The 72089-nt window shown below is 40.8% G+C and overlaps 1 protein-coding gene across 1 annotated transcript; it reads left to right on the top strand.

Moving 5' to 3' along the window:
* Nucleotides 1–27077: 27077 nt before the first annotated feature.
* On the top strand, nucleotides 27078–59486 carry LOC136857056 (SERTA domain-containing protein 2). The gene is made up of 2 exons (XM_067135419.2): nucleotides 27078–27203; nucleotides 52102–59486. Exons 1-2 carry the CDS (start codon nucleotides 27186–27188, stop codon nucleotides 53314–53316), a joined length of 1233 nt encoding a protein of 410 aa, XP_066991520.2. The 5' UTR covers nucleotides 27078–27185; the 3' UTR covers nucleotides 53317–59486.
* Nucleotides 59487–72089: the final 12603 nt, after the last annotated feature.

Here is a 72089-nt window from a genome sequence, read left to right as displayed (position 1 = left end):
GGATTTTCTTTCTTGCTTTTCGATATTTATTCGAGATCTGCCACCAATTATAATAGTTTATATTATTATTAATATTACTGTTTTATTGGCGCAGAGATGTTTAAGGCATTTGCGACGGAGATATGCGTTGTGATAGGGAAAAATCAACTGAATAATCATCCCCTAATGACACTAATAATAGGAGAAAGTACAAGAGATCTGAATCCTTAAATAATATGTTAGCACGAGGAACAGAAGGGACCTGAAAAGCATACCTATAATGAAAGACTCCAGTGGTGATAGGGGCCTATTCTTCTTTTGATGTTGTCCCCTCTTAGAGAGCGAGTGTTATGGAGTAATTTTTCCTACTTTGTTTACAGCGTCAGAGGAAGGAGGTTTCGCGCCGGGGATAATCATATACATCCATGTTTCCATTCTATCTTGCCTTCTATGATCAGTTGTACCAGTATTTGTCATTTCGGAAGATGTGACCGAAATAGGCTGCTTTTCTTCGTTTTGCAAAGTTAACACTTGGTGATGGTGATTACATTATTTTAAGGGGAAGTACAACTAGGAAACCACTCCCTTTTCACACTTACCAGAAATAAAAAGGAAGGGAACGGTCAATAAGGGCGTAAAAATTAAGGTCACTCAAGACCTCGCAATTATATCACCGTGGTTGGAAGAAGACAGAGTTAACCAAGGGAGGTCGGATAGGAAGGATGAATATGAGGATCCTGACAAAATAAGTAGAAGCAATCCTAAACTCAGGTAGAAGCCCCGTGTTCCCCAACCCACGCTGCCATTTTGAGAGTCCTTGAGGTACCCTTTTAGTCCCCTTTTACGAGAGGAAAGAGATTACGTGGAAATACTATCATCCACACTCACAGAGGTATATAAAAGGCTCCCCTAGGCCCCGCTAATCTAATACCATCAGTATCGGAAGAGGACTGTAGGTGACCTCGGAGGTCGTACAGGAAAAATAAATGTGAGGAGTTTGACACAAAATGAAACAATTTCGGACTCTGTGGGCCACATTTACGCTCCCAAGTTGACAGCACCTAAGGAGACGATAGGGGAAGAAATCTTTTACAATTTGTTTTACGTCTCACCGACACAGATATGTCTTACGGCGACGATGGGACAGGAAAGGGCTTACAGCAGGAAGAAAGCAACGGTAGCCTTAATTAAGGTACAGACCCAGCATTTGCCTAGTGCGAAAATGGAAAAATACGGAGAACCATCTTCAGGCTCCCGACAGTGGTATTCAAACCCACTATCTCTCGAATGCAAGCTGATAGTTACGTGAAACAAACCAGAAGAAAGAAAGAAAGAAAGAAAGAAAGAAAGAAAGAAAAGGCCGAAGGAAAGAAGGAAGGAAGTATTTGTCAAACGGGACAAGCAGATAGCTTGAGGATATGAAAGCACACTAGTGGAGTAAAGAGGTGGCGCAACCGTAGAGAAAATATGGATAACCACAAAACGGTGGTAAAGAACGCCAAAATCCTTAGAAAATCGTAGCATCAACGGGTGATTAAAAGTAGAGAGGAAATAACTGAAATTCTAAAATAACACCTGTTTCAAAAATTCTGTAGGCCTACTCAATCCAGGAAAATATTATGGCGTCAAGAAATGATGCCTTCTCTAAAGTCCTCCAGATTTAGATGTTGGCTGTATCTTTAAAATATTCTCCGCAGTGAAGGCAGCTTCTAAAACAATGAAACCAAATTATAAAATTTTCTTTTCTGTTAGGCCTACATATACGGCGGGTAGAGTGGTTCATAGGGTAGAATGCTGATATTGCTTTGTTAAGCCCAATTTGGCAGGCTCTATCCCGATTCAGTACAATGATGTTCGAAGGTACTCAAGTGCATCAGCATCGTGAAGTTAGATTTACGTTTTTCTAGCTACTCTTATGTTATACAATTTTATTTTTCCAATAACTTAAGGTTATTTTGGGTCCAGAAAGCCAAAAATAACGACCGAGAGGATTCATCGTGCTGACCACACTACACGACACCTCATAATCAGGAAGCTTTGGGCTGAGCAGTAGGGCTGTTGCGCCATGGGGTTTATAAGGTTATTTATTCCGTTTTCAAACATATGACAATGTCTTCTTCCAAAGTTTTGCTTTAAAAATATACAACCGCGCCGTTTATGAATGGTTAAGTTTACTGTGCGTACAGTTTCTCGATTTTCTTAATACAGTATATTGGCAAGCAATTGGTAAAAATCTCTCTTCTTATGTTGATTACAAGCATTACGAAAAATGCGGAACATGCCTCTATTCTTCGCTTACTATTAGCAGGATCTTGGTATGTTACGTATCTTCTTCCACATTCTTTAATTCGTGTTTTCAGCACAATATTTTGCGATATCTTTGCTATATTGGCGAGGAGATTGCAGTTACTCTTTGCAAAAGAGGCTTCTGGTGAAGATACATCCTCTGAAGAGAAAAGAGATTGTAATCGTTCTAAAAGGTAAAATGAGTGGAAAGAGAAAGTTATTAAACATATTGCAAGCATACCCTGTAAGGAGAACCCTTATCGCAGGGAGGATAACCATAACAGGCATTACTTGTCACCAGATTTGAACATTCGCTAACTTCATCGTGCTTTCATTAAAAAATATGAGACTGAAGAGAATATTACGCCTGAAGTTTCTAGGCAGTGGTTTAATTACATTTTCAAGACTGAAATTTACCCTATCATTCGGGCTTCTTCGTGTTGATTGTGATCGGTACAAAATTGACATTGAAGCTTCCACCAATTCTCATGAAAAGAAGTTGAACATCATCAAACATGACGTACGCCATACCAAAGCCGAGGGGGGGGGGGGCACAGAAAATGATGGTTGCAGACAGGAAAGCAGCAAAACTGTCATCATCCGAAGTGTGTGTCATTTCATATGATTTACAGAAAAAGATGTATCTGCCTGTTTTGACCCACACCCAGATGTATTAAGAGCTAACAATCCGCGCATTCGCCTCTCATAGCCCTAATTGTATGTTACACACATCAACGCTAAGAAAGCATATTATTTTTAGACCCCACATACAGGCCTAGATATCGATTGTGACGCCGCACGGAACTTTCCCAGAAAAATCGATGCGCTCGCGCGACGAGCACAAGACGCCTGCCCATCTTGCGAGATGGTTTGCGCTACTTCTTGCACGGTACTATCTGGTTTATGCCCGTCGTAGGAGTCGGAGGATTCATTGCACTTCCCTTCTTTATTTCATGTCATTAACTAATCAATCAGTAACACCGATTTTGATTGAACTTCTGTAGACCTCGTGCGCGACATCATGTTCGTTGTTATTGCTTGTACAGTCGAGAATTGAAATGCCCATCTCCTTAGCTGAATGGTCAGCGTAGAGGCCTTCGGTGCATAAGCTTCAGGTTCGATTCACGACTAGACCAGGAATTTTAGCCGTATTTGGTTAATTCTTCTAGCTCGCGGGCTGGGTGTATGTGATCGTCGTAATACACATCTTCGTTAACAAGCAACATATCACACCACTAACCATCACAGCAACGTACAATAATAAAGATATTCCTCCACATAGGGCTGACGTCAGGAAGGGCATCGGCCGTACAAGTGCCGACCCCAGATAAAGGAGAGAAAGGAAGAAAAGAAAGAGAGAAGAATTCGGAGTTGAAATCCGTACAAACTATTAGGAAATAGCCTCTTTCAGATCCATTCTACTGGCGTTCAAGAAAAACAGAGCATTGTCTAATGAAATACAATAATTCTTGGCTAAGAGTATTGCTGCGGCACAGTGTCGCGCGTTTTACAGTACCGTACATGGTTCTCACCATAAAATCTGTATGACAAAAATGTACCATTCTTCAGGTCCTGAACGCCTTTGTGAGCTGTGTCAATGACAAGTGACATATACCACGCTCTACTATGCACCAAGATAACGATATCCTTGACAGAATATTGTATAATGAATGACGTGTTTTCAAGCACATTGTGAGCTTTTCTTCTGCTATTTATTAAGTTAGTTCAATGGAATAAAATTGTTGCCTCTGGACAAGCAGCGATGTTGTTGTGGATCAAGAAGGCGGTGAACTATTGTTTTAAGCTTGAAAAGAATACGAATGTTACTATTGTGCTTAGTAATTCATCTAAAAGTGAATTGCATCTTTAACCCAGCGTTAGGGTCCTCACACACCAAGGCGAACACGAACGCGAACACGAACATTTAGCACACACCAAAATGATAGTCTGCGCGGTCTCGCCATAGTGAACGTGTCTCCGTCAGTTTTTATGCTGAGTCTCGTCAAGTTTCTCAGTTTGAAGAAGAATGTCTTCTTTTCGTAGTAGCATTAGATGATGAGGAGGAGGTAAAATGGTAAGTCGAGAGGAGGTCCTATTTACTAATGTGTGGTGAAAACTCGAAAAAATATTTAGTTGATAATTCTTGATTCCTCACGTATATATTACGTAAAATGATAGTGTAGAAGTTAAAGATAATTATATCTTTCTGAACATATCTTTCCTTAATATCAAGGAAAATGCAGAACGCTATGGGCATACGACTTAATGTTTCGAGAGATATTAAACGAGAATTCAGCAACACTTATCATTTTTTGAATAATGTAATGCTCGACTGTGTCCTTCTTTTCTAAACAACACTACCTTCCCACCACTTGAGTAAATGGAGAAACTATTAAAATAACATTTTATATTCTAAGGAATGATTTTATTAGACCATATTACACATTTATCTGTTTAATAACTGTATCAGTAAGGTGCACGTACACAAAAAATATAAATCAAGTGCACCATGTTTTACTCTCTCAGTGTGTTCGCGGTTCTGTACGTCACATAACTATTGCTGCTAGCCGTTTCATAGAGTAAGCAAGGAGGAAACACTATAGCTGCCCGAATCCAGTGTAATATTGTGGGAATTGTACAAGTTGGGCTATGGCAAGAGATGAATTTTGGCCGAACTGTACATCATCAGACACACCAGGATGGGGAGTTTGACTGGATAAACGTGACTTTCCATCACGAAATGAAGGATTCACCCTATCTGAGGTGCAGCTGAATGATCTAGAGTAACTAGATGGGGAATGTGCAGGAGAAGGAGTTTCCCTTCTAGAGAAAGTAACTTCCTGTAAATAAGCCAATTTTTGCTCTGTTATGTACTGAGCTAGTTTAGCCTTAACTAAAGTTTTCTGTGAGGTGAAAACTGCTTCACGGTCTTGGCGAAGCTAAAAAACATCAAATCAATTTCGTCCTATTTTTGTGGAGTTTGACTTGGTAGGAAAAAACTTTTATGTGCATTGGAAGGTCTGGTTGCAGTTATGGAATCTTTCCTTCTCGTATGTTGGTTTCCACTTGAAGTGAGCAGATCATGAGGTTCAATTTCTGGTGAGCTTTTGGTAGTGTCATTATGAACCTCCACTGTCACTGGCAGGGCCCTTCCTTAACGCATTTGCTTCATCTTCCCTGTTTTCGGGATCAACAGAAGCAACAATCGAGTCTGTCGATACATATTCAAGATAGGGTCTCAGAAAGGACATCTGACTAGTCCATGGCCAGGATCTGAACCGATTTAGCTGCTTTGACGCCTGTTTCCAGTGATCGAAGGTGTTTACTATAATTGTCTCGTAGATATTCCGTTTCTTCTTTGTTCCTTCACCTGAAACATAATGAAATAAACTAACACTTGCACGTTTTTAACTTATTTTTTAAACTTTATATTCTAGGTTCGTAGCAACCGATGATAATTTCAAGACTATTGGAAACAAGCTTACCGGACAAAAAATTAGTCACCCCTAGTGCGCCCGCACAGATGGATTGTTAAGCCTGTAAAGATGACGCAGAAAACCGCACGCACACTGCCTCTACGTGAGCATAAGGCAGTAGCGATCAGTGGGACAGTGATGTTTCAAACGGACAGTGTAAATGAACATGGGTAGATGTAAGGATGGAACAGAGTGGCAGAAAGAGGCAATCGGGTTTGGCCATGCCAATGGCCATGTGGTGCGCGAGTTGCTGGATTTGTTGGTGTTTCGCAGCGGACTGTTCACGTTTCTACAAACAGTGGCCAAAAAACACGACGTCAGAATTGTGGTCGGAAAAAGATCTTGACTGCAAGAGACCGGAGATGCGCTTCACTGCTTGTGAATCAAAACCCCACAGGAGTTGCTGCAGTCAGTGAATGAAGTTCCATCTCAATCTGTTAGCGAGAGAACATTGCGACGGAAACTGCATGCAATGATCATTTGGAGTCGGTCACCTCGCAAGAGGCAATTGCTTGGTGTCGGTCTTGATCTAACTCACGCATAATCGATGCGACCGTGACTACAGAGTCGATACAATATGTTCACAAATGATGAACGGGGAGCGGTCAAATTATAAACATGAAGGGAATTTTAGAAAATCAATATTCGAGAGGAATAAGAGGAGTGAATCGGAGTTCAATAAATCAGAGAAGCTTTTTAAATACAAGTGTGCGTAAATAGCTACAGAAGCGTAAAGTGTCATTTTCCGTACACTTTTGGGTGTGGAAAGAAGTCGAATTCGTCATAGTATGACGTCATAGTAATTCTTTCCGAAAATGATACCTTACTGTAATTACTTTCCGCATTCTTTATTACAAATCGCATTGTGATTGGTTGAACTCCACTTTAGAGTAACGTAAACACGAATTATGAATCAGCTAGTTCTACCCCTTCGTATAAGGATCCTACAAGCATTTATTTGGACTTTTGTATTGTACGCCTCAGAAACATGGACAATAAACAAAACTTGTGTCAAGTACCTTTAGGCCTTCGAAATGTGGTATTTCCGTAGGATCATTACAGTTTCGTGCATAGAAAAGGTGACAAATACCGAGGTACTGCACAGAGTAAATCAGAAGAGATCTCTGATAGAACTGATTAACAAAAGACGCATTTCTTGGTGGGGCCACACCTTACGCCATTCTCAGCTGATCATTGTTGTGGAAGGATTCATTAACGGAAAGCGACCTCAAGGAAGACTGAGATATACATCAAGCAAATCCAAGAAGATAACGGAGTGGGAAACTACGTAGTAATAAAAAGGGCTCCAAACAACCGTACCGCTTGGCATCATTTTGTGACAACAGATCAGCCTGTGGACTGAACACTCAATGATGATGGTGAGAAATTCACTTGAAACAAGAATGCTTTTAAAAATATTAAATTTATCCTGAAAGCATTTCGCGCAGGTTCATTAAATTATCCATTACCGTATGTTCTTCACAGTGAGCGGGTACACACCAGTAATTTGAACACTGAATACGTTGTATTTTTCCTGCAGTTATTAGATACAGGCCTAGTTACTTAACCTAAATTCCGTTATGTTTTGGCATTCGTTGTTGATTAGCTTTTACGATTGAAGTATCGGAAACATAGTTTCAGATAAAACGTTAAAAGTTCCCTTATCTGAATTTTCAATGATTTATATGCAGAACAAAATCAAATTAATGGCATAAAAGTCCTATTTCAAAAGAGCATATATAGACGAGATATTTACCGAGTGAGTTGGCTGCATGGTACGGGTCGTGTAGCTGTACGCTTGCATTCGGTAGATGGTAGGTTTGAACCCCACCATCGGCAGTCCTGAAGATGATTGTCCTTAATTAAGGCCGTGGCCGTTTCCTTCCCAGTTCTACTGTAGTCCTTTTCCATCCTACTGCTACCGAAAAACTATTTTAGCGCGATGTTAAACATGTAGGGGAAAAACACTATCAAGAAAAGATATGATAAAGACATAAAGAGGTAAAGTTGCTCGCCTCCGCAGCTAAGCGTGCCTCCTAGATGGTGTTAAACGACGACAAGCAGCGACCAGTCTATTCGTAAGTTCTCCTGACAATCGCCTTCAATAACATCTCTAAGGATGTAATAATAATAATACAGTAATAATAATAATAATAATAATAACATTCCTTAAATCTGCACAATAATAGCAACGAAACACCTGACCGTTACCGCGAAGTCAGTTTTATGTTGTATTATTAACTCACATCAGCAGGTTTCATTTCAAAGTATTTAATAAACACATCAAGAAACGAGATTCAACGAATTCTCAAATGCATTCAAATAAATTCAGTGTTTACTTGGCGACACCCGTCATTTTACTGAATTTAAAAAAATGCAAACACCAAATATTCTCGATAGAAGTTCCCTGATAACTTTATATCCTCCCACCTTGAGTTGTGGGTCAACTCAACACAGATCACGGATTTAATCTCTCAGGCACTTTGATTAAGCGTCCATCTCTTGTTCTATAACCAGACACTTTCTGTTCAATTATCTTAGATTCATTAACAACACAATTATATTCTTCCTCTTGATTGGGAGGTCCAGAATGAAATCTCTTACCGAAGCTCCTTCTCGAGTCATCAGATGTGGATACATCCGAGGGGTAAAGTCTTTGTACACGTAGGGACAGTTCTGCACTAACAGTCTGCAGCTTCACCACTCTCACAACACCATCTCAACCAGGGATGATCATGGTGAGTCTGCCAGACGCTTAAGGGAATCACTGCCAATTAGGACGAAGTCTCCCATTCCGACTGTGGGCTGACTCCACTTCTTCGACTGAACTCACTATATCAGTTGCCCCAGATACTCGGTTTGGAATCTGCTTCGTAGGTCTCTCCAGAGCAAATATCTATATTTTACTCTTTGGTTCAAACTACGATGATCAACATAATAATGAGAAAGACACATTTCTTACATATCTTGAAGAAATAACGCAGGACTTAGAGGAAACCATTGTGAATCATTCTCAGCAATATAGGTTAAAGATCGTGAATTAATTTTTGATTCGCAGTCAGAAAGGATAGTAACCATCTCTTCATAATTTAGACATGTTTTACCTAATACTCTTTTAAGCAAGTATTGCATGATTCTTATGAGACTCTCCCACCAACCACCTCATCAGGCAGCGGTTGGGAGATTGAATCTCCATTCAATATAGTGAGAAGTACTGGGCTTCACAATCAGACCCAAATCTAGGGATTTCAGTTGATTTCCAGCTCCAACAAAGTTTGTACCGTTATATGAGTAGATAATGGAGCATCTTCCTCTTCGAAATAAAAACCTTCGTAAAGCTAACAAAGACATTCTGTTGAGAGTGACGTTACTAAATCTAGGTGCACCGCGCGATAGACCGTCCAAAAAAATTGCCTTATGTTCGACGCCACCCACTACGCTGCCGATACACATCTCCTGACCCAGCCCTTAACCAATTCAGCCACGAAGTCAACATACACCATACTTGCTAGAGGTTTAAAGTCCTCAATGAAGGTTTACAGTGTGCATTTAACTTACTTACGTTGCAGAGCACATGGCATAACGTATTAATTTGATCGTATTACGGGTACCTGTGTTATTTCAAGGCGCACTAAATCACATGTTTGCAGAATGGTCGCGGAATTGTGCATAGTAGTTTTTCCTTTGCAAGGTCCATGGATCAATTTGCAGTGATGACACACAGGTAGAGGAGAACCTTATTGACCATAAGGAGAAATTTCAAGTTATTTGGTGTTCGTAAAACTAAATTGTAAGGATATTTAGGTTATCCGCTTTATTTGGGTTGCCTGTCTCCGAAAAAATAAGGGGTTGGTGAACCACCCGGTAGGCCCTATATAAATTATATGAGTAAAGGAGTGGAATCAGACATAAGGCATTTTGCGGATGATGTTATTCTGTGTAGAGTAATAAATAAGTTACAAGATTGTGAGCAACTGTAAAATGGCCTCGATAATGTTGTGAGATGCACAGTAGGCAATGGTATGATGATAAACGGGGTTAAAAGTCAGGTTGTGAGTTTCACAAATAGGAAATGTCTTCTATGTTTTAACTATTGCGTTGATGGGATGAAAGTTCCCTTTGGGGATCATTGTAAGTACCTAGGTGTTAATATAAGGAATGATCTTCACTGGGGTAATCATATAAATGGTACAGATCTCTGCACAAAGTTATGAGGATATTTATGGGTTGTAGTAAGGATGTAGTCCGCCTCTGTGGTGTAGTGGTTAGTGTGATTAGCTGCCACCCCCGGAGGCCCGGGTTCGATTCCCGGCTCTTCCACGAAATTTGAAAAGTACCTAGGTGTTAATATAAGGAATGATCTTCACTGGGGTAATCATATAAATGGTACAGATGGTACTCAGCCTCGGGAGGTCAACTGAGTAGAGGTGGGTTCGATTCCCACCTCAGCCATCCTGCAAGTGGTTTTCCGTGGTTTCCCACTTCTCCTCCAGGCAAATGCCGGGATGGTACCTAACTTAAGGCCACGGCCGCTTCCTTCCCTCTTCCTTGCCTATTCCTTCTAATCTCCCCATACCTCCGCAAGGCCCCTGTTCAGCATAGCAGGTGAGGCCGTCTGGGTGAGGTACTGGTCGTCCTCCCCAGTTGTATCCCCCGACCCGATGTCTGAAGCTCCAGGACACTGCCCTTGAGGCGGTAGAGGAGGGATCCCTCGCTGAGTCCGAGGGAAAAACCGACCCTGGAGGGTAAACAGATAAAGAAAGAAAGAAAGAAAGAAAGAAAGAAAGAAAGAAAGAAAGAAAGAAAGAAAGAAAGGATGTAAAGGAGAGGGTATATAAATCTCTGGTGAGACCCCAACTAGAATATGGTTCCAGTGTATGGGACCCTCACCAGGATTACTTGATTCAAGAACTGCTCGACTAAGTGGTATGTGATGGAGAGATGCGTGGAATGACATTAGTAGACGAATAAGTTTGAGTAGTGTCTTAAGGAAAGATCACAATATGAAGATAAAGTTGGAATTCAGAACGATAAATTGGGGCAAATATTCGTTTATAGGAAGGGGAGTTAGGGATTGGAATAATTTACCGAGGGAGATGTTCAACAACTATCTAATTTATTTGCAATCATCTAAGAAAAGGGTAGGAAAACAACAGATACAGAATCTGCCACCTGGGGGACTGCCCTAAATGCAGACCGGTAGTGATTGATTGAATGTATGTGTCTGCAGTTCCACGTTTGTTTGAGTTTCGTATATGCATAAACAAGGCACAGGGACAATCGGTTAAAGTTGTAGGGTTCAATCTTGGGAAACGGTGCTTCTCCAATTGTCAACAGTACGTAGTTTGTTCAAGAGATGGAACGGCAAACACTCTATACATATTAGCTCCAAATGGAAGAACACTCAATATAGTTTATCCGAAAGCTCTATAAGGAAAAATTAGTTTTTAAATATAAAATGGTCTTTATATTGTTTTTTTTTTTAATATTTGTGCCATCCGTCAACCCCGTATCTTAAGCAATGAAAGTAACAGTTATTATTGATTTAAGCCCACTAAGGAGCGCTCATGACTAGTTCTTCCTCGATGCTCTTCTTCGTTCCCAATATCTCTTGAGCCCTGCTGATAATTTCTCCTTTCTCTCCTGTGAAAGGGGCTTCCGACTTCTAAGGACTCTAGGTGGTGGGGTCCAAGACTGTACCATAGCACAAAATTTGGAACGATCTTCTATATCAATGTCTGAACTCCCAGCCGAATCCAAGTCCTTCTGTACTTCATTAAGTCACAAGCTTCCAGTCTTGTAGCTTTATAACCAAAGAGAAGATCTTCTTGGTAAGCCTGTTGCTGTCCATTTGTTGTAGGTGTCCTACGTCACATGCTGGTATTGGCCGATCCTAACTGTCGATATAGCTCAGAGTTAGATTTAAGTCTGTAGGTTCCATCTGGGAGCAATCTCGGTCCATTAATTTTCCTGAGGATACGTCTTTCGGCTTTCTCTAGATCATGTATGGTGCCTTTTTTGTTCATCAGGAGGGTCTCTGAGGCGTACAAAAACTGTGGTCTGACAACAGTTTTGTAATGACAGATCTTAGCATTTTTCGAAATGCACTTCTTATTTTAATGGTTGTGGGGTAGTTGGTACGCTGCATTGAATTTGTTATATCTCTCTAAGATGGATGTACCGTCTCTACCATTGGGGTGGACCAATTCACCAAGATAGCGGAAACGATTAACTCCCCCAATCGTTCCATGTATGGTCGTCAAAGGGGGGTTTCCGGGATGCCGAGTCTCAAAGTACTTGGTTTTGTCGTACGACATCTGTAATCCTGCCTTCACTGCTATCTCGTGCAGGGCTTCGATAGCAATGCCAGCATCCTTAGAGTTGTTGGTTAGGATTGCAATGTCATCTGCGAATGTTAGGCACCTGATCTCAATCTTTCGGGTCCCGGCTCCAATGGCAACTGGTTTGATTTCTAGACTCCTCAGTGTACATTCCCAGTTCTTGATGACTTTATCAAGCACTAGATTAAACAGAATGGGTGAGAGGCCATCGCCCTGTCGTACTCCAGTTTTTATCTAGTAACTCCGAGATAGTTCTCCCCTGAACTTCACCTTAGACGTTGTATCCGTAAGAGTCTTTTGGATGAGGGTGCGAGTGTGGTAATCGACACCTCCTTCTTGAACTACGGAGAAGAATGTCTGGAGGTCGATGGAATTATAAGCTTTTTTAAAGTCGACGAAAACCACAGCGATGTTCAAACTCCTTACTTGTTTTAGTTGGAGAATGGTTTTTAGGTTGAAGATCTGCTCGGTACAGGACCGTCCACGCCGAAATCCTCCTTGATATTAACCAATCGTTCGATCACATTGGCTTTCCACATTGTCCAGTAAAATCCTTCATAGCACTTTGTATGCTACTGACAGCAGAGATATCCCTCGGTAGTTGTTGAGATCACTGCGGTCACCTTTTTTATGTAAAGGATGTATGATAGCTGATTTCCAGTCATCAGGGATCCTGCCAGTCTCCCAGCAGTCGACCAAAATCCGGCGTATGGCCTCTGTGATCTTATTTCCACCTGCTTTTATACCTTCCGCAATGATGCCATCCTCCCTGGATGCCTTGCAGTTCTTAAGATGTCCGATGGCATTAGCAACTTGCTGCATTGTTGGTGGGTTAGATGGGAGGTGTATCTCTGGAAGATCTTCAACAGATAATCTTTCTGCGGGCTATTCGCAATTGAGCAACTGCTTAAAGTAGTTTGCCAAAAGTTCCATGTTTCGGCGGTTACAGGTGACCAACTCCCCGTCTGTATTCTTAAAGTGAAGGCATTGTGGTTTATATCCAGAGAGTTCCTGTTTGAAGGCCCGATAAAAGTTTCTGGTGTTGTACATTTTGAATTCTTCATCTTACCTCTCCAGTCTTGACCGATCGTAAGATCTTCTCACACGTCTGATGGTCTTACTCGACAGTTTCCGCATCATTCTGAAATTCTCCCAGTCTTCCTTTCGTTTAGTCTAGTACGACTTCGTCCAGGCTGCGGAGCGCTTATCAACTGTAAGATCGCATTCAGTAGTCCACCACCTATGTCGTCTCTTCCTTCGAGGTTGTCCGAGTTTATTGGTCGTTTCGCATATGGTGGACTTAAGTTGGTTCCAGTCTTTCATATATTTTTGCAAGATGTCAGTTGCATAACATTCTTTATTCTCCGACAGGAATTGAGGATCAATCCTTGGTGGAATTGTGATAGAAGGTATCTTTCGTTTGGGCAGTAATCTGGTCTTTATTTGTGTGAAGAAATGGTCAGAATCAACATTCCAACCTTTACGAACTCTGACATTCATGATCTGTTTTCTGCATTTTACACTGATTGCAACATGATCGATTTGAAACGATCCTATAGCTGCGTTCGGTGACTGCCAGGTGGTCTGGTATTTTGCCTTTCTGGGGAAAACTATGGACATGATCTTCAACTGATATGACCTACACAGTTCAATTAAGCGCTTGTCGTTGGTGTTTGTTCGTCTGTGTGCTGTGTAAGGCCCCTGTATATCTTGGTACCGATAATCTTTCTGCGGGCTCTTCGCAATTGAGCAACTGCGTAAAGTAGTTTGCCAAAAGTTCCACGTTCCGGCGGTTACAGGTGACCAACTCCCCGTCTGTTGAGCGCTGAAGTTACCTACGAGGATTTTGACATGGTGACAATATTATAAGGGTAAAATAATGTATTTCATACAATGTATGTAAAAACGATGTATGTTAATAAATATATTTATTTTATTTTGCTTTTAAAAATTGTTTTTAAACATCTAGTGGTTGAATTAATGAACGCGGGCGAAGCGCAAAGATCCCATGATACCTCAGTGATGTTGATATCCTGTAAAGAGTATCCTCGCGCACGATGTGTTCACCCGAGACTTCACCTTAGCACATTCTTCATTCTTCGCATTCGCACTCATTATCTTTCTTTTGGAAACTGGCACTACGGGGGCGGTGGTGGTGGTGTTTATTATTATAAGAGGAAGTACAAGTAAGTAACCATCCTCTCTTAACACTAATTTAGAGGGAAAATGGAAGATTTCCGACCCTTTGAAGCATAAGGGTATTGGCTAAAGAAAGAAAAGGGCCACGAAGGGCATGAAATGTAAGACATCCCAGGCCTAGCAAATCAAATACGGGGCCGGACGAGAACTAGAGTTGATCAAGTGAGGTTACATAGGAAAGATGAAAGTGAAGAGCCTGGCACAAGTAAGTAGAAGCAATGTTGGGCTTAACTAGAGATCCTCTTTTAGTTATCTTTTATGGCAGGTAGTAGATACTGAGGATGTTTTCTACCGCTACGACGCACAGGTGAGTCCGAGACATCAATGAAAAATCAATATCCCTCTTTCTTTACAGATACTACTACATCCCTCAAGTGACGACAAAATCATGCACTAAGTCCTATATGGACAGACTACGAGACCATGTTACCAACGAGGAAGAAATTCGTCATACCGAGCAATCTTGGCAACCCCAACCTTTGCAAAACTCAGGCAAGCAGCCCATTTCTGTCACATCTCCCGAAATGACTGATAGACAGTATGGCAGGGAAACATGATGCGGACGCAGAAGATTATCCTGGACGCGGATCCTACTTTTTGTTATTTGTTCTATGCCGCTCCGACACCAACAAGCACAGAATAGTACAGAGTCGACAACACGCTTAAGTTGAAGCCAGAGGACATGTGCAGCCGCCATATTGGTTGTACCAAAATACTGGGAACTAGTTGCTATAAACAAATAGAATTTCTACATTATACTGTATTTACTGTAAATGTGCTTTGTGTCGTACGGTTGAGGGAATGGGCTGTGTCATATATCTTTACTATTTTCCCCGTACGCCTCCGTAGCGTAGCGGTTAGCATTGTTAGCTGCCGTCCTCGGGGCCTGGGTTCGATTCCCGGCACTGCCAGCAAAAGCAAAAGATAATTTCTCTTCATTTTAGCCGGTTGATATGAGAAACACGTCGAAGTACATCGTTAGAGAGTACTATCTTTAAAATGTAGACCTATTTTGCAGGAAAACTGTAGTAAAAGTTGTTTCATAGACTCCTCTATGGCAATATGGGAAATAGATCATGTGAAACGTTCTGTCCTCAAGAAAAGTGGAGAAACTCGTGTTAATGTCCAAATAGACGAACTGAAGACTAAGGGAATTGTTTACAGTAATAAAATAAAATAATTGCGTCAGAAAAAGAGGCGAATGCAGAAAACACTGGCTGAATTATGCCCTGTTATAGACAATCTTAAGGCTCTGGTAGATAATAAGTACTGTATGATGTAAAGTGCTTTGTCAGATAGGCCTACATCATCGTGTCCATATCAAAGACAGCAAGATAAGACTTCGGCTAACAAACTGCAAAAGCTGTGTGACAAGTTAAAAGCATTTGCCACTACCCTTCATTTTCTTTCTCCAAAAGAATACCGGTCGTCATTTGTGAAAAACACTTTCCACAATTCAACGAGCTGGACAGGAAAGAAACCAACCTGGAAGTCTTAAGAGAAGTTAAAGAAGCGAGATTATTAAAGGAAATGGAAAACAGAAAATCAACATTTATTGAACATGTCATCAGACAGAACACTTGTATCACTAACATTCATGAAGGGAAAGTGCTGGGAAAGAAAGGAAGAGGAAGACATAGGATGAAGTATTTGGACGACCTCAAGAAGAGGGTAGGTTGTGACAATTACATGGAACTGAAACTAACAGCCAATGAAAGAAGAGAGTGGTTGCATCGACAAGGCATTAGCCTTTAGAACAACGACTGATTAAAAATTAACCTTCAAGATTAATTCATGTATTTAATAATTATTTCGTGTAGGGTAAGGATGGGTAAGGGTGGGTGGCGTTCGCCGTTTTGCGTATTAGTGTGGTGGAGGATAGTGTTGTGTGTGGTACCGGTATACGCAGGGATGTTGGGTAAAACATCCAGTCTCGAACCAAGGAAATTAACCTTCCCCCGACCCGGCTGGGAATCGAACACGAAGGATCTTTGTAAAAATGTTCTATTAGTTTTAGCTATAGGCTAAGTGTCTTGTAAATCTGCAGTACGTTTGAGCTAAATACAATTTGATATAATACTACACTATTTGGACGCATAATTCCGAATCAAATCGGTTAAAACATCAACAGTGAAATGCTTTGAAATGACTGATTCTCATACGATTTAAGAGACACTGGTGATCATGCCAACCGATATGGAGACGCGCTCAGAACTCGGCTTCAACGAGAGGGCGCAGAATACGCGTGACCATCTCTGTATTATTCCATGCATGTTAGCCGACACCGACTAATTGCATGGTGACAATGGTACAGGACAGGACTAGGATGGTAAAGGAAGCACCCGTAGGCTTAATTAAGGTTCAGGCCCAGCATTTCCCAGTCGTGTAAATGGAAAACCACAGAGAACTCTCTTCAGGTCTGCCAACAGTGGGATTCGAAGAATGCAATATCTACGGAATGCAAGCTCATAGTTACGTGAATCAAACCGTGTAGCCAAACTGCTCGCGGACGCGGAATCTTGGTGGGTTTTTTATAAGTTGCTTTACGTCACACCGACACAGATACGTCTCATGGCGACGATGGGACAGACAAGGGCTAGAAGTGGGAAGGAAACCTCGTGGCCTTAATTAAGATAGCCCCAGCATTTGCCTGATTTAAAAATAGGAAACCGCAGAAAACCATTTTAGGGCTGCCAACAATGGGGTTCGAACCCACTATATCCCGAATACTGGATACTGGCTGCACATAAACGACTGCAATTATCGAGCTCGGGTCTCCAACACTTAATGGTGACTGTATCACGTCAAGAGCGGAGAGAGACAGAGTGAGAGAGAGGCACATCTTGACAACCAGCATCTCCTAACACTAATCGGAGTAAAACCTCGAAGAATGAAGGTATCGGAAAAAGAAAAGGGGACACAAAGGACGTGAAAATGAAATACACACAACCGAAAACAATAGGGATCGGAAGAGAACAAGAGTTGACCAACGGAGGTCGGACAGGAAAGATGAAAATGAGGAACCTGACGCAAGGAAGTAGGCTACAACCATTGTCAGTCTCAACTAGAGGCTCCGTAACCGCCAACCCCCGCTCCTAAACCGAGAGATTACTCTCTCTAGCTCAGTGCATGTTGGACTTCTGAGATAAAAAGTAATCTTCTGGGGGTTTCGAATTCCACATAAAAACGAAAAGGCCACGAAAGGTTCCCTAGGTTTTGCAACACCTAACATCTTCGGGGTCGGACGAGAACAGGAACTGACAAAGGGAGGTCGGATAAGAAAGATTAAAGTGAGGTGTCTGGCAATGGTAGAATAAGCTGGGGGCCCCGTAGTTATCAACCCACGCTCCCAAGTTGAGAGTCGCCTCTTACGGCCGGCAGGGGATATCGAGGATATATTCAACCAAACCATCGACAGCCGGGCTGAGTGGATTAGACGGTTGAGGCGCTGGCTTTCTGACCCCAACTTGGCAGGTTCGATCCTGGCTCAGTCCGGTGGTATTTGAAGGTGCTCAAATACGTCACCCTCGTGTTGGTAGATTTACTGGCACATAAAAACTCCTGCGGGACTAAATTCCAGCACCTTGGCGTCTCCGAAAACCGTAAAAGAAGTTAGTGGGACGTAAAGCAAATAAAATTATTTATTAAACCATCCACAGCGGGAAATAATAATAATAATAATAATAATAATAATAATAATAATAATAATAATAATAATAATAATAATAATAATAATAATAATAATAATAATACCGTAGTAATAGTAATGTTCTTATGTCTTACTTGAAAAATTCCAGAGTTCTAAGTTTGTGCTACCTTCCTACCTGGACGATTTGTGCGTGAATATGGACGTTTAGTATTCTTTAAGAGGTCTGGCTCTGGTTACAGTAGGTGGTGGTGATATTTTATGATGCAAAGACGATGAGCTTCTTTTTTCCGCTTTGCAACACCCAGGTGGGATCGCGGGTGCGATCTGTCAAGACCGACTACAATCCTCAGACCGTAATATTTTAAAAAACATGGCGGCCGAAGTAGCCGGACTGCTACGTACATGCCCATGGCAGTAATTTAACATGATAAATGTAACATCATAGGGAAAATCACTGTTGCACATATGAAAACGCTTCGCGAACATCACATACAATCAACTAGAATCACATATATTTCACTAGAATAGATGGACAGCCCCACAGCAAAAAACAACACCAGCCTGATTATTTAAAAACGTCACTTAATCAAACAACGTTTTCTCTTAGATTTCACTTTGCTAGATAGGCATATATGGAAATACATGATAACATTCTTAAAATTATATTTATAACCATTTTGAACGTTAAAAATAAATTAAGGTGCGAAATTCCTCAACTTATTCACTCTCATGAGAACTGTGAAATATGTCTTGCTACCTGAGTTTCGAAGTGGTGGACAGTTTCTAATTTTCAGCACACAATGAAAGTAAGTGCACCCGAAATGATTATGCTAACCGAATAAACTTCCCTGATGATGCTAAACTTTCCTTTCTGAAAACTCTTAAAACATACGTTAACATACGGCACAGCAGATCCTCACACAATGATGGTTAAACTTAGTAATGAAACATTCAGACACTAAAGATATGATAGGTTTTTACCCATTGAAGAACATGAGCGGAATAACTCTCTTGACTAAACATTGAAGTGGGGCCGATGACCTTAGATGTTAGTCCATTTTAAACAACAAGCATTTGGTGTAGTCTGCTTGATATCAGATAACCACAGCATGAATCGGAAGGTATTAGTATTATAAAACCTTGCGTTACAAACCCATCTAATCCGTCCAAGTAACTATTTCTGCTGTGTAACTGTACAAATTGCTCCATCTATCACATTTATAGATTTTTTTTATACCCCAAGATCCAGCCAAACTTTTCCATAGGCAAGCACAGATTCTTGTAAAATACACTTGAATCTAAATCACTCCACACTTGGAAGTACATAGACACTGAGGGAACATCACCATATCAATTATCATCTATCTAAGTGAATTTTTTTTCGAGGTATACGAATAGGTCACCATTTAGAATTAGAAAAAAAGTCTTCCCTAACCTCAGACTTATTCTACTACAGACACTACTGTTTCGTCATCGATTTCGAAATAGTCACGATATATATTCCTAATCCACTTCTCTCTCAATGTTTTATTACTTAGAACAATTAAAAATAGTTGTAGGAGAGGCATTGCTCTAGTTCGATTTAAAGCCGGTTCACAAGACGATCAAAATAAAGATATTCTCACATTACTGCGTGTGATGTACATGTCCTAAGTTTCTAGGTACTCATATAAATACACCCACGCACTTATATTCTACAAAGAAACAAATATTTATCGTCAGCTTTCATGGAATTACGCTGACTGAATAAGAAAACAACAAACCCAAGTTTCCATCATGCCCGGCTACCCGATTCGCCATCTTGGAACGATCTAAAGTAGCATTAAGTACCGAGTACTGGAGTCGATCTTGGATCTGTGTTCCAGGTGTGGACTTGGCCCAGTTTTACTGATGGTTCATGGTGTGGGTTACTGTAGCCACGTCCTAGTTCGTGAACCAGGGGCAACGCCTGAGTGGCCTAGTAAGTGGTCCTGAGAGTCGGGATACCAGTTGCTACGGAACGGGAGTGGGCATCTCTGACATATTCTGAGTCATGGACCTCCTTGTGTTCAGACGGCTAGGACTACATAATCCACCGGAGGACCAACATTCTAAGCAAGCCTCGGACCTATGGAAGTAACGGAGTCCCACTCCCATTTGACAGGCGAGGGACTCCTTGGAAACAACTTGGCGAACGAAATGGAATTCGATGGGGAGCTATCAATATTAATGGGGCTTATGGAATAAAGAAAGTAGAACTGGCTGAGTCAACAAAGAGGATGCATATGGATGAGCTAGGAGTAAGTGATATTCGGGTGAGGGGAGATAACGAGGAGGAGCTAGGAGATTATAAAGTGTACTTGACGGGTATTAGAAAGGGAAGGGCGGAATATGGGGTAGGACTGTTTATCAGGAATACTACTGCACGCAACATAGTTTCTGTTAGGTACGTAAATGAGCGAGTGATATGGGTAGATTTGGCAGTTGGAGGAATCAGGACGAGATTTGTTTCAATGTATTCACCGTGTGAGAGTGTAGATGAAAATGAACTTGACAAGTTTTTTTTTTTTTTTTTGCTAGCGGCTTTACGTCGCACCGACACAGATAGGTCTTATGGCGACGATGGGATAGGAAAGGCCTAGGAGTTGGAAGGAAGCGGCCGTGGCCTTAATTAAGGTACAGCCCCAGCATTTGCCTGGTGTGAAAATGGGAAACCACGGAAAACCATTTTCAGGGCTGCCGATAGTGGGATTCGAACCTACTATCTCCCGGATGCAAGCTCACAGCCGCGCGCCTCTACGCGCACGGCCAACTCGCCCGGTCTTGACAAGTTTTATGAAGCATTGAGTGACATTGTAGTCAGGGTCAACAGCAAGGATAGGATAGTGCTAATGGGCGATTTCAATGCGAGATCTGGAAATAGAACTGAAGGATAGGAAAGGGTGATTGGGGAAGATATGGAAGCTAATAGGAATGGGAAGCGTTTTCTGGACTTCTGTACTAGTATGGGTTTAGCGGCTACGAATACATTCTTCAAGCATAAGGCTATTCACCGCTACACATGGGAAAGTAGGGGTACCAGATCCATAATAGACGATATATTAACCGGCTTCGAATTCAGGACATCTGTTAGGAATGTACGGGTTTTTCGGGGATTTTTCGATGATGCAGACCACTATCTGATCTGTAGTGAACTACGTAACAGGGAAACCTTTCTGGACAGTAATAAAGATTCCTATAACGGGAGGGGAAAAGGAAATGAACAGTGTTTTGGGTAATTCAGGTAAACTCATAATAGATTCCAGGGAATCACTGGACAGGTGGAGGGAATATTTTGAAAATCTTCTCAACGTAAAAGGACAGTAACCACGTTCAGGATATACAAAGAGAATGGGTGGAAAACAGCGATGCTGTAGTGGAAACAGCAAGGAAATACCCAGGAACAACTGTGTTTAAAGATGGGGAAAAGTGAACATCTTGGTGGAACGATGAAGTGAGAGCAGCAGGTAAACGTAAAAAGAAGGCTTATCAGAAATGGCTCCAAACAAGGGCTGATGCAGACAGGGAATTGTACGTAGATGAAAGAAACAGAGCGAAACAAATAGTTGTTGAATCCAAAAAGAAGTCGTGGGAAGATTTTGGTAACAACCTGGAAAGGCTAGGTCAAGCAGCAGGGAAACCTTTCTGGACAGTAATAAAGATTCTTATAAGGGGAGGGGAAAAGGAAATTAACAGTGTTTTGGGTAATTCAGGTAAACTCATAATAGATTCCAGTGAATCACTGGACAGGTGGAGGGAATATTTTGAAAATCTTCTCAACGTAAAAGGAAATCTTCATGGTGGTGTCGCGAACAACCATCGGGAGGAGGAAACTGATGTTGGTGGAATTACGCTTGAGGAAGTGGAAAGGATAATAAATAAACTCCATTGCCATAAAGCAGCAGGAATAGATGAAATTAGACCTGAAATGGTGAAGTATAGTGGGAAGGCAGGGATGAAATGGCTTCATAGAGTAGTAACATTAGCATGGAGTGTTGGTAATTTACCTTCAGATGGGACAAAATCAGTAATTGCACCTATCTGTAAGGAAGGAAACAGGAATGATTGCAACAGCTATCGAGATATCTCACTGATCACTATACCAGGCGAAGTATTCACTGGCATCTTGGAAGGGAGGGTGCGATCAGTGGTTGAGAGGAAGTTGGATGAAAACCAGTGTGGTTTCAGACCACAGAGGGGCTGTCAGGATCAGATTTTCAGTATGCGCCAGGTAACTGAAAAATGTCACGAGAGGAATAGACAGTTATGTTTCGTAGATCTAGAGAAAGCATACGACTGGGTACCGAGGGAAAAGATGTTCGCCATACTGCGGGACTATGGGATTAAGGGTAGAGTATTAAAATCAATCAAAGGCATTTATGTTGACAGTTGGACTACAGTGAGAATTGATGGTAAAATGAGTTCTTGGTTCAGGGTACTTACAGGGGTTAGACAAGGCTGTAATTTTTCACCTTTGTTCTTCATAGTTTACATGGATCATCTGCTGAAGGAATAAAGTGGCAGGGATGGGTTCAGTTAGGATGAAATGTAGTAAGCAGTCTGGCTTATGCTGACGACTTGGTCTTAGTGGCAGATTGTGCCGAAAGCCTGCCGTCTAATATCTTGGAACTTGAAAATGGGTGCAATGAGTATGATATTGATGTCAGTAGGTAAGAAATTCAGCAGAATTGAATGTCACATTGGTGATACAAAGCTGGAACAAGTAGATAATTTCAAGTTCTTAGGATGCGGATTCTCTCAGGATGGTAATATAGTAAATGAGATTGAATCAAGGTGCAGTAAAGCTAATGCAGGGAGCTCGCAGTTGCGATCAACAGTATTCTGTAAGAAGGAAGACAGCTCCCAGACGAAACTATCTTTACATCGGTCTGTTTTCAGACCAACTTTGCTTTACGGAAGCGAAAACTGGGTTAGAAGTAACGGACATGAAATTAGCGAGAATGATTGCTGGTACAAACAGGTGGGAACAATGGCAGGAAGATACCCGGAATGAGGAGATAAAGGCTAAGTTATAAATGAATTCGATGGATGAAGCTGTACGCATAAACCGGCCTCGGTGGTGGGGTCACGTGAGGCGAATGGAGGAAAATAGATTACCTAGGAGAATAATGGACTCTGTTATGGAGGGTAAGAGAAGTAGAGGGAGACCAAGACGATGATGATGGTCTGACTCACTTTCTAACGATTTAAAGATAAGAGGTATAGCACTAGTTGCAAATAGAGGATTGTGGCGACGTTTAGTAAATTCACAGAGGCTTGCAGACTGAACGCTGAATGGCATAACGGTCTATGATGATGTATGTATGTATGTATGTATGTATGTATGTATGTATGTATGTATGTATGTATGTATGTATGTATGTATGTATGTATGTATGTATGTATGTATGTATTTTCTGACGCTAACCCTATGTGGAGTCTAATATTGAATTATAGCATGTCTGGTGATTGATAGTGTGGTGTGAGAAAGGGAGGTGTACTGTACTTTAAGACAAATGTCCATTGCCCGAGCCAGAGGAATTGAACTAACGCAGCTAAAATTCCCAGCCAGGATGGAAACGAAGCCGTGAGGCTCTGAACCGAAGGCCGCTTTGCAGACCATTTAAGCAAAGAGCCGGACAGGCAAGACAGTGAAATTAACACACCTTAGTATTACTCGCAGTGGAAAGACGAAGAGATCTGCCTCTTGGAAGAATATCTTGGTGATGGTGATTATTATTTTAAGGGAAAGTACAACTGTACAACCGCACTCCTCTTTATACGAATTAGAGGAAAGGAGGAATTCCGACACTTCGAAGAATGATGGGAACGGAGAATGGCCCCGAAGGACGTGAAAATAAAGGCCCCCCCATAGGCCTCGCTAACCTAATACCATCGGGGTCAGAAGAAAACAAGAGCTGACAAAGATCAGATAGGAAACATGAGCGAGGAGACTGAGGCAAGTAAGTTGAAGCAATGTCAGACTCATCCAGGAGTCCCGTGATCACCAACTCACCCTTCCAAGTTGAGAGCCTCTAGGGTCCCCTTTTAGTCGCCTCTTAAGACAGGTAGGGAATATCATGTATGTGTTTTACTGCCCTCCACCCACAGGGGATAAAGTGTCGGTTTAAAAAAGCAAAGATCCATTACCGGTACCGGAGGAAAATGAACAACTCCCTGCGCCTTGCTAATATAACACCACCCAATTCGGAAAAGAACGAAAGCTGTCCAAGGGAGGACGGATAGGAAAGATAATCATGTTGTCATCTGGTGATAATATGACAAGATTTGCCCGAAATTATTCAAATAATGGGCTCGGTGAGACAAAGGGAGACAAGTCTAATGGAGTAGACACTTTATCTCATCCTGGGAAAAGAACAGAAATTGTTCTCCTTCAGCGGCGTGGGATATGAGGATTTACTGCGTACGTGGTAATTTGAGATTGATTAATAATGATAATAATAATAATGGTTTTGTGTATCATTAACTATTTTTTTTTCTTTTCGGTTTTCAGAGACGCCGAGATGCCGTAAGTTTTACGTGCCAGTATCTCTACAGTCTCGAAGTTGGTGCATATGAGCACCTTAGAATACCACTGGAGTGAGCCATGATCAAATTCGCCTTGGGCTCAGAAGGCAAACGCTTTTACCGTCTGAGCCACTCAACTCGGGACGAAGAATGAAAGAACCATTACTGGGAGAAGATGAATGACTCCTTATACCTCTCAAACCTAACACCGCTGGATTCTGAAAAGGTAAAAATGTTTGTCCAGGAAAGGATAGATAGAAAATATGAAAGATCATCATCTCAGTTGTCAGAAATTATATAACTTAAATAATGCTTCGTAAGACAAACGTTACACGATTTGTCTCATCCTGGCAAAAGAAGAAGTTGTTTATTTCTTCAGGAATTGGACATTAAGATTTTTTAAATTTTTTTTTTGCTAGCTGCTTTACGTCGCATCTACATAGATAGGTCTTATGACAGCGATGGGATAGGGAAAGGCTAGGAGTGGGAAGGAAGCGGCCGTGGCCTTAATTAAGGTAGAGCCCCAGCATTTGCCTGGTGTGAAAATGGGAAACCATGGAAAACCATCTTCAGGGCTGCCGACAGTGGGGTTCGAACCTACTGTCTCCCGAATACTGGATACTGGCCGCACGTAAGAGACTGCAGCTATCGAGCTCGGTACATTAAGAATTAACAGTTAGACTTTTTGCATAGAGAATTCTGATAACTTGAGTTTGGTGGTTCAATTGACCCCCTGCCCCCTTGACGCTTCAGTTGTGATGGGCGTTGGCCTACCAAACGAACGCTGCTCAGCCCGAAGACATCCAGATTACAAGATGACGCGCGGGTCAGCGCGACCAACCCTTTCGGCCGTTATTCTTCGCTTTCTAGACCAGGACCGGTATCTCACCGTTAAATAGCTTGTCAACTGTGCACACGTACGATGATTGGACCTCAAAACAGCCCTCAGGTCCAAGTAAAAATTTGACCTGGGACGAGAATCGAATTCGGTGCCTCTCCTAGGGTGCGGGGCCGGCAATGTAGTTGAAGTACTTGTTAATTTAAAGTGCAAAGCAACGGGTAGCGGGTCTCTCTTAGCTCTTTCTTCCGAATATTCTAAGCAAAAGAACGTTCGCAGAAAGACTGAAAATGAAAGATTCCATACACTTCACGAGTCCATTACTGTCGTATCAGAAGATAACAGGAGTTAACCAAGATAGAAAAGTTGACAAAGGGGAATCAAGGTAGACGACTGGGGCCTCACGATCACCACTTTATGCTCTTAAGGAGACAAGACTTTTTCTGGAGTTTCATCTGGGTCCAGCTAGGGCGGCAAGTAAGTAGTTAATCTGGAGGAAGGTTTGATATTGACATGGGAAAATATACGGAAAATGATTTATAATGGCTGACGAGGAATTCAAATTCCCGTCTGCGCAGATTCTCGCCACACAAACTAGCGCTGTACATAGTTTCAAAAAGAAAATTTTGAGATTATCAATTCACTAAATCCACTGACTGCGAACCCTTGTGATTATGGATCACCCAGTGTTGCAGAAGGTGAAGATCGGGAAGACGAGTCGGGCAATGCCGACCCTGCATGGACCTCCAGCTGTAAGAGCAACATCCATTACAATGATTGCTGAAACAGCGACGATCTCCCTTCCGCATTAGCCTTGCGAACTCTAGTCCTCATGAAGAGTATATGCAGGCAGAGAAGAGCGTCAATACGACTGGAGCCGCCGCAGGTAGCACACACCAGAGACATCTAGTGAACGCCTAGGAGCACTGCACACACGAGAGGCAGGGGAACTGGGTAAAAAAAAAAAAAACTGAAAAAAAAAAAAAAACCGAGGACGAGTTAGGGGAAGGGTGAGTGAGAGAGAGGGAGCCGAAACATACAGGCGAAATAAATGCGAAGGCTTTCAAATGAGAGAGACGGAGCAGCCGTGATGTTGATACAGTAGAGTGGGCAGCTCGCGACCACTAACAAGCCCAGCATTAACTTATGCTTACAGTAATAACTTTAGTATTATATTCACTCCCATCCTAAGCCAAACTAGACGCCCACTTCACTATAATAGTGCAAAGCAGACATTGCATATCTTATGAAAGAATGTACTTGGAAAGTTACGTGTGCAAGCTACAAATGTGAAATTCCCTTATAACATGAGAATGGCAAGTAAGCTTCATTAGAGAACCCTATGATAAAAGTTTAAATATTTGATGGTTTACAGTACATCCAACCATATTGTAGGGTTGAACACTGTTCAATGCCTTTATCGGCTTCACCGCATTAGCAGAGAGCAGCACAGTCGAAGCATTGTTTCCCAGCGCGAGCCTAGTTAACCGGCCAGCCCTCGTTTCGTTTAAACCCAACCATTTCCATGACGGGCTGGGGAAGGAGGGAGGGACTCGCTCTCTGCTTTATCTCGGGTGTAACACCACTTCGTCCCGCTTGGGACGCCACCGCACGTCATGACAATTTCGTCACAGCCCAAGGCTTTCGGGTCATGAGGCCCGAACATATCCGAAGCTGTGGCATCACGAGTGTTGGCGGTGTTTGCCGAGGATAGCCGAAGCGGCCCCGTGGTGTATCGCAGCGGTCCGTGTGGTTGGCAAGGGAAACAGGCAGCAGTAGAGTACAGTAAGACAGAGGTCTGACTAGCGTAAGTGGTCGTGTTCTATGTGATATGGTGAAGCTACGATGGATTCTGGCTGAGTTGCTCGACAATGTGGTGTGACCTTCAGGTGAGTGATCATAGAATTGTCATGTAATGCAGCATGCTCATCTATTTTTGTCTTCAAGCCGTAGTCAAGTGGGAGGAAGTGACACACCGTGACAGGTCGTCTGCCTGCCTTTTGAATTCGAGCGGGTCACTTGACGGAGGGGAAGGGGGTGCTGGTATCGCACTGTCGCTTGTCTTTTCTGACCGAAAAGGCCGCCTTGTCGTTGGCATGGTGACAACGCTTTGATGACACCTGCAGGCTTGTTCACTCCGACCTTATGACATGCTATCTGGGTTCGATTCCGATCTGGTACGATTTGGCAATGCACGTGTTTACCGTCCTTCAAGCACTGCTCTTTGTTTACATGAAGTGTAGAGATAATGTCATCTAGCATGTACTTTCTTAGTTTTCCTATTATAGTCATGCCGTACCAATATGCTTCTTTTAACTTACGTCTTGTCTTTCACTTATATATTCCTCCAAATACCTGTCATCCCGTCAGTGTTTTATTTTCCCACCTCTTGTACGATTAAAGTGACCATCGGATCTGACATGCACACCATTCTTTTACACGTGCTACTTGGCGAGTTTTGTTCGTACCTTCGTTGGCCTTCGCTCTTCATACTCCGTGATGTTTGATCATAACTTAAAAGTACGGTAGCAAGTTCTATACCATCAGCCTTACATATTGTTGAATTAGGTTACGTGCCGGTACTGATCGAGATAATGTATAATCTGTGTTAGACACTAGCGTGGTGAAATGTATGTATGCGATTTTGATATATACTGCATCGGTGGGGATTCAAACCGGTGCCGGATAGATAGCATAATTTGGGGAAGCGTGGTGTGGGAAAGGTGGTGAGTTACCTCGGACTTTTGCAATGCATGGAGAGGAGATCGGCCATCCTGAGTATCGACCTTGTTTTGTAAACAAGAAGAAGAGCGGCCGTTCAACTGCTCATTGTTCGAGTGCGCCGCTCGCCCATTCATCTTGACACTTGAGGCAGGTCAAGCACATCACGTGTGAGTGCCATCACCTGTCTGTCGGCCTGCCTGTCACATCAGCCGACCACGTGGAGGACCCGCGTGGGAATGCTTGGATTGAACCTTCGTTCGCATCCATCTCAGCTGGTGTTGATAGTTTCCTTCTAAATTTTAGTTCATTGTGTATAAAATATGAGCAAGTAACTGTTGGTGCCAATTGGACTTTTCGGAACTTAGTGCCTGTGTTGTAGACCTGAGTGTCCACCAATGATTTCGTTGTACATAATATCCCTTTTGATCGCGAGAGTTCTAATAAAATCACGAAATGCACGGTCATCTTATGGGAGAGACAATAAGGGGCAAAATATCTTTGCTTTCTAATTCTTTTTTTATCAAAGAATATATATTTCACTAAGCCTCCTGAATTTTTTTATAAAGTGCCTGTCCCTTTGTTGATCCTTGACTCTTTTTGAGTTTGTGGGAAAGAAAACTCGTCTGAACACGCGCTTATGAGGGTATATTACGGAGGATCAAGCCAACCTTCTACTGCACACATCGAAAATAATCCGTCCGAATAAGGCTACTATTGATTCGATGGCTAAGAATGCTTCCATAGTTACAGTCATGTATGTAATTTTTCTAATCTTTTTCTAGATAAAACCTGGGATCTTTTTTTTCCTAGTCTAACTTCGTTTTTGCCAGTCAAAGACACGTTGAAATTACTCAGTTCTTCTTCTGCCGCTTTCCGCACTCCTTGATAGGGTAACACATGTAGACTTGGCACCGTTTTACGACCGGCTGCCCTTCCTGACACATCTTTTATAAGTATTGCGTGTGTCTGTGATGGTTGGAAGTGTGGTACGTTGTGTGTATATGAAGGGAGATGTATTGGGACAAACATAAACATTCAGTCCCCGATCCAACTGGAAATCGAACTCGCGACGCGGACCATTCAGCCAAGGAGCCGGACTAAAATTACTCATTAAAACGATAGCAACATATTATGGTAGTCAGATAGCATTCACGCAGGCAACTTGAAATTGATGACCATGTTGTTTTTAGCTCAAATTATAGTCATCAGCAGCAAGACTTTTTCTAAACAGCTAATATCCTGCTTCGGAAGTATTTCGAAGGAAGAGCTAGTTCAGTTACCTTGTAATCTGCCTTCACACCTCTTCGAGAACTTCGTAGGCGCCCCGCGATAGAGCTGGGAAGCTGCAATATTATATAATTACTTTGAATGGCGACACTGATCTTCCTACGTGTTTTCCATTGGCACTACAGAAGAATAATGCGATAGTCCATTATTTAAATTATTGAGGAACGCATCTAAATCAAATTCTTAATCATAAATCTAAATAATCAATAGTTAAACTTCTGAAAGTGTCACAGCAAGAAAGGCAGTTTCTACTAGCAAACTCCATGAGGTTAGTCTTTTTTTTAATATCTAAAGAAAATTTTTCAATTCCAAAATCTACCCCACACATACATAACCTACTTGTTTTATTGGGAGAATAAGAACTTAAATTGGTCAGAGTCACGCGGCTGTGAGCTTGCATCCGGGAGATAGTGGGTTCGAATCCCACTGTCGGCAGCCCTGAAGATAGTTTTCCGTGGTTTCCCATTTTCACACCAGGCAAATGCTGGGGCTGCACCTGAATTAAGGCCACGGCCGCTTCCTTCCAACTCCTAGGCCTTTCCTATCCCATCGTCGCCATAAGACCTATCTGTGTCGGCGCGACATACAGCCACTAGAAAAAAAAGAACTTATTACTTTTTGAGGTGGATATTAATTTAATTGCCTGATCCCTCTACTTAAACAATCTAATGCTCCTTTTCTTAATTTATTTATTTGCTTTACGTCCCACCAACTACTTTCGCGACTTTCGGAGACGTCAAGGTGCCGGGATTTAGTCCCGCAGGAGTTCTTTTACGTGCCAGTAAATGTACCGACACGAGGCTGACGTATTTGAGCACCTTGAAATAGGCCTACCACCGGACTGAGCCAGGACCGAACTTGCCAAGTTGGGGTCAAAAGGCCAGCACCTCAACCCTCTGAGCCACTCAGCCCGGCAGATATTAAGTACAGTATCCATTTAACCTGTAGCATACACTTTCTTTTCCTCGCCCAGTTACAGTAGGCATTTGAGTTCCCGCCAAATTAATTATTCCTTTCGATGATATAGGCAACCTTCCGCTTGTTGAACTGATCACGAAACACGGTGCGCCGAAAATAAATTAAGGACAATACTGTCATCTCCATCGTGTACGTATGTACGTTTGTTGTTTGAAATTACTGCATAATTTACGCACGCTCGTGCCTGATCCCTCTACTTAAACAGTCTAGTGCTCCTTTTCTTCTCTGTTTTGCACGTTACATTTGCATGAACAGCTTTGTATATACTAAAAGTACTTCATTAACAAATATCTATAAACTGAGCGAGTTGGCTATGTGGTTTGGGCCGCATAGCCGTAGCTCGAACCCCATCACTGGCAGACATGTAGCCGCTTCCTTCCTCGTCGTAGCCTTTTCCTGCCCCATCGTCGCCGAAAAGCCGGTCTGAATTAGTGCGACGTTAAACCACTAACAGTACCGGGTCAGCTGTGCGGTTCTGGTCAAATAGTTGCGAGCTTGCATTCGGGAGATAGTGCGTTCGATCTCCACTGTCAGCAGTCCTGAAAATGAGTTCCCATTTCACACCAATAAGATACTGGGGCTGTACCTTAATTAAGGTCACGGTCGCTTCCTTCCCAGTCCTAGCCCACCTGACTGAGTACGTCGTAAAACCAATGAAAAAACATCACTAGCAAAATGTAACATAGAGAGTGGGAGGGGGGAGTTTTATTTCAGAATATCCCCGTAATACACAGTTTATTGCGTAAACGAGTGAAATACCTATCCAGTTTTGATTGTTCTTCTGTAACACTGTAATTTGTACTTTAATTACGAATAACTATATTCGACGCAAACGGTCAATGAGAGAAAGACAGTGACATAGAACGTGCTAGTTTCCAACAATAAGTTGGTGTAGTCAGATTGTTGGAAGAGAGGCTTACGTAGTTGTTTGATGAGTGAGCGCAGCGCAGCACAGCAAGCTATAATCATAACTCAGTAATGTCGAGATGGTCGAGAGTGCCATGCGCTGCTGTGGAACTCTCGTCCTTAACGACTGCGCTCTGGCTAACCCTAGGGGAGCCTCCGCAGAGAGAGAGAGAGAGAGAGAGCTAGCGAACTGGCGAGGAGAGCCAACCAACCTTCCCCTGAGCTGAACAATATCATCACTTTTTGAATTGTTGAATCCATCTACCACCATCCCTGCGCATATACACTTGATTTCCCAGCACCATGAGTGTGTGTTTCTTATCTTGTGGCTTGAGCAACGTAACAGGAAAACCTTAACAGGAAGTGCCCGAGCCTGGGGCCTATCGGGACGAAGGTCAGTCAGAAAACTCTATCCCCTAGTCTATCGCGCTTCTCATTTCTTGCTAGGCGTTACAGCGTTCTATACCCTGTTTTTAAAATTAGTGCACGAGTTCCTTTATACGGTTTTGAACGGGAATATTATATTATGCCGAAAATGATGTTAAGCTGCCCCAGGGGTATGCTACGTGCTGATATAAAGCGACATATACCCTGTTTTTGTATTGAGGGTTTAAAGTCAAGTAGCACTAACTACAAAAGAAATGTTTCATAGAAACAAAGAAAAAATATAAGGATGCCATTTGAATGAGGAACTATGGATTTTTTTGTAATACTCATGGAATTTTATAGAGTATGATTTCCGTACTCAACAGAACAGAAGCGCTGTTTCACTTTAAACCCTCGATTGTTAATACAGTCATTTCCCATACATTTTGACCTCTTGCAACAAGTTAATTTGAACGTACCCGTGCTCGTTGGCCACACAGTATGAGAGAATGCGTGGCAATGTTGACAACGACAGTACATCCGTTAGATGGGATCTGAAATGCTCTTCGGTACCTAGACTAGGCTGCGTACCGGTCGGTACCTTGTCACAATTTATAGTTGAACATGGCCAATGTTTCGAGTAGACCCTTCTGTCCAGATGATGAGCTATACCTCCCGAGAGTGAATTTACGAGACAACGAATGGCAAATATGCCTTAGGACATTTTATAAACCATATTTCTGGGATGAAGCGAAAAAAACTCAGAAAAGACCGCAGCAGCTGTGAAGTTAGTGATTCGAACCATGTTTTATTATTATTATTATTATTATTATTATTATTATTATTATTATTACAGCGCATTATTTAGCACGGTCTGTTGATTGAAATATGCTACTTTGATGTCGGTATCCGTTGAATAACTGAAGTACACGCCTTGGGATTTATGGTAGAGATCATCATCCGTCTCGCGATCATCATCCGCCTCGCATTATAATCTCATTCACGTTAGACTTATAGGATTGTATCGGAATTATAATCAATATTTCCTTTAGGGGATGCTCGCTCAAATAAAGTGTAACATTTCAAAATACATTTTATTTTATTTATTAAACCTCAGGGTTTGAATAGTATTTTCGCGATGCACCCAACGTTTGAAAGACAGCGTTAAGCTACGGCTAACTACAGTTCTAGTTTGGTTAGATGAATTTGTAATATTTCGTTTCATCCTTAGCATTTAATTTTTAGCGCTAAGGAGTTGGCCCACAAAGGTTGGCTGGCTTGTTCACTGGCGTGGGTATCAGCATGGAACGCACATTGTTGCCAAGCGCACACTTTGTTATGTCCTCTTTGGTACTACACTTCGGATAAAGGGACAGCGAGGGCATGCGTCGATGTGAGGGTAGTCGTAGTGAGTGAGGCGTCCCAAGTGATGGTCTCCCTCCTCATAGCGTGGCCTAGGGTTCGGGGGAGTTAGAGAAAGGGTCCGGCCGTAGGGACAGGCAACGCCGCGCTGAGAACAGGTTCGAAGAGTGCCTGAGGCAGGCAGCTCACTCACACAAGGACGAGAGAGCCTTTCTTCCTTCAACCCCTCGCTGGTTGTTAGGGTGGCTGGCTCGGAGAAGGGTGCGCTCCCCCTAACCATCTGCTAGTATATTCTAAGTTGAGTACGCGCTCTGTCCGCCAGAGGCCGCTTGCTTACTGTTGTGTTCTGTTGTGGTCGCGCTGTCATGGTAACCACCGATCGACAACAGAGCACTTTTGGTTCCGTTCTTAAGTTGGCGTTATTGCACTTTGCGAGTAGTAATTGGTTCTAATAAAAAAAACTACGCCGACAGTATTCATGCTCTTGCAATTCTATCTGGTCGGAATATTCCCAGTTTACGAAATATGATTTATTTTTTGTCTATGACTTAGTTTACGATTCTCTAAATCAACTAATCATTCTACCATGTGCTTCCTTTCGTGAATGGCAGTCGATTGCATATTCGTATCAGGAGACAATACTCTCTGTATTTCTTGGCGTCTGTAGCTTACAGGACATACCGATGATAGTAATAATAATAATAATAATATCGGTTTTACGCCCCACTAAATACTAATTTTTCGGAGACGCCGAGGCCAGCAAATCTACCTACACGAGGGTGTCGTATTTGAGTACCTTCAAATACCACTGTATTTAAGTTGGAATCGAATCCGCCAGATTGAGCTCAGAAGCTCTGCCGCCTGATCTACTCGGCCCGGTACAAAAGTGTAATGTTAGGGACGAAGACGTTTCAAATTCGTAAATGAAAAGTTATCCTTCTTTGGTTTGATATCCCGTAGGAACAGTTCTGACTGTGTCCATGTCTTTAATTATACGTATATGAATATAGAAAGTTTCACACCAAGCGAGTTGGCTGCGCGGTTCGGTCAAGTAGCTGCGAGTTGGCTGCGCGGTTCGGTCAAGTAGCTGCGAGCTTGCAAATCAGATGGTGGATTCAAACCTCACTGTCGGCAGCCCTGAAGGTATTTTTCCGTGATTTCCCATTTTCGCTCCAGACATGCTGGGGCTGTATACCTTAATAAACGCCACAATCACTTCCTTCCCAGCCCTAGCCCTGTCCTATCCTATCCTACCCAATCCTGTCGTCGCCGTAAGACCTGTCTGAGTCGGTGCGGCGTAAAACTAACAAGCAGAAGAACCTTTCATAGTAAAGGCTTTTTAGTGCGATGCCCAGTGATGCTTTGATATTTGAAGTCGGCACAGAAACTGAAGTTTAATGATTTTGTGAATGATTTTAGGGTTTGGTAAAATATAATTGTCGCGAACATCAAATGATGAGGGAGACGGAGTATATATACATTTTAGCGTGTCTATAAAGGGGCAATGGCTTGACAGCTGGCTTTTCACCCGACGGCCGAAATTCGAATTCCAATAGACACTAGATTTTCACCTGAACAAAATCACGTGGCGTCGGAAGTGGCATCTAGCCTTAAATTCAAAATGAACTACGGTGGCACCAGTGACCCCAGAAGTAATTACGATATGGTGAAGAAAGTTTTTATAAATGTTTATAAAAGGAGCGTGGTTGGCTGATTCGTACAGTGGCTAAGCTGCTGGCTTTCCTGTCGGATGCCCGAGTTTCTAATCCTGGTTGATAATGGGTTGAACTTTTCATCCGGAATATTACGTCTTCAAAGAAGGCATCCGGGATACGATGAAGTTCGTTTAACATTGTGTACAGGCGTACTCCACGAAACGTTTATGGACAGAAGAGTTTATGAATGTACTGATTATACGATGCTTTATGTACAACTTTTCTTGCGCGAGTTCTCATGCTATAATAATTTATAATAATGCTGATCTGCGTAACTTGCCTTCTACTACTGTCGCTCTTCAGAAACAGCTGGATGGATTTTTTTTTTTTTGCAAAGATCAACAGCGACGGGATTCGATTCAGCTACCTTGAGCACTGAAGTGAGCGCCTAGCCTACTGCGCTGTTCAGTTCATCACCTTGCGTAATAACCTCCTGTCTGTAAAGGTAATATATATTTACACGATTGCACTAAAATGAGTTTAGAAGTCACAGAAAATCCTTTCCGATTCAACTTTAATGCAGCAAAATTTTCACGAGATTTGAAATGATTATTACTGGCACTTTATATTTGTAACCATTTGCATAGTTAACAACAGTAGTTAATTACCATAATTCTTAAATGTCATGTGTATGCATCCTGAGCTCGCCTTCTGACTCCAAATTGGCGGGTTCGATCCCGGTTCAATCCGGTGGTATTTGAAGGAGCTTAAATACACCAGCCCCATGTCTAGATTTACCGGTACTTGCTGTGGGACATAGTTCACGCACCTCGGCGCCTGCGGAAACCATAAAAGAATTTTTGTTCGTTTGTTTGTCCAACCCTTGTCCCGTTTCTCTACGGGGTCGGGTGTGAGGTGAGATGAATCTGTCGTGGCGGTTTTTTATGACCGGATGCCCTTCCTGGCGTCAACCTCATCAGAGGAGTTAATGAGATGAAATGAATGACGTGATCTATGATACTAGGAAGGGAGAGGGGGGGGGAATCCGGTGCCGGCACGTAGCCTATTCCTGTCGAATAGCACCAAGGGGTCTGCTCAAGGCTTAACGTCTTCATCCGGCGGACGAATCACTGTCAACAGCGTCAAATGCCCTCACTCCATAAAAGCACTGCGGAGAGGTTTGGAATTTAATCCAGGCTTTTGGCACGCAGTCTAATGATTAGAAATTGTATGCCACCACCTCCCCTATCCTACTGGCCAACATTCTGATGGTGAATTTTTTTGGACCAACGGGACTTGAATCGACTAACTTCAACGCCTTGATCATGGCCACCAGGCGGGCCATAAAAATAATTAATTTATGACGTATTTTATCTCAAATTGTACGTTTGTTTGTTTTTGGAGCCTTAGAATCTTCGCTTATGCATTTTTATCTCGCACATTATTATGTATGTTACAAAAATAAAAAAAGTTATGATAGTAAAGCTTTCATTGTCCAGTTCCTTGGCTGAATTGTCAACGTCGAGACCTTCGATCAGACGGTCCTGGTTTGAATCCCTGTTCGGGGGATTTTAATCGCGTTTGGTTAATTCTTCTGACTCGGGGACTGGTTGGTTGCGTTTGTCCCCAGTACACTGCTCTTCAGTTGAACAAGAATCACTAACCACCACAGAAACATACAATAGTGAATGCATCCTTCCTCGCATGGTTGGTGTCAGGAAGGGCATCCGGCCGTAAAACGGTCAAGTCCCCATGAGCTACACAGTGCGCGCCTGCGACCCCAGCAGGCTGTGAGAAAAGCGGCAAAAGACGAGTAAAGCACTTTATTGCTCGTAGTGTTATGAATCCTTTCTGTAACTGTATGTATTTTTTTATTTTTATTTAAGAAATTTTGTTCTTGTTCTGTGTGAAATACACGAATTTCGACGATGTTGAAATGTGTAATACTGTCTGCCTGAGTCGTTATGGTGATGGCGAGATCCACCATGGTGGGTGAAAGTGCAGCTTCTTCTTCTTCTTCTTCTTATTATTATTATTATTATTATTATTATTATTATTATTATTATTATTATTATTATTATTATTGGTGAAGTATATCGATTAATACGCCCGTGTGATGTAGTCCAAGGTCTAATATATGAATCACAATTACATTGTTAGTCCAGATTTTGAGTTTTCCGTACGGTTGTATCCCTTTCTAAGGGGAGAAAGATAGAGTTGAATTCTCTTCTGCAGTGCAAGTCACACAACGAAAACAGTTTAGACTTTACGAACAGGCCCTATAGGCAAGAGAGAAATTGCACTGAAGAAATCAGACATAAATAAATGAAGGAAGAATGAGAAATGATATTGTAAAAATCAGACGGAGAGACCAGGCAAAAATAAATGAAGAAAAGTGGTTCCATGTCTTCAAAATTCTTATCCCGTGATAAGGGAACTAAAAATGCCCCCATCACCTCCTTTAGGCAAAAGTTAAGAGATTTTTGCTGCATGACGCACTTATTCACACGTGGGCGCCCTTGCCTCGAGATGCAGGTGTAAGTGACCAGTATGGGTGCTTAAGAACTCCGTCAAATGATTTACTGACACGAGTAAGAAATATTTCCACAACAATTATGGCACAGCGTCGTCTCTTACTATGCCGTCAGGGAATGTCAGGCAACTACTCTTAACCTACGGGTGTAAGGAAATAATTAGAGGAACTCTATGATCTACTATGATACTTATAGTGAAACTGAAACCGAAGACTCAGGGTATTCGTGATTTTGTAGTGCATTGCTGATTTTTATTTTTTAAATACTTTTTTGTAATTTTATTTATACTTTCTTGCTGATATACTTTTCTTATTTTTCTAATTCTCTCTTTGTTTCTCTTGTATTTTTTGTTTAAGGACGACACACACTCAGTCCCCGCGGCTGATTGCAATGTCAACAACTTAACATTTTTCTACATTGAACAGATGCTTTAGTATTTGTCACCTTCGCATAATGCTACCATTCAGGAATGTCTGACGAAGTACGGAGGTTTTGCCAACTTGGAGAGTTCCCTAGGTTTAATTTTCGAATAAGCTGAATTATCTCTTTATACAACTAACATTTCCGAGAGTTAATTTGTTTCATAAGTTCGTGCTGTCTTGCCGGGACAAAAGTGTGGCGGAAGGGAAGGGAAGGCCGAGCGCGAGAGAAACTTGCAACAGGCCGCCCGACACACCTGCAAGTAGGCCAGGCTTAGTATCCACTGTGGCCACCAAGCGCGCCACCTCCCGCGACTCTCCATCGCCAGCCGGAAATGCTGCGCCGCCCGATTTAAATGCTCGCATGGCAAGAATGTCACAATTAAACAGCCATAATGTGGTGAAGGAAACTTCTTGGGTTGAATAATAATCGAAATGTAACTTTTATTGATTCTTTATACATCAATGGGTTCAAATATTAATAATCGAAACTATTGGCTCGTGGCGAGAGGTTATATCAGCGATGTTTTTGTGTGTGTGTGTGTGTGTGTTCATTTTTCAAGATGAACTCAGCCCTCCTGCCTCTGAAGCTGTATATTCAACGGGTGGTGTCAAAACATTTTATGGCATTCCTCGGTAAGTATAGGGTTATTCAGCACTAGTGTACTCGTATAGTATGACGATCAAAACATTTTTTGCTAGTGTTTTAACGTCACACAAACTCATAGGTTTTTGGCGACGATGAAAAAAAGGGAAAAGACTCATGGGAAGGAAGGGTCCGTGGTCTTAATTAAGGTACAGGTTCAGCATTTTCTTGGTGTGACAATAGTAAACCACGGAAAACCATTTGCAGGGCTGCTGACAGTGGATCGAACCCCCCATCTCCCGAAGGCAAGCTTAAAGCTATACAGTCCATACCGATTAGTAAACTTGTCATCGGGCGAGTTGGCCGTGCGGTTAGGAGCGCGCAGCTGTGAGGTCGCATCCGGGAGATAGTGGGTTCGGCCACGGCCGCTTCCTTCCCATTCCTAGGCCTTTTCTGTCTCATCGTCGCCATAAGACCTATCTGTGTCGGCGCGACGTAAAGCAGCTAGCAAAAAAAAAAAACAAAAAAAAAACACTTGTTTAGCTCCTTTACTGATTGGTCAGCGTATTGGTCTTCGGGTTTGACTCCCTGTCGGGCCGGGGATTTTACCCTTCATTGGTTAATTCCTCTGGCTCGATGGCTGAGTGCGTGTGTGTATGTCATCTTCAACATTAGAATCCGTTCTAGGTAGAGCCCCGTCCTCATAGACGCGCAGATCGCCCATGGGCATCAACTCGAAATTCCTCTCTGGGTGGGGGTGGTAAAATAACACCCACGGTATCCTCTATCCTCACATGCCTGTCGTAAGAGGCGACTAAAAGGTGCCCCAGGGGCTCTAAACTTTGGAACGTGGGTTGGCGACCACGGGGCCCTGAGCTGAGTCCTGGCATTGTTTCCACTTGTCAGGCTCCTCACTTTCATGTATCCTATCCGACCTCCCTTGGTCAACTCTTGTTCTTTTCCGACCCCAACGCTATTAGGTTTGCGAGGGCTTAGAGAGTCTAATTTTCACGCCGTTTGTGGCCCTTGTCTTCCTTTGGCCGATATCTTCATTTTTCGAAGTGACAGGTCCTTTCCATTTTTCCCCCTCTGATTAGTGTTATATAGAGGATGGCTGCCTAGTTGTACTTCCTCTTTAAACAATAATCACCACCACCATCAACTCGAAAGACATGCACAAGGCCTTTCCGTAGGCCACATGTCGTAAAATAAAACTAACTCGCTCGGTGAGATCACAAAACTCTTTCTTTATCACAGATGACATGTTGGTCGTTTCCATGAGTAACTTTGTGTGATATACATATAGTTAAGAAAGAATGGGAACATTTACATCCATTAGATAAATCTGCGCCAGCTCCGTGATGTGGGGATACTGCCCGTAACTCTGATACCGAAGCCCTCTTGAGGTCGATTTTCGGTTCGACCACGAATTTCATTCCTTGCGTGAGGTCAACTCAGGAGCTGTGCGATACGAAGGGCAGCGAACCTGTCAAGAAAGCCAGTCGTCTTGGTAGAACCAAGGCTTGCAATGAACTGCGCCATGCGATTCGTTTAGATAAGTTTGCACATTCGACTGCTAACTTCGTCAGGAAATCCGAGCAGTACGACTGAGGACGTGACAATCCAGTGTCTACAGGGCATTTGGCTAGATAATAGTCACCTTGACAGGTTTAAGGCTGACGGAGAATTGTATGGGCTACGGGTTTGGTTTTGACAAGCTTGCACATGGGACTGGCAGTATCACAAGTTTGAATCTCGGCGCATCGGCATGGAAATCTTTATAGGAGCATCTCTGCCTGTAGAAAGAGGCCAGCCAGTATTATATTCTTTGTCGAAAGGGAGCTAAGGGTCCCCATTTCCAGTACACCAAATTTTAAATGTATCCTGTGCACACGTGTGGTTTTTATTGTAACTAATCCAAAAAAAGATCTAGTATGCCCTCGTACACAGTGGTGCCGGTGACTGTTGTTTTAAGAGGAAGAACAACTAGGCAACTATCGTCTCCTAACACTAATCAGAGAAGAAATTGAAGAGATCCTATCTTTCGAAGAATGAGGGTGTCGACAAAAGTAAGGAAAGGGCCACGAACAGCGTGAAAATGAGACACCTTGGGACTCGTCAACATAATGTTGGGTTTGGAAGAGAACACGCTTCCAAATCAGAGCCCCTGGTGTAACCTCTCTTAGTCGCCCTTTACGACAGGCAGATGATGCCGTGAATGTATTATTTTGCTCCCATCCTCCGGGGTATGGCGTTGTGTCAGTGTTGTTGTTGTTGTTGTTGTTGGTGATTATTATTTTAAAGTGCAGCTGGGCAACAATCCTGTATTAACAATAATCAGATGAAAGAGGTCTCTTACTTCGAAGAAGTGCCGGAAAAAGAAAGGGAAAGATCAATAGCGGCGCGAAAATTAAAACCCCCTAGGCCTCGCAAACGTAATTTCGTCTTAGCCAGAAGAAAACAGAGTTAACCAAGGGAGATCGAACAGTAGCCTGACGCAAGTGAAACAATGCCCCAAGCAGCTAGGGGAACCGTGGTCACGAAGCCACGCTTCCAAGCTGAAAGCCCCTGGTCCCCCTTGTATTCGCCTAGTACGTCAGGCGGGGGATACCGTGAATGTAATTCTACCGCTCGCACCCACAGAGGGGATGATGTTGACGGGTGCGGCGACAGTGATCATGGTGAGTACTACTAATTTGGAACACTTGCAGATCCATAGTAACTTAATGTAATCTAATATGCTTAGGACATTTTGGACAACAGCCCCACGAATTCAGTTTGTGCGAAGTCTTCATGATAACCTAAGCGGTTAGAAAGGCGCTGTTTGTGCTGTAGGTACCATCCTGACATTCGTCTGGAGCTCTCCCAGAAATCCACCTTAGGAACTACCGACGATGGGATTTTAACCTACTGACTGAGCGGGAAGTCTATAGTATCTAGACTGCGATGGTCATCGAACAGTCACAGTTAGTAGTCTACTACGATTGCCACCATGATACATATCATTAAACAAGTAGCTGACCGAACGAGTTGGCTGTGCGGCTCGGGCTACATAACTAAGCTTGTATTCCAGAAATGGCGGTTTCGAACCCCATCATCGTGCCCCCTTCCCACCCCCACTCTTTCTCATACCATCGTCGCCAAAACCCATCTAAATTGGTGCGACGTTAAACTACTGGCCAAACATAAACACATGCACAGTGTTACATAAATAGTTTTTTTTACCTTTAACATATTATAATAACTACTACAACATGAATATGAATCTGTATTAACTTTCTCTGTGGATCTCCCCCTGTGGGTGGGGGCGGTAGAATAACATCCATGATATCCCCTCCCTGTCGTAAGAGGCGACTAAAAGGGGACCCAGGGGCTCGTAACTTGGGAGCGCGGATTGCCGACGACGGGGCCTTTAGCTGAATTGCTTCCATTTGCTTGTGCCAGGGTCCTCACTTTAATCTATCCTATCCGACCTCTCTTGGTCAACTCTTGTTCATTTCCGACCCCGACGGTATTAGGCCGCGAGGCCTAGGGAATCTTTAATTTTCACGCCCTTCGTGGCCCTTGTCTTTCTTCGGTCGTTACCTTTATTTTTCGAAGTGTCGGATCCCTTCCATTTTTCCCTCTCATTAATGTTAATAAAGGATGGTTGCCTAGTTGTACTTCGTCTTAAAACGATAATCACCACCACCACCACCACCTCTGTTAATCAGTGGTAGAGTGTCGAACGTCGGATCCCAAGATCACGGGTTCAAATCTGGCAGAGGTAGTCGGAATTTTGAAGGGGATACAAAAGTCCATTCAACACTGTATTGACATGTAAAAGATATCTGGAAACATATTTGGTGTTTACCCGAAAAAAATATAATTAAAACTCAGCCATAAACGCCCGAGAGAGAGAGAGAGAGAGATATTTATCCTGCCATCTAGTAGGCTTAGAGTAAAATTGGACGTTGAAATTGACGAGCAGGCAGCCAGATGGCGTCACATTACAATGCCTGCATACGGTAGCTGAGGCCTTATGATGATGATGATGATGATTATTATTATTAATAATAATATTGTTATTTGTTTTACGTCCCACTAACTACTTTTAAGGTCTTCGGAGACGCCGAGGTGCCGGAATTTAGTCCCGCAGGAGTTCTTTTACGTGCCAGTAAATCTACCGACACGGGGCTGTCGTATTTGAGCACCTTGAAATACCACCGGACTGAGCCAGGATCGAACCTGCCAAGTTGGGGTTAGAGGGCCAGCGCCTTAACCGTCTGAGCCACTCAGCCCGGCATTATTATTATTATGATTATTATTATTATTTGGATCTTTAATATATATTTTGCTTGCTGCGGTCAATGGGTAGCATACCTGCCACTTCTCCGGACGCCCCGGGTTCGATTCCCGGCCAGGTCAGGAATTTTTACCTGTATCTGAGAGCTAGTTCGAGATCGTCAATCTACGTGAGAACAGTTGAGGAGCTATGTGATGGGGAGATAGCGGTCCCGGTCTAGAAAGAAGCCAACGAGAAGAATCGTCACGCTTACCACGCATCATATCATAACCTGTAGGCCTTCGGGCTGAGCAGCGGTCACTTAGTAGGCTCATCGAGGCTGTAGCGCCATGGAGTTTGTTTTAGAGGTGGTAGTGGTGATTCTGTCCGACTCGTTGGCTGAATGGTCAGCGTACTGGCCTTCGGTTCAGAGGGTCCCGGGTTCGATTCCCGGCCGGGTTGGGGATTTTAACCTTCATTGGTTAATTCCAGTGGCTCGGGGGCTGGGTGTTTGTGCTGTCCCAAACATCCCTGCAACTCACACACCACACATAAGACTATTCCCCACCACAATAACACGCAGTTACTTACACATGGCAGATGCCGCCCACCCTCATCGGAGGGTCTGCCTTACAAGGGCTGCACTCGGCTAGAAATAGCCACACGAAATTAGTAGTGGTGATTCTTATTGTTTGAGAGAAAGTACAACTGAACTTAACTCTAATCAGAGGAAACCATGGAAGGTCTGACACTTCGAAGAATGAGGGATTCGGCAAGAGAAAGGGAAAATCACTAAGGGCGTGAAAATGAAGGACTCCGTGGGCCTCGGAAACTTAATATTGTCGGGGTCGGAAGAGAACAAGAGTTGACCATTGGAGGTCGGATAAGAAAGATGAAACTGAGGAGCCTGGCGCAAGTAAGGGGAAGCAATTCCAGACCCAACTAGGGGCCTAATGATCGTCAACCCACGCGTCGAAGGGAGAAACCCTGTAATAAGAATGTCATTGACTTACGTATTCATTTACCACTGACCGGCATTTAAAACTGTCGCCCAGGTGGCAGATTCCCTAACCATTGTTTGCCTAGTCTTTTCTTGAATGATTCAGAGAACCTGGCAGTTTATCGATTTATTCCAGTCCCTAATGCCCATTTGTCTTCTTGAATTTCAACTGTATCTTCATATTATATTTCCTACCTTTTAAAAACTCCACTCAAGCTTATCCATCTACTAATGTCATTCCAAGCCATCTCTCCACTGACAGCTCGGAACATACCGCTTAGTCGAGCAGCTCATCTCTTCACTCCCCAAGTCTTCCCAGCCCAGAGATTGTACAATTTTCGTTTGTTTTTCGGAAATGACTTAGAATAGTGCTGCTTTTCTTTGGATCTTTTCCAGTTCTCGAATCAAGTAATCTTGGTGAGGGCCCCATATACTGGAAACATACTTTAATTGGGGTTTTTACCAGTGACTTATTTGCCCTCATATGAATGGATCTGTATCCTTTATTAACAACCTCGTTTATGTAATAACTCCCAACGATTTTTCCTTATAGTAACACTTTGGTACTTGCAGCAGCCCCCTGAAGTACATTTTTACGTCACTCCATCAACACAGTACGAACAATTAAAACTGAGGGACTTTTTCTCTTGGTGAAACTTACAACCTTAACATATAGTAAATTTGCTTTCTCTACAATTGGTTTACTACAGATCTTAAGAACAGACGAATGATATACCGGTATTTATATGTTTAAGGAGTCTGACATCAACGTCATATTTTCCATAACAGTGTAGGCTCTACACTGGCCTCTACCACGAATGAGTGTGTCGGGCGGGAAAATAATTATGAATGACGAATATAATCGATACTGTAAGTTAGCACTAATGTATTTCGAGGTTACGACGATGTTACATTTAGTTTTCATGAAGTGCTGTTTTTCAGTCTGAATGGATGAATCATAGTTTTAAAAAGGAGAAAAATAAACTTCCATATTCTCAGGACGAGCGCAGCTGTTGGGTCTGCTCACACTTACAGTATGTTCAGGATATCTTTTGTGTGTGTGTGTGATCCCTCACAAATTCATCTTTCTTAGAATTAATATCATTTTAGTTTTATTTCTAAATTCCCGTATTCATGCTGTCCAACTCATAGGCATTATCTTCCTTTGAATTCGTCATTGTTGTGCGTCTGAAGGCCGCACTGTCTCAGAACCTTGTAGCCAAGGCTATCATGTTCCACCAACACGCAACAATGCGCATTCTCATATGTAACACGTGCTATTATAACAACAAACATTTTATGAAGACGTGAACTTATGAACACTTAACCAAGTGTAGCTGTAGATAGGTAAAGTTGCGAGGTCGCTCTGCATTAAATGGTAGCGCCAGTGATCCCAGGTGACGCACGATTGTTTATCTCGTGTGCTGAGGACCACGTGTTGCTTGCGCTCTTTGACAAATGTCTGCTAGAAGGAAGGAGTCGATCGCAGCGCGCTTTGCGGCCAAGCGCGACTATTTGGCCTACTTACCTACTTCGAGCAACGGACTTGTGAAACTTTCACCGTTCTCTTCTGCGTTTGTATTGCTGCGCCTGAGAAACAGGGAACTCTTAGCTATATCATCGGAGGCTTATACCTAATATCATTCCAGTCGAAGTTTTAAGATGTTAGTTCATAAGAGTCTTTCAAATTCGTTCTGGCTATTTGTACTGATATATGAATAAAGCAGAACTGATCGGTATCTTGTTGCAGAATGAGTTAACGTAGGTACTGTATATTTCGCAACGTCGTACGAATGCAATCGTGGGAGTGTTCGACTTCATGAAATTCCTGAAGGGAGTCTTGCGTTAGATTTCAAAATAAGTCCTTTTCAGTCCGTCTTCCGTCTTACTTACCAATTTACCCACTTCTTTTGAGGGAAACTGGTTGCTAGGTAACAAAGGTCAAATGATTCCAGTACACGTTTTCATCAAGTTAGTGTGGGATCGAAGTCGAAGCAGTAATGAACGAACATTTTGATACGGCTAGGAAATTGAAGCGCCATATATTGTGAAGGAAAATAAATAGCTTTAAGAGTTCTGCTAGGCATTTAGGAGTTTGCTGACTGGTTGCATACATGTATTTCTTTACTCAGATGCAGCATTACCCTCTTGCCAATTAAAATGTTTCGTTAATATGTTATTATAACCGTGTCTAAAATAAATAAATAAATAAGATACTATCCTGGTTTTACAAACCACATTTTCATATTACTGCATTGTAGACGTCCGGTGGGGAGAGGGTTGCCCTTTCAAAGACTTTTCGAGTCAGTGTCAGATATTAAACAACCTGTAGAAGGAATCTGCGTACCGGTACTGGAAAGGTTTTTTGTCAAAGTGCACTCTGAACGTATTTCAGTGTGGACGGACGTTTACCATTAAATCATACAGAGTTTTTATTCTCATCTGGTTTTATCACAACGCATAACATTTCTGTTGGCGCCCGTGGTCACAGATGAGCTAGGGAGTAATACTGCTCCCGTACCGGAACCTTCAGAAATGAGTGACCGTCTAGAATCTAGACTCTAGGTCGACGGCACCCCGGTCCGCGGCTTTCCTAATTGGCTAGAGTTGGCAGGGGAAGAGTGAACAGGCAAGTTAGTACGAAAGAGGAGCCGGGAACAAGCAGAAACAGTAACATGTTCACTCGGGGACCCGTTGTCGCCTTCTGTATCCCATAATTCATAACACCATGATGTTGGACATTAGAAGGAATGGTTTCACATGTTTTTCCTTTGTCTTCTTTTTAATACTGGTATATCAGATACCTTAATGTTGTTCATTATTTCCGTGTGCTCATCTCGTGAGGATTATTCATCACAGGAAGCGAGCCCATTTCTATGATTAAACTAGTGAGGTGTTTGGAACAGGCATTCACCTGAAGCAAGAGCTAATTTATTACAATTTAACTTACGGTACTAAAAAAAGCACACTACTTATTTTACTCACGAGTCACATCAAATACAGTAGAGACAATACGCGACACTTCCGGATTTAGCCTTGTTAAAATGAGAGGAGACAAGTCGCTGTGGCGCTCCTAGTGGCTCGAACTGAAAATTCGCGCCAAATTCAAATATCAATGGAAATGTATATACGGAAATGGATAAATAAGTTACTTCTAGAAAGAAAATGTTAGTAAGCAATTCTGGATAAATGAATGAAGAATTATTTAACAGGTTACTATTTAAAGACTGAAATTAGACATATAATCAAGATGTGAAATGGACTGCTGTGAAAGGGCTTAATCTTTCATTTATGCATTACATTTTTAGCTTTAGAATTCCTGCCAGAACGTTCACGGCTAGATTTTCTTTTTCCTCATTTAAAAGCATTGTATCATCATATTAAAACACTTGTCAACAAAAATATAGGCACATTCCTTACACACATGATTAAATGAATTTACATTTAAGAGCTGGACAATTTTCCTTTTAACTTGAAGCCTACTAACAGAAAGAAAATCTATAAATTTAGCCTCAAAAACATTCAAACTTTCCCTATAAGCAATACCTGCCATAATGCCATTACATTAGGGTAAAGCAAATTTGCATCATCACATTGTTTCAACAAAATATGTACATTTCTTAAATCACCCATATTTTCTTCAGTGCTTGACAACGCATTACGGCATTCCAAATAGGGTAACTTGGAACACAACCAGCCACACTCATATGCATATGTATTTTCCTGAATTAAACCAAACCCACACCTACAACAGCACATCGGTATTGAAGGTTAACTGCTGCACTATACAATAAAATATGCGTATTATATTTTAAGCCAGTTAAAATATGGGTCGAGCAGGTCAGAAGATTATAAAGTACTATAAAACTCTCTTTGTCACTGGAAGAATATATATGCAAACACAATATTACTTACAATTTCTTGTCACAAGGGAAACGGAAGAAAGACCACGCATTCTTCTCTAATTCATAGTTACTGCAGCCAAACACAGCACATACCTTTCCCCTCATGTTGAGAGAAGGAATGACACACGCTACTATTTAATTATGTCAACTCACTGAAAACACATAAATAACACTAAAAACTTGACACACAAATACACATGCTCTTATGACAGAATCAGTAGTTCTCAGGTCATTCCACTAGAGAGCGCTCTAATAGCTGCCCCTCGATATCTTTCTGAGTATCGCATATTGTCTCTACTGTATTTGGTCAAATTCATTAATTTAATTTGACCGTCATAATCGATAACCCTTAATTTCTGATAATGTGAAGATCATGAAATAAATTAAAATAGATGTCCAAGATATAGACCAAAAGGCAAACATTTCACTGCCGAACTGAGTAGCTCAGATGGTAGAACGCTGGCCTTCTGAGCCCAAGTTTACAGGTTAAACCCTCGCCCAGTGCTTAAAATTCGCAAGCCTCGTGTCGGTAGATTTACTGGCGCGCAAAAAACGTGGGCCAAAGTTCGAGTTAGTGGGACGTAAAAAAGTAACATTTCACTAACCATTTTGAATTCATTTTGTTGTTGCTAATGATTGTTTATTAAGTGCTGCCCACATGATTAATGTATGCATGTCTGTCCCTTAATCCCGTTTCTTGATACGGGGTGCGGATGAGGAGAGGTGAATTTGTCATGTTTTTATGGCCGGATGCCCTTCCTGACGCCAATCTCAGTTGAGGAGTTATGAAGATGAAATGAATGATGGTGAATGAAATCAAGTAAGTAGGTGGAAGAAATCGGCTATCGGCATCTACCTGGAAGCGAAAATGGGAAAGCCACAGAAAACCATTCTCAGGACAGAAACGGAACGGTTTGAACCCACACATACCTCGAATGCAGAGCTCAGCTCTATAGCCGTAGCGTATTAACACGCGCAGCCACTCCACTCGGTGATTTTTGTTTCTTATTATAAATGGTAGTAATAGAAAATTGTGGATGCACTTTCTTGGCAGTAAAATTGTTTATTTTTCTTGCTTTGCTTGTGTTTTATAGTTTGTCAGTCCCCTTGTTTTTCCCTCACTGGTGGTTAGAACCATAATGAATGGAAAGAAAAAGAAATAACGAAATCTTTTGAGAAGGTGACATGACACAATGGAAGACTAATTTTTTTCCAATTGTAAGTTAATTCACCAGCATTGTAACTGGAATAAACTTATAGTATAATGGTTTTTTACAATTATGTGCTTAACTGTTGAAAATTGACGTATCATGTCAGTGATTCAGTTCAAAATATTGTCTTTTCTTGCTTTAGAACAAAAAAAAAAAAATAGAGATACAAGACAAGAAGACAATCTGAGGAGTGAGGTATTAATGTACAATATATTGGGGCTACAGGTATCCTAGGTCATCAACTCTTTGAAAGGGTGTGAGTGGTAGAAGCAGTAGTAATGTACCATATGTAATTTAAATTATTTCTGATTGCTTTTCTACTTCTACAATAGAGAAAATGCAACTGGCCACTCTAAATGTCAATGAGTATGTTTTAAGCTTATGAACGAATAGTTTGTCTTGGTGGATAAACTCACTACGACAGACCTTGGATTAGAATTTTCTGTTACCACGAGTTTAGATAATATAGAATTAGACGCAGAGGCTTAAGTTATTTGATATTATTAGGACACCCAGATTATTCTCAATCTCAACTGGCCTTGTGTGGAGCCTTTTTTTTTTTGTTAGGAAAGTTGGGAAAATCCAGCTTAAATCAGGAAACTCCAGTGCCAGATTTTCAACACTGGATTACCATATGGTACTGTCTCCTAGCTCTACTCTGAAATATACAGTAGGTATTTAAAGGCTCAGTAGCAAAGGCATGTCAATAATGAATACAGCAGGTCTTGATGAACATTGTTCTGGTTTTTTGTTCACTACTGGAACCACAGTCCTTCCAACACTGGGATTGAATGTCATACCTGTATATTAAGGGTTTTTTAATGTAATAAATTTAGCTCTCAGGCAGATGTCTGCTCAGCCAGTTTAAAAATTATTTTTATTGAGCGCCATTTCAACTTATGTGAGTAGCCAAGTATGTACTGTATATGAATATCACTTTTATGTATCAAGGAGAGTAGCAGTCTGTTATTTTTTTAAATGCTCTTCCGCAGACTGCTCATACGTGCATCTGAGGACTAGATTTGAACTGAGCGACCAAGCGCAATCTCTTTTGGGGTCCATATTTTTCCACCTGAGCTATGCTAGCTTGTAGCTTGAAGAAAATGAGTCTCCAGCTTAGCAACTCTATTGCTTATTACCAGGGGAAAGTGCATTCATATTATCAATAATCTGGTGGCAATGTGACCAATGAAACCAAAGAAACAGAGGAGCAAGGTTAACAATGTGAAAGATGTTTCAGTTAACTGAATAACTTTCTTATTATGTAGCATCTTATGTGGCATCAGTAATTTACAGTTTTTCCCGTTGGAATTTGTTTTTAATGAAGGTTAGTTTGTGATTTTTTTCTGCATTTATGTAAAGTTGAAGTGAAGTCATTTAATTTAACTCTTGGAAGAATAAAATCACATAAAACAATGATGACTAGAACAAATAAAACCTCTTTTTTTATTTTGGGGGACAACAGCTGGGAAAATTTCAAAAATTGGATGGAGAAGGGAAGGAAAGATATAAGGAGCAGAACACCAAATTATCAGTCTTAATGCTAACAATTGAACTTTGTCGATACTGTAGGCTCTATATAATAAAATTCCCTGTAATAATTATAAAATAGATACCGGATTCCACCGGAACTGCAGTATTTTAGTGAAATCTATCACATTCTGAAGGTTTAGATTCTAACTGATGAGATGGTATTTTATGAATTTTTTTCACACCAATTTAGTTCAGAACCACAATGAGCCCTGGTAAATTTAATATGTAAGTGAACAAGTTACATGACATAAATTTGTATCTCTTTGTAATATTGATAATCTGTCTATGTCTTGGTTGCAAATTGTTGCCATTCAGAGAAGAAAATGAATCTGCAACACCCTTTCTAGTTAAAAGAAACTTGTAAACAAGACTTCTAGAAATGGATCACTCCACGGGTCATATTTGATGATTGCTTAGACCTGTTAAATTGCAGAATCAAATAATGAATATGTGGGCAAAGGTTTCAAATGTTATTGCTTTGATTAATTTGAGATTGTGATTAATTACGATTTTTTTTAAGAAATCTTCCTCGGTATTTTGTTTTTTAAATGATGCTCCACAGTTTTAGAAACAGCTACACCCCAGGTCACTGGAACACACAACCAATATAGTTACATTATAAGATCCCTAGATGATATGTCTCAGAACATCTCTTTGACTGTGATACCTAAAATCATCTCTTAATATCTTTTATCTCTGACAGAGATATAGAAATCTGTAAATTGTAGAAAGATTAGATACTGATAAACAGCATTGTTGATAGTGGAATGGCAGTTACATTTGAGATAGGTCAGAATCTCTACTGGTAACATACTAGATGAAGAATTGTGTGTCAAGAGTCATGACATATTTTTCAATGTCGTCAGGAAATCTTTTACGACATTCATTAAATTTAAATGTATACAAATGGTGGATTAGTTGTTGAGAGGTTTAAAAAATATGAAGATATGAAGAAACAATATTGTGTTATAATTCCATCTATACCTTCTTTTTTCTGAACTTTTATCACTTCACACGACCTGTACAAATGAAGGATCATTTTTCTCATTCTTTCATAGATTGTTAAAGTTAGGTTGCCTGTTTCCAGTTATCATGGTTTGTTTCTTGAATTTTGTCAGTTTGGGATATTTCTACACCACTACCATATGGTTAGTTAATTACAATCATACTGTCATTATAGTTGAACTAGTTCACCACTTTTATAGCAAGGATTTAGTATACAATGCTATAATAGACTCGTTTACAAGCAAGTTATTAGTATAACTAGTAAAAGAAAATTAAATAAATTCAGAATTTGAAAGCATTCTGCACATGTGTAGGCTTAATGTTTTTATTTTTGGGACCTTTTCAAAATCAGTTATTACAAGTTAGTCCTGCTGGTAGGAACTTACTATGTCAGCATGAATGTTAGGTAATAGTAATGATGCTACGATGATGTGGTTATGATAATCTAAATGTTCTTCTCATTTTCATTTGCCACAAATTTATCTTTCCCTGTGTCTTTTACTTTCTAATATATTACTTCTTGTACAGTTCATCAGTCTTTTCATCAAGGCACAAGTCACATACTGTCATCTTCTGTTTATATTTTGACCCTCAAAAACACTGATATTATTTTCTAATCTCCCTGTTGAAGAGCCTACCCCTACTCCATATTTTTCAGTCATTTTCCTTTTAGAAGTCATATTTGTAAAAGGAAACACCTGTATTTCCTATTAGTATTCATGACAATGATATTTTATTGCATAAATTACTATCAAGTATTAGGTTCCTTATTTCCCATAAAAGATCAAAGTTTTTTTTAGTCAACAGTCAAGGAACCTCAATGCAAATCCTCCAGTAGAGAAAATATGTCAGTACCACTTGTATCTCCTTATTGACCCAAGGTAAAAGTCCTTTTCACGTTCATTACTAAAATCATAAACCCTCTTGTAGGAAACAACTCTTTCACCATTAGATAATGAATGTTGTGAAAGAGTTAACTATTTTGGTCATAAATTCCTTCTCTTTATTGCATGGTAAGCCAAATTTTCATTGCTTTTTGTTGTCTGTTGCAGAGCCCTGTCATGATGGGGCTGCAAGCTACAGCAAGTAAGCGCAAATTGGATTACGAGAGTAAGTGTCCAGCAAAGGTGGTTCGACTGGAGGAGGGAGCTCGAGACATAATGGAGGATTGGAGAGTGGACAGTACGAGTTCTGTGCTGGCATCCTCGCTACTGGGCGCAAGTGCCATTGTGGATGATGACGATGACGACGAAGATGAGGAGGAGGAAGAAGACGAGGAAGAAGAGGAGAAGACAGGTAGCAACAGATACCTCCCCGCCGGCCGGGGTTACTATCCCTACTATGAGGAGATGAACTTCTCGCAGCAGCAGCAGCAGCAGCAGCAGCAGCAACAACAACAACAGCAACAGCATCATCATTATTCAACAAGGTTGGCTTCCCAATACTGGGGTGCACAGACTACATCTAGTGATTATTATGGCCAGGACTCAACTTCCCAACAGACGATACGGTGTGACGAGAATGGGAAGTCTTATTTGGACCTGGGTAGTTCTAGTGCGAGGTACGTGGGCAGTGCTAGCCCAGCTAAGTGTTGTGATGGCAGTAGAACTAGCTGGTGCAGTCAAGGACCGAATGCAACGTGCTACCGCCAGCGAAGACTTGCAGTGCTCAATATCTCTATGTGTAAGCTAGGCAGGTACAGACAGTTTCCCGATCCTAGTCTGCATCGTTCTGTGCTCATTTGTAATACGTTACGTTACATTGAGCGTGAAATGGAGCAGGAAGGGTTCTTCTTTAACAATAGTGCAGGGGTAATACAAGCACCTCCGGTACCGGTGCCACCCCCAGAGCCTAGCTACCAACCTCAGTTTCCTGAGGTCAACTACCCGGCGGGCCAGTACGAACAGTCCCTACGTGAATTATCCGCTTCGGGTCGAGCGACACCTTTCCCTGGGACCACCTCCGGTTATGATACAGATTCGGGGGTGGGTGATGATGAGTCAGGTCGAGGAATTAATTGGGGGTCTGTGCTAAGTCTCTCAAGCCAATCGGATCTCGACCCACTCAACAACAACGAGTTATACCCGTCGTCTCCCTCTACGGATGGTCTCCTTGGAGATGTGGACCTCAGCCATGAATTGGATGACTTTCTTCCAGGCTGGAAGCTCACACCGTTGAGTGCCGACGACATCATCAAGTCCGTCCCGTCTGGACGTCAAGGCGAGGGCGAACTGGACAGTATCATGCACGTGTTGGTAGGCACGTAGCGAACACAAGTGATCTGTTTGTGCTCAGGTTGTGAGGGCCTCAGGCCCACGGTCCTTGTAGTTTTCTAGCGCTAGCCACAGGAATTGCTGGACATCATATTTTAGATACAGCTTTTAAATTATTTTGACACATTTTTTGATTTTAAAGTAGTTTATATAAATAACTGTGATTATTTGATGAAAATATGTACAGGGCTACTGCAAGAGGCACAAAAACACTTTCAATAATTTAATGTAACTGCATGATCTCTCTTCCTCATTAGTTGGAGAATTCGCAAGTAGTTTATAGTATTTTTAAAATTATTAAGTTTATAGCTCACAGTCCTCAGTATAATATGGTTACTGCACTATAATGTACACCAAAATTTCAGTCTGGTATCATCACTGGAGTTGGTCTAAATCCCAAAGAGACTAATGATTATTGTTGCATCTGGCTTGGGAATAAATAAAATCTTATCAGAAGCTCATCATCTTGCCCATAATGTTCCTAACATGAAGATCTATGAAAACCAAAACAGTATGTGGTTTAACATAGAGATTCCTTCATTTTCTTACAGAGTAAAGGTTACCATTTTGTATCTTTCTTTGCCTTTTACTTCCTCTGGTGTACATTGTAAGGTAGATATAACTGGAAGAATTTCAGTACAATGCTGTTAATATAATTTAAAATAAGACCTCTACTTAATGTACCAGGCTGAGTGGCTCAGATGGTTCAGGCGCTGGCCTTCTTACCCCAACGTGGCTGGTTCGATCCTGGCTCAGTCTGGTGGTATTTGAAGGTGCTCAAATACATCAGCCTCGTGTCAGTAGATTTACTTGCACGTAAAAGAATTCCCAGGGGAGTAAATTCCGGCACCTCGGTGTCTCCGAAAACCATAATAGTAAGTGGGATGTAAAGCCAATTATTATTATTCTACTTAGCATGTGCCTATGAAGAACAGACTATTGATACCTTGTTTCCTCATAGTGGTTACAATTGCATACATATTTTATCAGTACACCATCGAAGAATTTTTAATTCTTTGTTTTTGCGCCTGGCTTTGAAATATATAAAACCTTGTCAGAAGCTCATAAAGTCTATTGATGCTTAATAACTGGAGGAATCTCAATATAACGCTGTTAATATAATTTAAAATATGACCTCTACTTCATGCATGGAACAGGAAGACCTTATGCATCAGATGTTTTTATTGGAAATATCTTTATGGTACCATTTCAAAACACTCCTACTGTTTAAGAAGAGTTATGATCTCATTTTCTAAATTTGTCATATGATAAATATGCTGCTGGAACATATGGGCATAATGAGAGTAGAATGAACCTTCGTAATAAATCAAGTATACTTCAAAGAGTACAGAACTTTTACTTGATAGTAATACCCTAATTAGAAAAGGAATTCCCAGATATTTTGATGATATATTTATCTACCTCTTTCTCAAGCTGAAAGATTTTGGCTTTTGCTCTATACCATTCAATGAGGACAAGAATGTGGAGTATATTTGTTATCTTGGCAGAAAAGATATGTTCTGTAGCAATGTAGAAAACTTTTAACTTAAGACTGTCAGTCAAATTTTCTACAAAAAATAAGTATTTATGAACAGGACACTTGGGCTACAAATTTTATCAATATTTTGCAACATAGGCTGAGATAAACTGCCCCTGAAGCTACAAGTACAGGATAGTACAGTGCAGCTATCCATATATTGTATACATTTAAAAAGCATAGTGCTAATTCTGATTGGATTATTGTAATTCTGTTTTATAACTTAAGTTCTGAATTCTTCAGCATAGTGAGTAATGAGTTTATGCAGTTAGCTTGTAGCAGTGCTGTACTGCATTACGTTTGTTTCTGTTTTGTGGTATATCTTCTGCTCAAGCATGCTCAACAAGATTAGCTTTGTTTAATTCAATTCTCATTGTTACACATTCTTCCCTTCCTCCTAAGACATTGTTGCCATGATTTTTTTTAAAGTGACTTGTTGCCATATTCATTTCTTTCTTTCTCCTTCATATTGTACATTTACCGATCTTTTTACATCAAAGAATATATTTTTGAAGAAACCTAAGGTGCAGTAATGTTGGTGCAGGCAAGTAGAGACCTGACAAAAGATTTGGACAAGTTGTCCACTTGTAAATAAGATTCAGGGACATTCTTTGCTGTTTGAGGTTTATTTGCTTGGCAGTTTTTCTCCTCACTTTTATAACGGACCTATACCTGCCTCCTCTGAGGTTCACTGATCTCAATATAAAGTACTTGCAATTTGATATTTGCACTTTTTATTGCTCCTGAAGAAAGGCCAAGCAGATTTCTCACTCAACATGGAATTGTCTCAGTTGTGTAATGTAAGTCCTTTCCATTGTCGCTCATTTTTCTCTCATCCTCAGCTGTATATATGTATGTACATAGTATCTCATATATAAATATATAAATAAAGGAAAATATATTAGCTATATAAATATATTTTGATGACCCAGGAGGATGCTATCCAATAATATTAATATTATTTTGATTATCAAAATGAAATCTAGTCCAAAGCAAGCGGAGGATCGGAGAAATTTGAGATGAAATTTAACCATGTCACACGTAGCTGTTAGTAGCTCAGGATACCATTATGACAAGCTAGGCTCCACTCTTTCCACCAAAGTCGATTGGTTGTGATATGATGACGAGGTAAGTGGAGCCTTGGCGGTGCCCTCTGATGATTGTGCTGTGATATACCATCTGATCATATTAGTTAGGTATCAAGTGATCAATTTGCAATAAATAATATTCTTCTTGACATCACCATATTAGATGGGAAGTTAAAAGAAATAAAAAGAAAACCAAGATTTAGGTTTAGGTTTAAAAATTTTCCAAAATTGTTGACTTGTTATATATATTGTGTGCCAGTATCATAATAACACTTTCTTGATAAACAGAATGTATGAAGTGTTACTACATTTTGAAATTTATGACCAAATCTTGGCTAAAGTCTTGATGGAACAATAACGTACAATCATTAGTGCTTATCTATGGAGAATTGTTATTTTCTTGTCTTTTTTATAAAGAAAGGAAAAAAAAGAGAAAAAAGACACATGGTTAAAGTTATTTGACTGAATTTTCTAATGTTTCCTTAAAGACAGTGACATATTTTGATAAGAGCCTGTCTGCACAATGTATACAACTGTATGTAGACAGTCTTTTACCAGAATGAATGTCACCTTATTGCCCCCTCCCCTCCTAATGGTATCCTGGTTTAAGGGTCCATCCTGTTTTTGGAATATGTATAATCAAAAACTGTCAGTCATGTCATGCAATACATACCCTTGAAGAAACTAGTCTAGTTCAAAAAGTCTAAAGAATTGGGCATTAACATTCCTTGATGCATTAATAACACTGTGGGATCAGTGTTCGTTGCACGAATTGTGGTATGCAAGTGACAGTTTTTTCCAATATATCTTAAATCGCAAATTAAATCCCAGCTGAAATTTAGTACTAAAAATTAATATACCAGTAACAAATTTTCCTGAGAGAATACTTGATATACCATGACCTGAAGGGAACTACTCCCTCCCCTCCTCCCCCAGTTCAAATGATCAGTTTGTTTTCTTACATTTCTTAATAATAATAGTAATTTCCTTATTTCCTAGCTGTATGACCAAGCATAGTTTGAACTAAAGAGTGAAAGTACAGATTTTTCTACACAAGGTGATATTTATAGTATAAGGATATTAACCCCAAGAACTATGGAGGAAAAAACCTGCTGTTTTGACTTGGGAGTGAGTCTTTCGTTCTCTTTCCGAGCAAGGTGTTGAATAATCATATGATCAAAGTGAAACGCTGAAATTAAATGATTTACTACATAAGCAGGAGCAGCACAGAACAGGGGACAAAAGTTTTCAAAGATTTATATTCAGTATAAGTATATTGCTACTTGTCTTGGATGCTAAAATTTGTAGTTTTAATTCCATGTTAAGTTACAGTGTAGATTTTTGATGGGTAATGCCATGCTTCAGACTGAGGAGGAAACTGCCAAATTTTATGAATATGATTTATGTAGAGAATTTAAAGTTCTAATGTCCTGGATGAAGTAATCATGCCTGCTGTGATAGAGGTAAATGATAAAGATTGTACCTCCATCAGGGATTTTAAAACTAGACTTGTACTCTCATCTAGATTTACTTAGGTGATGAATTTGGTTATCCCTGGCCATGAGACAATTTGAATATAAAAACTGGAACAGATATCAACCACCTCATTTTTTACGTTTGGTGAATAAGGGCAGGAACATGGGCCTGGTTTTTAGTTTGGATCTGTGAGGAAATTTAATTCAAACTTAACTACTGTGGTTAGAGGACTGCTAAGTGTTTGTTGTTACTTATTTAGTGCCAGTTACCATATAAAAAATATTTAATCAGGTTATAGTTTCCAAGGGCATAGATTACAGATAAACATAAAAGATGAGAGATTACACTCATTTACATTACTGACTGCAGATCTGAAAATAAGACTATACTGTAATTATCAAAGAAAAACATTTCAAATATGTTTATTACCTTAACCACTTGGATAAGAAAGCTAACAAAAATTAAATATATCTGCAAGCAAAATGGATAGAGAGCAGCAACTAACAATTGAAGAAAGCAAGTGGTTCAAAGCATGTAAAAGAAAGGAAACTCAATATAAATCCAAAATTTAGAAGTAAAGTAAAAACCTCACTACTACCTTAGAATAGAAATGTCTCCTTTATAATTTTATCCACGACGTACTACCCCCTCATGTAAAGGGTTGCCAAAGTCTGAACTTGTCTAGGGCACCCACCTCAATATCAGATAGCTACTCTGTTTTTTTACATCGTTTTTACTCTTTCTGCATCCTCCTCACTTTTTCCATACCTAACAGTGGCATCTGGGATTCAAAACATTACTTACCATTCTTTTTCTATTGTCCACTGAAGATTTTATGTAAAAATTATTGATTTCTGACCTTTCTTATATGTGTTCTATCCTCTCACCTGTCAAGTTGCTACTCTCCATCCATTTCAAATATATGTACACTCAACTCTCGATTAACCGTAATCGGATCAACCTCGTTGCGGCTTAACCGTGATATCAAAACCACTAAAAATGCACGAGTGTTAGGAGTTACAGTAATACAGAATTACAAAGGGTCGGGATAATATTGCCAGGATGATGCTCTCATCACCAAAAGACTTGTTTTGAGAAACTTGAGAAGCAAAATAAAGAAAGTGTTTCTTGGTACAAAAGCAGAAAACCATGACTAATTATTTTCAGAAACAGTAAAGTTAGGTAGTCTGAAAATTTTCTTTGCCTTATTAGTTTCAATGAAAAGTGCTGTTTATTTTTCCATTTATTAATCGTGCTAAGTGATACTTTTACTGCAACGTACTGGGTAAGTTAATAAAAAACAATACAGTAGTATCATTTATTATCATTTTAACTGTACTTTCAGTATGCCTGTTCTGTTTTTAACTTTTTTTGGGTTGACTGCGATTTTACTTATCCGGGACCTTAACCCTACATTATCCTGGTTAATCGAGAGTTGAGTATATTATAACTTCAATTGTTGATTTTTCTTGGGAAATATTTTACCATTTTAGTTGTAAATATTTATTATTTTATGTGACTGGGTGCTTGCAGTTAATCAAAAGAGCAGTACTTATTTTGTGTGCTCCTATCTGCTCCTCAGTACCTTTATGTTGAACTGATCCTTACTTGAAGTTCCATTAATTTTAACATTAACTTCTGGGAAAGATAATGTTCCATCAGTTACTTTCAGGATTCAAAGAACTGTAACACAAGAACATTTGTTTTGAAATGATGGTTCAAGGGTATAGCATGACTTGTTATTGTTGTATTGATAAAGTTTAACAAGCTACTTAAAAAGAACTGTTATTTTTGTATAAAATTGGCTAATGATTCTACTTAATAGTTGTTTCAAGAACAGGATGTGAAGAAATCTGGCATTAATGTACAAAAGCAACTGTTTGTATAAGCCAAAGATATTTTCTTGGACTAGGGAGAGAGGCAACTAACATGCTTTATAACTACTAATAGTTTACTTTAGGTAGACCTGATGTATTTATTCAAACAAATTCAGCGAATAGGTACATATACGTCCTTGTACAGAAACAGAAAAGAAATGAGCAATAAACTAAGGTTCAAAACTGTCTAGGGTCTTGTTATTTTCCTTTCCAATTCTCCTGCATGTTCACCTATATGCAGGATTTTTCCGTGACAATGATACAGACTTTCAGTGATGCTGGAGAAGGGTACATGTACCAATTTGAGATAGGGAACACAGGTCTGGAAACCCCTCAGTCGCTTCATATACGCCAACCTTTTTCAAAGGTCGCAGGTTTGTCAGTGGATGTAGGATCAACATGATATGACCCAACCCACTTTCCACATGCTACTTGAGAACACTTTAATCTGACATTCCCGGAAAAGCGGATAGGACGAGAACCTGTTGCATGGCTACCTCATCCGTCTGATCTGATCCCACTTGATTTCCTCTTGTAGAGTTATGGGAAAGTCTTGTTGTGAGTTACTTGTAGGAATTGAAGAAAGGAGCTCCTGGCAATAATCCTCACTGCTAGTGACATTGTTAGAACGATGCAAGAGATGTTCGACCAGTTACGCCAAAACTTACTGCGATGTTGTTGAAGCTGGAGGATGCTATTTTGAACAGCTGTTGTTCATGTTTTTGGAGCGTGAGCATGCAGTGCAGGTAAATGAAGGTATTACATTCATACACAAAGATTTCTTCTTTAAAATCCCACGTTCATAAGTGTCCCACAACAAAATTAATCGCCACCACCAACCTTTATACCCCAGTGACTAAGACATTTCTGGGTCGGGGTTCCCTATCTGAAATTGATACATTTACCCTTCTCCAGAATCCTTAAAAGTCTGTATCATCATCACGGAAAAACCATGAATATATACGAATGCATTCTTATGAAAGTTCTTTTCTGACTTGTAACTTGCAACACACAGTAAGAAAGAGCCAATGTGGTAAGATTTACATTTATAGTTTTTGACGACATGAAACCATAAATCTTTGATAAATATACGCCTTCAAGCCTCCTTGAGTTTATGACCACTATATTCCAAGTTCAAGTCTCTATGACTGAAAGAGAAGTTGCATGTTGGACCAAGCAAGGATGCAACTGGTTTTGTCTGGAATCTCTTATTTATGCCATCACTTTCTAGTAATAGTCCATGATATTATCATAATTGAGATTTGTGTCTAGGTTATATAATAATAATAATAATGGCATGTTAGATACTCTTGTCGATAGTCTTACAAAATATTCCAGGGAGCCTGATTTTTCTCTGAAAAAGGTTCTTTCACGTGATAGTAAATCTACCAATGTTGGTGTCTCACGTTTATGTAGCCTGCCATAAAGATGTTTACAGCCCAATTGGGGGATAAAAGTGGATTGATCAGTCCCTCATCACAATCATCATAGAAAAAACATTGTAATTAGAGATTGGAAATGAGAGTGCGTCTCGAGAAGCTCCAGAATTCCCCCATGTCCTACAGAGGAGACACATCTGGTGAAGCTCTCAAGAAGGCTAAGCATGTTTCTTATTTTACACAGTACACTGACAAAGAAACCCTTCCATCTGCTAGTCTCCGATCTGATTGAGGTTTGGTATAATGACTTCAGTAATGAATGCTCCATTCAGCCTTAACAAAATTAGATGCCCAGTCATATATTTACAGTAGTACCTGTTTTGGGATGTCAAAGTTTGCTCAGTTAAGCACCGTATAGATGGGAGTAGCGCCGGGAAGCAGGTACAGGCAGGGTGGCCGGCCAGTTCATGTGTCACACTCTCTCTCTTGCGCGCGCGCGCACACATTACGTAAAATACGGCTATCATAATGAGACTCATAACGTGTTACACACACATTACTTCCCTAACCTTGGCAATCAGTGCCACTCCAAGAGTCGCTTCCTTCCCAATCCTGACACTTTCCTATCCTTGCATCGCAGAAAACCTTCAATGTATTAATGCGGCCTTAATCCATCATCAAAAAAAAAAAAGTTTTCTATGGCGCCAGTGATTGCCGAGGCTAGGAAAGTAATGTGTATGTGCGAGAGAAAAGGAGTGAGAGCATGACACATGAACCGGCCGGCCACTCCGCTGCTAGTCTGTCTGTGCCGTGCTTAAATGAGCAAACTTTGACACTCCAAAACAGGTGCTAAATATACAACTGGGCATCTAATTTTGATATGGCCGAATAAAGCATTCATACTGGAGTCATTGCACCAAATCTCAATCAGATCAGAGACGTATAGTTGGAAGGGTTTCCTTGTGAGAGCAAAGCAGAAAAGAGCTCATCAGAGGATGAGAAGGAAAAATTCAGATATGAAGATGGAAATATGAAGGAATGGAGATTGTTCTTGTCTTTTTGTATTTTCATACTTGTCCTTGTCTTCTCTTTCTGTTGCTCCCTCTTCTGATGCTGACCAGTCAGAGGTTTTATCCTATTATGTGTTTCTATCATAAGAAATCAAAACCCACTAGAAATTAAGTGTGTCATAGCTCACAGGTCTCCTATCCCACCAATCCTGTTTAATTTAGCAATCAAAACTGTAATACAAAATCTTGCTGAGCATGACATATGCCAACGTTATGGCTGTTTTATCTGATGATTTACTGCCTTTATCTGCATTTGCTTTCGCGAACGACCTATTTATACTCGGTTAAAATCAAAAGTGATGCTAATACCTTGTTAAATTTAGCCGAAAGCTGACTTGCAGACATACATGTCCATCCTCTTACAAGTAAATCTATAATCCCGAAGAAAGGAAAATTAACTGAAGGAAACGTCACTACACTCAAAGTATCAATAATCTCATTGATAAGAACAAAAATGAAAGAATGAAATATTTAGGAATTGGTTTCAACAATGAAATTTCTCTTGACGGACATAAACTAATGTGTACTGTAACTTACGATTAAAATAATCTGGTTAAAACCAAACTTCAAAAACCAGAGCAAAAGATCAAGATTGTTAATGAGCTTGTTTGGCCGGGTTTAATCTATCCACTGCAATGTGCCCCTCTGACACAGCTATCAAACTCCTTTCTTGAAAATCTTGATAAAATTATAAGAAGTTCTATAAAAGAAATAATGATGCTGCCAGAAAATATTCTGCACTCCATGCTAGAAAGGTCAGAGGGACGGGAATAATTTGCACAGAATGAGAAGCCAGCATACAGCATTATAATATTTGTAACGTTTACTCCATATTCAAGATGTTCACCTACAATACATAAGGAAGTCGCCACAGACTTGACACATAAAGATTCCCGCCAAAGCTTGATGGAAGAAAAGTACGTGAAATGATGAAAAATCGATCCTTTCAGCTGTGGTGCCAGTTACTGCCTAAAGGAAAGGGAGTAAAGTTATATTCAAACTGTCTGAAAGCAAACTCCTGGATGACTCATAAATTACCTCTGTCCTTTTCCGAGTACAAAAATGCAGTGAAGATGTCATGCAACATCACCGCAGTCAGATCGATTCCCAGTAGGTCATTCAGCACAACCCCTTACTACCAAAATGGCTGCAACGAAACAGTAACCCTTGGATATGTGCTGGGATTCTGCCAGAGCACTGAGCTAATGTGCAACCATTGCCACCACTGTGTAAGAACGTCAATTGCTCAAGCCTTGAGACAGTGTGGATGGGAGGTTCACTGCATTTCTACTGACATGACTAATTGGAGGGCTGTCATCATAGCCATCAGCAGAAAGGACAGTAAAGCAATAGTTTTAGACCCCACCATATGCTTTGAAAGAGCTAAGTACAAAATACCCATCGATCGGTGGATTGTTAGGGGCCTGCAAGAGGTACCCTCCCCGGTCGGACATCAACCTTACTACAAAATTTTAAAGTTCCATTCTGTGAAATACAGGGTCTTTCACTCAAAGTGGGGCAGGTGCAGCGCAGCGGGTAGATGAGCGAGCTGAAGGTCAGATGAGCACATGGTAACTCGCTCAGCTTGGGGCCGGGAGAGCGCCCGTATTAATTGCATGTAAATAACAAGCACACATAATAACACAAAGTAAAATAATTTCTCAACTTGTCACAAAAGATGTTGAAAATGTCCCCCACCTACATCTACAAATTTCTGCCTTCGTCTAATAAAATTTTCATTCATACGCATTAGTTCATCTACCGAGATAACCTCAATTTCTCTTGTGATATTTTGTTGTGAGTTCATCTAGAGTGTGAAAATGCGAGTGTTGGCGGCAGTAACTGCAGACAGGATGATAAGGCCTATAGTTTTTGAAACTACAATTACTGGGCAGAAATATAGGAATGACATTCTCGTACCATTCTTTAACAATTGACGGACAATGAATGCCAATCTGGATATTTCCAGCAAGACTCGGCAACCAAGCATATGGCTAATGAGACATTAAGTTTAATTGAGGAAATTTTTGACAACAGGGTAATTAGTAAACCATTGTGCCCCAGATCCGATAGTTTGAGATTTTTATTTATGGGGAAAATTGAAAAATAAGGTTTAATGCAACAAACCCTCACACTCAAACAAAATCATCTTCTTTTTCTACCACTTTTCTTACACCTGTCGGGTCACTGGTGTGAACTGTGTTGCACATGCGGATTTGGCCCTGTTTTATGGCTGGATGCTCTTCCTGACGCCAATCCTATATGCAGGGATGTAATGACTATTGCGTGTTTCTGTGGTGGTTGGTAGTGTAGCGTGTTGCCACACTCAAACAAAATGTCACAAGAGAAACTGAGGCTATCTCCGTAGATGAACTAATGCGTATGAATGAAAATTTCCTTAGATGAAGCCAGAAATGTGTAGATGTAGGTGAAGGACATTTTCAACATCTTCTGTGACAAGGTGAGAAATTACTTTATTTTGATTATGCATTATTATGCATGCTTGTTATTTACATGCGATTCATACGGGCACTCTTGAGTTGCCATGTGCTCATCTAATCTTCAGCTTGCCCGTCTACCCGCTGTGCTGCGCCGGCCCCACTTTGAGTGAAAGACCCTGTAGAAAAAATAAATCAGTAAGACAGATTCTGCGGAAATCTCTACAAATCATTCATTATAATCTATACCTGAGAACGTGAGTAACATTCCTCCACTCCTCAGAAATAAAGAAGACGACAACAGCATTAATAATGATATATTTCCACTTTTTGATGTTTTTAAATTCTATTGAAATTGTAACCTGATTGTATTCTGAATCCGAATGGTCAGCCTGATTGGAGGATGGACTATTTATTATTTCTATAATAAATCTCTTTCTCTCTCTCTTGACTTGATTTGTCACTTGTTTGTTCCCTTCCATTAGATACTTCTATTAAAGACTGCCGTTAATTAGTTGAGTTTGTAAGCATTTCCACAGTTCCCTACTGGTGGCTACTTTTGCAGCTGTATCTGAGTACTACTGATCCTGAAACCTTAAATAAAGTGAAAACCATCCTCTCCTAGGTCTATACTATTTCTCAACAGTTAGCCTCCTTATCCATTTGCATCAAAAAAGCCTTATCACCCAAGTCTATACTTTGAAATGGCTTCACACACTATACAAGTAATAACAAACTTGAATGTAATGAAAACGAGAGGTACCTACATACTAAGGTCTCATAAGTGCAGTAGCGTAGCCAGGATTGGCCGATGGTGGGGGTTATAGTTACAAAATGATGATAGAACACAATGAAGGTGCTTGTGCGTTTGTGGTGCACGCATGCATTATAAGGACACTGATACAAGTGAATTATGTCGATATTCAGACTCCAGTACACTACAAAACCTTACATTAAAATACAGAACAATACAATCAAGATCAACAGTTTTACAGTGAATGGTATGTTCAGTTTACAATCTAAAATCCATCCTTTGAGGCTTCTTAGAAAATATATTTAACAGATCTGTTGGTTCTACAGTTATGCCTCTGAATGTTTATTGTCAGTTTCTGTTTTTCTTTTTTGTAAAATTTACATGGTGAGGGGAGTCTAACCCCCAGTAACCCTGCCCTCCATCCCTTAGTTACACCCCTGCATAAAAGTGATAGCTGTGACAAAGGAACGTAAATAAGAGGAACCTGAAGTCTTTTAGAAAGGTGAACCATTGGAACAAGTAGACTATTTGATTAAGAGATGCTAAAATGAATGAGAAAGTAAATAATAGGTAAATCAGATGTATTACCCATTCTTCAACACAATTGTTAGAAAAAAGGAGATGAAGGCTAAAACAAAGATGACTATCTTTTAGGACAGGATGTATTCCCATCCTGCTATATGGAATTGAGAGTTTACAATGTTTGAAACGTATGAGTTGGATACAGGCACCATAGATGAGTTTTCTATGAGCTATGGAAAAGACTAGCATATATCACACCAGAAATACTGTATATTCTTGCATAATTAATGCACTTTTTAATGGAAAATTTGGATGCGTAAATTATTCAAGGAATCCAGATGTACAAACATTTTATTTAAAAAATACACCAAATATATTATACACAAAATTGGTTCAACTCATTTGCAGTTATTGTCATTTGGCATAAAATTATGGTATAAGTTTTCTTCTGAACAGTCAAATAGAGTACATCAGACAAGTTGGACAAGCGGGTTTGAAATACAGATACTGGAACGTATTCTTCCTGTTACGAGCTGATGATATGACCTGAAGTGAAATAAATATGAATGATCTAAAGTACAAAAGTAATAATGACATACCAGCAAAAAGGGGAAAAAATATTACCTTTTATACCTTCCTGTCTTCAATGTAGCTACCAGCACTTCAGGAAGAATTGCTGCTGCTACCACTGCTCACATCTCTCTATGAGTAGTCATCTTCACTCCCATCTAACATACTCAAAATTCTCGTGTTTTAAAAGTTCTTTTTAATTACAGTGAAACTCAGTTAAAAAGTTCCCGCATAAGAAGTTTTCCCGCCTAAGAAGTGTGATATTCTTGGTCCTTTGATCAGTTGCATTAAGATATATGTATATTTTTCCCGTTTAAAGTGTTCTGTTGTAAATATATTTCCCGGTTAAACAGTTCAGATTTTAAAGTCCCTTGAGATAGAAAACGTCCACTTAAAGCAGCCCATGGTTAGAACCCTCCAGTCTCCACGCAAGTTGCACCCTGTGTTAGACCGTTCGCACGCTCGCGGTGTGTCTCTGGTATCACGGAACCTGTGCGGGCTTGCCAAGGCCATACGACGTCATGCTATGACAACACGGACACCAGATGCTCACTCTCAACTTGTGGGATCGAATTGAACCCATCAGTCGAAATTTCCACTCCACCGTTCCATCTAGCAGAATAGAATCGAACGAGATTCTACGTGGGAAACATAAAGCATGCAATGGATGGTTTGATAAAACTTTAATGCAGTGATTTGTGGTCCGCGACAGGGTGAAGTCATTAATCGAGGTGGCCTAAACATTAATTAAAAACTGTAAAGTGTATTTGTCCACAACATTACTGTTAATCTACCACAAAATTGAATATTCTAACCTGTTTGATTTTTCATTTCCTTCCAGGCATTCTCTCTTACATTGTTGTTGCAATAATACTTATGGGCCTTGTCGTAGAGGAAATTACGTTTTTGAACTAAACTGATAAGATTTTCCTTGTCCATTATTAGTGAGGTGAACAAAAACAACTTCCCGACTCTATGCAGGAAACAGCAGACTTGCCAGCAGCCAGCTGATACACATGCCGCCAAACAGGCAGTCGAAAGATCCCGATCGTCTACGAAGTTGAACGAATGTTGATAGCCAACTGGGTGTTGGTGGGAGGCACACAGAGGCATTGCAATACCACGTGTTGGCATAAAATTGAAAGTTATGTTTAATTTTACCTTTATACAAGCTAAATACTGTATTATCGTGTCACTCGTAATTATTACATCGCATTATTAGAACGTAGCACAAGGATGAGGAGACATGAAATAAAATTCTCACAGGGAAAGAAACTGTTTACGTTTAGATGTGATAGCGTTGCTACTGCACCTTTATCACTCCCACGTAATACCCCAGATACTTTTCCATGCACTCTTTTCTGCAACTTCGAACCTGTGTTTCTTTTCTTCATTACCTATAGCATGAAGAGGATTGAAGCGGGATAATAAACTCAATACTGGCTTGGCCATGCGGTACTTGTGAAACAGCCAGAAACTACACCCGTTGCCGTGACAAAAAGTAGGAATGCAGGGGCGATTTAGGCCAAGGTTCTAAGAATCTCTAAGAATACGTTGCCAGATTTCCCATTTGCTGCCGTTATCCTTGAAGCAGGTGTCAGGGGTGTGAGAAAGATAGAAAGCACATGCTAACAAACTGTAGTACACGTCTTGTAAGCCTAAGCTATGGATTGCCAAGCATAGTGTAGCGTCGTAATTAGTATGAATAGGAGTCGGTGAAGTTGGTTGTACAGTAGAGTCTCGCTCAACCGACCTTCACTTATCCGACATTCCGTGTTATCCGACACTGGTAGGCTTAATTTGAACTTTAGGTGGAGGCAATTTTGGGACACCCTGTGTGGAGGGTGCGACCGTGGGACAAGCACTGGCAGTCATTTGGTAAGATTGTTCAGTGTAGTATTGGCTGGGTGCAGATGTTATAGTTTTCATATCCTCTGTGAGTATGGCAAGTAAACAGAAGAAAGTGATTGTTTCTGTGGAAGACAAGTTGAGTGGGTTAAAGAGACTGGACAAAGGGGAAACTCTTCAAAAGTGGTTTCAGATTATGGTGTTGGACATGTTACAGAGGGAGACTGGAAACATAAGAGGGAAGAAATTGAAAAGTGGTGCTCTACCAGAGCAACAAGTGATGCACTGAAAATTTAAAAAAGTGATGAAAAATGTGAGTACGGAAAAGTAAGTGAAGCACTATTTCTTTGGTTCGCTCAAAACCCGGAAAAGGGTTTGTCAATCTGGCCCCGTTCTGCAAGAAATGGCAGTGTATTTCCAGAAGGAGTTTAATGAAGGGGACCCTAATTTTACAGCCAGTGCTGGGTGGCTTGGTCGCTGGAAAAAACGGTACGACATTGGGCATCTTAATATCTGTGGAGAAAAACTGTCAGCTAAATCCGATGATATTGTGAAATTTAAAAAGTAATTTCAAGAAATAATTCTTGTTGAAAGATTAACCGGTGAACAGATTTTTAATTGTGATGAGACTGGGCTGAATTTCAAGATTCTGCCATCAAAACTCCTGCAGCCCAAGCCAAGATGTCTGCACTTGGCTACAACGTAGTAAGGAAAGAGTTACTGTTCTTGCCTGTAGTAATATTACTGGGAACTTAAAAAGCAAAATTGCTTATGATCGGTAAAGCAAAGAAGCCTAGGGCATTTAAAAATATTTCCGTTATTGCTCTTCCAGTCCATTACATGAATCAGAAGGCTTCCTGGATGTCTGCTGACTTCTTAAAAGACTGTTCTTTACACAGTTTGTTCCAGATGTAGAAGCATTTCTAGCTTCAAACAATCTCCCTAGAAAAGCTCTTCTTCTACTAGACAACGCTCCATCACACCCAAATGAAGAGCAACTTAGAAATGGTGACATCAGAGTTACGTTCCTCCTTCCTAACGTGACGTCGTTATGCCGCCAACCAATGTGTACTGGAAATATCGGCGGAAACTCCTTTCATCCCTGATAGAGAAAAAGGTCAATGGCAAGGACATGATAGAAAAATTAAAGCGAAAAACATGAAAGACGTGCCATACTGGATAGCGAAGTCTTGGGAAAAAGTTGAAATGACAATGTTAGAAAGTCATGGAACATATTGTTGAGTGAGTTTGAACATCGAGAGGAGGTGGTACAAGAAGACATGGACAACATTGTTCCCTTACTGAATTGCATTCCTGGCTGTCAGGATGCTACGACTCAAGATGTGAGTAAGTAGTGTGCACAAGATCAGCTGTTTGAACTAACTGACCCTGATATTATTGGTTTTGTGAATGCTAACGAAAATAAAGATGAAGAAGAAGAAGGAGGCATTCCGGAACAAAAGGAGAAAACGATGACTAACAGTGAAGGATTATCGTCAATGGCGGGATCTCGCAGCAAGAAAACGTGAATCAGCAGCCAAGCAGACATTATTGACAAGTTTCTTTTCGTAAGACATTTGGAATGTTTTCGTTCAGTACTGCAGCTACTGCACAATTGAATTTAAAGGTCAATAAATAGAGTACCGTAAAACATAGTTACAGCTTTCCTGTTTGTTTCAATTCATTTTCAATGTTATTCTGTATTATCCGACATTTTCGGTGATCCGACGTACTCCAGGCCCCGTTTAGGTCGGATAATCGAGACTCTACTGTAGTTGTAATATCAGCATACAAACGTTTTAAGTGAAAATGAGCGGAACTCAGAGGAAAGAGATCAAGCGAAAGGCACTAACAATAAAGACAAAGTGGAGATTATAAGGAAAGTGGAGTCATCTACACTTTCCCGTATCGCTTTGGCAGGAGCTGGGATGCCGCCGTCTACTTTGAACAGCATTATAGCAAAGAAAGAAGAGATCTTTGCTTCTGCAGGGAATACTTCAGCAAATTGCAAGGAATTTAAATCTGAAAAGTACGATGGAATAGAACAAGCTCTGCTAATATGGTTTAAACAGCAGCGAAGTTTAAACATACCATTCAGTGGGACAATTGTGAAGGAGAAAGCCGAAATATTGCATGCAAATTAAGGGCACCTTTTACCGCGTCGAACTGGTGGCTGGACCGCTTTAAAAATCAAGCCGGCATGTTCACAAAACAGAGAGTGGCGAAGCAAAGAGTGTAAGTGCGGAGGAAAGGGAAGTGTGGAAGGAAATGGTTCTGCCTGGTAAAACAAGCAAACCGTGCAACGTTCTTAATCTCGATGAATTCACACTTTTTTACCAGCTTATTCCGGATATGACTCGTGTTTTGAAGGGAGAATCTTGCCACGGGGTAAAATTAAGTAAAGTGCGAGTTACGGTATTGGTTGGTGCTAATATGGAAGGAACTGAAAAACTACCTCAACTGATGATAGGGAAGTCTAGGAAGCCATGTTGTTTAAAAAATGTCAAGAATTTACCGTGCAAGTACACCAGCAACAAGTCAGCATGGATGACAAGTTCCCTGTTTGAAGAGTATATGCAGGCATTAGATGCGAAAATGGGGAGCCAGAACAGGAAGACTGTGGTGTTTACGGACCACTGCCCCTGCTCATCCCAACGAATAGCCCCGTTTAAGGAACATCAAGGTAGAATTTTTTCCACTGAATACTACATCGGTACTACAGCCTATGGACCAAAGAATCGATAAGGTATTGAAGCAGAGGTACCGAAAATCAGTTGTGTACCGTGTGCTGCTACGCATGGAAGCAGGCAAACCTATCTACAAACCATCTCTTTTGGACACAATGCATTTCACTGCCTCATCATGGGATTCAGTGGAGCCTGTAATAATAGCAATTTGCTTGAAGAAAGCAGGCTTCGGTGGTGGTACCAACAGCATTGTTATGGAAGCTGGTGATGAACAGCCTGGGTGCTGCAAAACTATACAGGAGAAGATGGAGATTACCAGTAGTTTCAACGACTTCACTACCATTGATGAGGAGCAGGCCATCGATCAGATCTGCAAGGAAATTCAGGCAGAAGGAGAAGAAGAGGTTGAGGAAGAGAATCCCCCAAGACCATCTTGCAGTGAGGCAAGCATCTGCCTTGAAAATTTGAGGTGGTTTATGGAACATTCAGCCAGTGTAACTCAGAACACAAAGACAATGTGGGAAATGAAGAGGTTTATACTTCAAGAATGCAGTAAAAACCTGAAACAGTCAACCCTGGACAATTTTTTTTTCCAAGTAGGAGCCTAGACTTTTGTGTGTGAAAATATATTTAATGTCTAATGCAGTACAGAATTTACATTATGTACAGTTCCCGTTTACCGTTTTAATGTTCTTAGTATTTCTTCTTATGTCTTGTGCAAGGTTTTATATAATATGTTCCCTTCTCTTATCAAATATATTTATAATACGGTATTTTCAATTATTTTACTTTATCTCTAAAAATATTGTCATGATAATTGAATTTTTATATTGTGGCTTTCTGTTGGCTGTGTGTTTCACATGTATTTCAAAGTACAGAATAAGTTTTTGGGCATTACCCCTTTTAAGAAGTTTCCTGCTTAAGGAGTTTTTTTTTTTTTTTGCAGTCCCTTGAAAAACTTCTTAACAGAGTTTCACTGTACCTTCAAAGAAATCATGCCCCAAGCGTGCAATATCCACTCACAAAGGAGTTTCACTGGTGGTTTCCAAAGCTTGCCTGTTGGAGTAACTTCGTGCACACTTTCCGCCATCCAGCTCTGATAGGAGATTTTGCACATTGTCCTTAAATAGTTTATTTAATGAAACATCCAAGGGTTAAAGTATCAGTATCAAGTTACCAAGAATCACTGTCAAATCAGTTTTCATGGTTTCAAATAATTTCCTAAGTGTCTTCCATCAGGTGGCTACGAAAACTGTCCAACACAAGGAGGGCTGGGTGTTGAAGAAGAGACCCCAAGCCGTTCATATCCAATTTTCTATGAGTGACATGTCCATCTACCCTTTTTCTTGAATACGAACGTGGACCCATCGCTGAAATTTTACCTTTCTTTTAAAGTTTCAGAATAACATATGGTGCAAGTTTTCTGCTATCAACTATTACAGCAAGTATTGCAGTACATCGTTGTTTTTGCTTCCAGTAGTGCTTACAATAACACTTGATGTCTCTTTCCTCTTTCTTATT

This window comes from Anabrus simplex, chromosome 1 (genome assembly GCF_040414725.1).
Source record: "Anabrus simplex isolate iqAnaSimp1 chromosome 1, ASM4041472v1, whole genome shotgun sequence".
Lineage (NCBI taxonomy): Eukaryota > Metazoa > Arthropoda > Insecta > Orthoptera > Tettigoniidae > Anabrus > Anabrus simplex.
This window is presented reverse-complemented; position numbering and strand designations above follow the sequence as displayed.